Here is a 72,089-nt window from a genome sequence, read left to right as displayed (position 1 = left end):
CAGAAGAGAAGAGATAAAATGTCCCTCATAGCAGCCCTCCAAGAGGACCCAGCTGATTTTGTAGGGCGTCCACAAGCATTAATTCAACAAGAAGAAGCAGCGGCTGCGGCTGCTACGGCTGCTGCAGCGGCTGCCGCACCTGTGACGGGGGCAGCGAGGACAGCTGCGGCCCCGCCTCCTACGGCTGGACCTGCTCTAATCAGTCCTAGTCACACTAGATCAGGAAATCTGTATGGTCAGAAGCCATGTTAAAATTAAGTCCGTTTAGGGACCTCCAGGGCGATGGGTCAAGGATGGGGCCCCGTCCTGATCCGCCGCCCTGGCCACCATTGACTGACCCAGCCAGCATTTTTCCAGCCATAGAGGTGCCTAACCCTCATTTTGGAGTAGGGAATGATAACAGGCCTGGTAAGACTCGCCTGAAAAGACCACGGTCTCCTGGTAAGGAGACCGTGGTCTTGTAAGGAGCTAGAGGATGCAGTAAAAGGGCTAGGGGACCCCTTCGCTAATGTTCGTCAATGGATTGTAAATCTGCAACAACTTAGACAAACTTACAATTTGGACGGGCAGGAGATTGACTCAGTGTGCAGGAAAGCTTTAGGACACAGATATGGAGGAGTGAGGGGAGGATATACAGGGCGGACTCCAGGGGGGGAGGTTTTGGCCCCCGGAGATCCAGTCTTAGACAACCAAGTTGCATTACTGACAGACAGAGTAAAAAATGCATTTGTTAAACCTCCTGATTACCAAGCTATTGCCCAATGTAAACAGAAAGAAAGTGAGGATGTGCAGGACTATAGAGGACGGCTAGAGGAAGTGTTTAAAGCAAACAGTGGTTTGGATCCCTCTGACACTGTCGCTTCCCCCTATCAGCAACAACTGAAACAGGCCTTGCTGAGTGGGTTTCTTCCGTCCATCACTCACCACATCCGAAAGCTAAATATTAATACACCCACAGATGGAGTGACTCAAATAATGAATTATGCACAGCATGCCCAAGACTTACAGAAACATAAATCAGAACAACAATCAAAAGCTGCCGTGTTTGCACTACTGGATGTCATGGGTGACAGGGGGAGAGGAGGTCCTTCACAGTACAACAGGAGAGGATTCAGAGGAAGAGGCAGAGGTAGAGGGAGCTCAGGGAGAGGCTTTGGAAATAGGAAATGGAAGGATGATGTATGCTATAATTGCGGTAGACCAGGACACTTTGCCCGTGATTGTGATGAGCAGAACCAGAGCTCAGGGAGAGATGAAGGCAGACGATCAGAAGAGTATAGGAGACCAGGACCCTTTAACCCCCAAGCATGACTAGGCCCTACTGTAGATGAAATGCTGGACCTTGAAGAAATTGTAGACACTTATTATAATTCAGAAGGGAATAAGGTAATGCCCATTAGAATGCTAAAAATTAATGGAGTGAAAATAAAGTTTTTGTGTGACACAGGAGCAGACAGAACAGTCTTGAGGGATAAAGTTCCTGGCGTGACAAGAGGTGATAAAAATATTTTTGTAAAATCAGCAAATGGACAGGTCACCCCTTGCAGTTTCTCCCAAAGTTTTGTGATTGAGGATGAGGCATCTGGCTTTCAGGAAAAGGTAATGGCAGTTTTGTGTCCTAACTGTCCTGTGAATTTATTGGACAGAGATCTGTTGAGTAAGTTAAAAATATCCCTAGTACCTACTACAAACGGGATGGCAGCCATAGGCCCGGGGGAGGAGATCCCCTCTTATGTAGTGCTGAAACAAGGGGCACCACATTACTGGTGGTCCCTAGATCTGCCCATGCCTGACCCTGGACGCACAGGAGAGCAGCTCCTGCGCCTGCTGCCTGATCCTCAACCACCACACACAGAAAGCCTCTCCCCAGAGCAGATGCATGTCACCCTCTATTATAAACACACCCCAGGTCCAGATTTTGACTATGTACGGAAGTTTGAGAAGTTAGGGCCACAGAGAATAACACTTAAGACCCTTTATACTGATAGGAAAGGAAAGGCAGTCTGCTCTGTTAGTCTTCCTACAGAAGCTAAGCGCCTCTTGATGGAATGGTCACCTAATCCTCATTTGTCAGTGTCTAAGACGAATGACATGCATTGGGAGGAGTTGAAGCAGTTTTTGAATAAAGCTGAGAGTATTTGTGATTGGCATGAAGAAGAAGGAGGCTGGTTTAGTAATAGTGTGGGAAGCTGTTTTTACAAAAACTTAAATTGGGTTGTAACGGCCACTCCCCGTGCTCACATGGGGGAGGATGACCGAGAATGAGTGTTACCTTCTGGAGGAGTTAGATCCGTGTTTGGCTGAGGTGCCTGACAGTTTCTGGTCTCGAAGCAAAACTGATGTAGGCCTAATGACTACAGCTCCAGAAGTTATTATTAAGGCCAAATCTGATTATAGACCTAGGATAAAGCAGTATCCCCTTAAACCAGACGCCCTTCAGGGAATCAGGCCTGTGGTACAAGAGATGCTTGATGCAGGGATCCAGGTGAGGGCACCAGAGGCTCAGTGTAACACCCCTATATTCCCAGTGAAAAAAGCTGATGGGAGGAGTTGGAGGATGATTCAACACTTAAGGGAAGTAAATAAAGCAGTTGAAAGTAGGGCCCCGTGTGTCCCAGATCCTCACACTTTGTTGAACCATATAAAACCTGAGATGAAGTGGTTCACGGTTGTGGATCTCAGTAATGCTTTTTTTCTCTATCTCAGTACATCCGGACTCACAGGGATGGTTTGGGTTCACCTTTGAGGGAAAGAAACTCACCTACACCAGGTTGCCACAGGGTTATGTTGATAGCCCCACTATATTTGTATCAGAATTGGAAAATTGCTTATCTACATTCCATGTGCCCTCACATAGCCAAATTTTGACCTATGTGGACGATATTTTAATTACATCAGACACTCAGCAGCATAACAAAGACACGGCGATAGCACTGTTCAAACATTTAGAAAGAACAGGTAACAAAGCATCTCCAAAAAAGCTACAGTGGGCTACTTCTGAAGTTGTATTCCTGGGTCATAAATTAACACCAGAAGGCAGAGCCCTGACTGAATCCAGGAAAGCAGCTATTCAACAAGCTTGTAAGCCTATCACTAAGCAACAGATGATGCAATTCTTAGGACTGTGTAACTATTGTCGACAGTGGATTCCAGATTATGCTCAAGTAACACAACCGCTGTTAGACTTGATTTATGAAACACCGATGGCCATGAAGCAGGAAATAAAGTGGACTCCAGAAGGTGAGAAGGCTTTCTGTGAGTTAAAAGCACAGTTAGTGACCACACCTGTCTTGAGTCTCCCAGATTATAGTAAACCCTTTGTTCAAACTGTGGATTGTAAAGGGAAGTTCATGACTTCGGTGCTAACTCAGTTGTCAGGAGGAAAGCAGAAGCCAGTAGCCTATTATTCTAAGAGGCTGGATCCTGTGGCTTGTGCTTTGCCTGCCTGTGTCAGAGCTGTGTGTGCCGCTGCAATGGCAGTGCAAGCCTCGGCAGAAGTAATACTTTTCCATTCACTTACATTGCTAGTCCCACACTCAGTTGACTTACTTCTGACAGAAACTAAAATGTCATTTTTGTCACCAGCTAGACATCTGTCAGTCATGGCGCTCCTAATGTCCCAGCCACATTTGACTATAAAAAGATGCTCTACACTCAATCCATCTACACTATTGCCCACGGCTGAGGAAGGCACACCACACTGTTGTATTACAAACACTGAGGAGACATGTAAACCCCGTAGTGATTTGAAGGATGTAGCCTTAGCTGAAGGGGACGTGTGGTTTGTAGATGGTTCTTGTTTTAAAAATGACAAAGGAGAAAATATGTGTGGGTTCGCAGTAGTGTCACTACAGGATGTCTGTGCAGCAGGGCAACTTCCTTCACATTTCTCAGCACAGGCTGCAGAAATAATAGCCTTAACGCAAGCATGTAGGCTAGCAGAGGGGAAGAGTGTTACAATTTATACAGACAGCCAGTATGCTTTTTCAACTCTTAATTTTTTTGCTGCACAATGGGCTCGCAGAGGAATGAAGACAGCTGGAGGACAGTCAGTTAGACATGCTCCACTCTTGCAGGAGTTATTACAAGCTGTCATGTTACCAAAGCAACTTGCGGTCTGTAAATGTGCCGCACATACGAGGAAATTAGATCCAATATCTAAAGGAAACAATAGAGCGGATGCTATAGCAAAAGCAGCAGCGCAGGGACAGTTTGGAAAATGTAACCTTTACCTCATGGAAGAAGTGAAACAGCCTATAGATCATGAAGTACTTTCAGACATGCAGAAAAGAGCTCCACCGGCTGAACAGCAACTTTGGCTCAAAGGAGGAGCCATAATTGAGCAAGATCTTTTTAAGATTAAAGACAAACTTTGCCTACCTAGAAGTCTCTATCATACGGCAGCTATTTTGACGCATGGGCCTTGCCATGTGTCAACAGGAGGGATGGTATATGCAGTGGAAAAGTATTTTCATGCACCAGGTTTTAATAACTACTCAAAAAATTTTTGTAAATCCTGTTTGACTTGCTGTAAGCATAACCCACAGGGAAATCTCAGACCAAAGAGAGGGAGATTCCCCAATCCGGACTATCCATTCCAAGTTATTCATATGGATTTCATAGAGTTGTCACAATGTCAGACATACAAGTATTGTCTTGTTTTGATAGATGCATACTCTAAGTGGGTTGAGATTGTGCCCAGCAAAAGTGCTGATGCACTAACAGTGGCCAAAGCGCTGTGTAAAAGTATAATCCCGGATCATGGAATCCCACAGCGAGTCTACAGTGATAATGGTCCACATTTTGTAAATGAAGTAGTTACGCAGATGTCTAAACATCTGGGGTTTGAATTGAAAAACCACTGTTCATACCATCCCCAAAGTGCAGGCCTGGTAGAAAGAACTAATGGCACTATAAAGATGAGACTGAGGAAAACTATGGAGCAAAAGGTAAGGACATGGGTGGAGTGCCTCCCCCTGGTAAAAATGTATATGAGGGTCACGCCAACAGACAGAGGCCTGACCCCGTTTGAAATCCTTTATGGAAGACCTTTTACACTTCCCATTTGTGAAAATGTGTGTGAAAAACCTCAAGGAGAAACTACTCTAGCTGAATGGATGAGCAAGATGTTGCAAACTAGAGAAGTCATGAGTGCAAATAATCTGCCAAGAGATGTTTTGTCTCCACAGGTGCAGAGAGTTAAGCCTGGTGACCAAGTCCTGATAAAGGTCATCAAAAGGAAGACCTGGTCCACTCCCAAGTGGGAGGGGCCCTATACAGTGATCCTGACCACTCCCACTGCAGTAAAGATTCAGGAGAGACCTACGTGGATTCACCAGAGCCACTGCAAGATACTACAGCCACTAGGAGCCGAGTAAGGTGGAAGTCAGCCGGTATCAAAACCCTTGGCTGCTGAAGAGACCATCTGATCCTTACTCCCAGCTATGGCTCTCCATGGGCTGGTTCTGTGTCTAGGGACACTAAGTATTGTCTGTTATGCAAGCACAGAGATGAACAGGTTGTGTAAATACTGATTATGTGTAACTGTTTGTGCTCTGATAGAGGACCAGAGGTGGTCGCCCAGGAGCCTGGGGGCCGGTTGGGAATTTTTCCTTTACAGAAGGTTTTCGCCCAACCCCTCACAGAGCCTTGCTTCTCCAAATCTTGTTTGGTCATAATGACGAGTTTCCAGAAAATCCTACAAGGAAGATGGAAAACTCTGATACTATGGTGAAAATGACAAACAGGAGGGAAATGTTAGAATAAGGGCATTGTAAATTGCTAACTGTGTTATGAGAATTGTCATTTTGTAGACAGATTTATGTAAAGGGTGTAACCAGGCATGTCATAGTTGAGGAAACCCAGGTTTTCTGTGCAAATCACCAAGACATGTAAATGTATGGATGTGAACTTTGTATGAACTCTGAAGTTAACCTATGTTTTAACTCTCCCCTATTGTGTAAAGTGAGACGGTGCCTGGAACCCATGTAACCACCTCCAGATATAAATTAAAGTGTTCTGAGCGGGCTCGGGGCTGCAGCCGGAGATAAGCAACAAGTTTGTATCTCCTAACAGTCACGAGCTCAACCTAGAACAAAGAAAAGAAAGTCTCTGTTTAAATGTTTGATTAGAACCAACACCCTGGATCACCTCATCCATCTCCCTCCAGAATTTCTCATTCTCTTCTAACTCACATCCTACCTGTGGGGCATAACCAGTGACAACATTCAACATCACACCTTCAACTTCCAGCTTCAGACTCATCACCCTATCTGACACTCTCTTCACCTCCAGAACATTCCTAGCAAAATCCTCCGTCAGGATAACTCCTACTCCATTCTTCTTTCCATCCACACCATGATAAAACAAGCTTGAACCCTGCTCCTAATCTCTAGGCCTTGCTACCTTTCTACCTGGTCTCCTGAACACACAAGATATCCACCTTTCTTCTCTCCATCATATCAGCCAACTCTCTAGTTTTCCCTGACAAAGTCCCTACATTCAAAGTCCCTACTCTAAGTCCTTCACTCCTGCCCTTCTTCTTCTCTCTTTGCCTACGTACACGCCTTCCTCCTCTCCTTCTTCGACTAACAGTAGTCCAATTTCCACTGGCACCCTGTAAGTCAACAGCACCAGTGATGGTTGTTGTTAACACAGGCTACAACCGATCCCGTATGGAAGTCATATTTGTGATTTGCATGTTTGATTTGGCTTAAATTATACGTTGGATGTCCTTCCTGACACAACCCTCTGCATATACCTGGACTTGGGACCAGTACATGAAGACTGGATTGTGCCCCTTTGTAGTTGCATTTGCCCCCTTGTGGTTGCATTCATTCATTCATTCATTCACTCATGATATAAACAAAACACAGTAAGATATAAAAATATGTAACATTTGACATGTTGGTAAACCCATTGATATAGAATCTTGGGTGAACAAATGTGACATTAGATATGGTAGAAGCTCCTGGGACCATTATGAATATTTTCTCATCTTGATGAAAAAGGAGAAACTAACACAATGTACTGTATACTGATAACATATATTACTGTTGCAAACTGTTGAAACCATACTCACCTCAGACAGTAACCAGCGTGTAGTTCCCTAAAGTAAGTTGTACTGTGAGAGACCTGCCATTTATATTTTGTCCTCTGTCATTGTGAGCCAAAGGAGACAACTGGTCATGTTCGTATTCATACCTCTGGACAATATAGATTGATCAGTTAACCTAAGCTGCATGTTTTTGGACTGGAGGAAGAAACCAGAGCACCAAAAAACCCACAGAGTAAAAGTGAGAACATGTAAACGCCACATAAAAAGGCCCTGGTTCAACCAGGATTTAAACCAGGAAAATTCTTGCTGTGAGGTAACAATGCCAACCACCTGTTGTAATTTAGGTTGAATAAAAACATACATTTATTTGAAAATTGAATCTCACTAGGCTGTGATGGACTGGTGACTTGTCCAGGGTGTACCTCTGCCTTATACCTAAAGAGAGCTGGGATAGGCTCCAGCAGATCCCTGTGACCCTGGTTAGGAATAAGCGGGTATAGATAACGGATTGATGAATGATGAATGAATAGATTCTGCAGCAGCTGGTAAGCACGGAATACACAATTCACAAGTTTCTTAAGGAGCTGTAGCATTTATTATATACACATTGATACTCTGCAAAATATTCTGATAATAAAAACATAAATCTGCATAAAGAAAGTTAACAATGGACATCATCTAATTAATCGTGATGAAATATTTAAATAGATTGACAGGACTTGTCTAAAGCCTTTGATGCTAAGGACCATGCCCTGTTATGGCAATGGTTGCTTCTTGAAAACATGTTTGATCAAGCAGCAGACTGCTTTAGTAATTATTGCTAGGGTAGGACTCCACATGTAAACGCTAATTGGCTCTTTCTAAACTTTATAAACATCAGTCTGCAATTAATGATGTACAGTCTCTGCACATCCAACCCCAGACAAAACAAAAGTCATGTTACTTGATAAATGTAGAAAAAACTGTTTTACATTGTTGACACAGTGGTAACACAGGAGAACAAAAAATGTCATCACTCTCTGTGAAAAATGTGTTTCATGCAGCAACAGCCTGGAATAGTTTTCATGTGTAAATAAAGAAACTGGAAATGCTTTACCACAGGATAAAATATGTGGCAAAATACACTAATGGTCCCTCTCTGTTCAAAGTCTCATTGACCTTCCATATATTTTCTCTTGGTTTTTAGGTCTGGCTTTGTTTCAACATATGTGTTAGATGAGGTATTGTCCTGTTTGAAACTTGTAATGTTGTTAATCCAGCCAGGTCTTTCTTGAAAAAGAGATTGTTAATCTCAATAAGATATTACACAGGAAGTCCCCTTTTATACCATTAATATTAGTGTAGTACATTTTGTTAAAGTTACATTATGGGTTGATCAATTGTTTAAAGATTGATGCTTTAACAGCCATGTTTAATATCTCTGGATATATTTTCTTTTTAGATTGTTATTTTATAATTTAATATGTGTTTAATATTTGCATCTCCAAGGTAAAGCATTATAGAACAACAGTTAATGATCAGCTTTGCAAAATATATCTAAGATGTGAAAACACATACAGACAACTATGCCTATATTTTCATTGTAAAATAAGATATTTATACAATTTTACCACTTTGTAAATGTCAGCAGAGCAGTCATAAAGACGTCACCTTCTCAGACAAGGTTATGTTCCTCAGCCTATTATTTTTCCAAAATTTCTTGATAGAGTTCAGCACTTCTTCCGACTTTAAAGAGTATATAATAGGATTTAACAAAGCAGGTATGATGTGTGTTAAAGTAGAGTTTATGATCCTGGCATTAGGATGGAGGTAGGAGGCCAGTCCAGCTATGTTGGTGCCCAGAAAAGGTAGGAAAAAAATAGCCACAAGTATCAGGTGAGAAGTACAAGTTTTCAATGCTTTGACTCTTTCCTCTCCTGATGCAATCCTGCTCAGTGCTATGGCAATGCAAACATATGTTGCTGCTATCAATATGAGAGGAAAAAGGAAGACTGTTATGACAAAAATAAATATAAATATGTAATTTAATGACTTGTCATTACAGGCCAGACGATATATTGGTCCATGATCACAGTAAAAGCTTTGTATCACTAAAGATCCACAGAAGGAGAGACGATCAAGTAGCCCAACCATGCATGATATTAGACTCAATAAAACAGCCCATGCAAATAACAGCATTGCAGCAATAGCTGGTTTAGTCACAATACTATGGTACCTTAAAGGGAAGCAAATTGCTATAAATCTGTCATATGCCATAGTGACAAGTGTCCATGACTGCACACTTGCAAAAACCATAACAAAAAATATTTGACATAAACAAGCCTCATAGACAATGTATCTGTTGTCAAACAAAAATGTGTCTAAGACTTTTGGGATGAGAGCAGTGCTCCCACACAAATCTGTCAAAGCCAGGTTGAACACAATCATGTATTTAGGAGTATGAAGAGTCTTGACCAGGAAAATCACTGAGAGAAGGAGAACATTCCCAACAACAGTCATGATATAGGCAAAACACAGGAAGATATAAAAATATGTAACATGAGGGATGTTGGAAAATCCACTGAGATAAAATTCTGCTGGACGAACAAATGTGACATTAGATATGATAGCAGTTGGGACCATTATGAATATTTTCTTATCTTGATGAAAAAGGAGAAACTAAAACAATGTACTGTATACTAATGACATAGATAATTCATGCAAACTGCTGTAGCCAAACTCACCTCAGACAGTAACCAGTGTGCAGTTCCCTGAAGTGAGTTGTACTGTGACAGACCTACTGTTTATATTTTGTCCTCTGTCATTGAGTCAGAAGAAATGAAGGTAGCTGTGTCACATGACCACAAATCACAAATTAGTCAATGTCATTATAGTCAGTGTGCTGAAACAACTAATTCAGTTAAATATTGTAACCATGGTACTGATACATGCAGAAACAAAAACTACATGTGGAAACAGAAAATTAACTAGAATAAATGCCACAAATTATAAAGCACAGTTAATGATTTTAAAAAGGAGGTCAAATGAATTCAGAAGCTTTAAAAAATGTATCCATTATCTAACGCTTATTCTTGCTATCCAGGGTCGTGGGGGAGCTTGAGCCAATCCCAGCTGACACTGCACAAAAACTTGGGTACACCCTGGACTGACACATAAATAGAGACAACCAGTCATGTTCACATTCACAGCTACAGACAATATAGATTGATCAGTTAACCTAAGCTGCATGTTTTTGGACTGAGTACCAAAAAACTCACAGAGAGACAGTGAGAACATGTAAACTCCACATAAAAAGGTCCTGGGTCAACCAGGGTTCAAACCAGGAAACTTCTTGTTGTGAGGTAACGATGCTAACCACCTGTTGTAATGTAGGTTCAATGAAAACATACATTTATTTGAAAATTGAATCTCACCAAGCTGTGATGAACTGGTGACCTGTCCAGGGTGTACCTCTGCCTTATACCTAAAGAGAGCTGGGATAGGCTCTAGCAGATCCCTGTGACCCTAATTAGGAATAAGCAGGTATAGATAATGGATTGATGGATGATGAATGATCCAAGATCAGTTTAGCCAGTTTCCACAGCTGCCAAGCTGTTACTATATATTTATTTTATTTTCTGTGCTGTTTATATATTCACTATATCAACAATTATCAACTGCGTTAAAATGAATCTCTTCTATATCTGCACCTGCTTTTAGGACTCAAGTGAGTTGACTGATGATCATCTGACATGTTACACTGAGCACTGGAGGATGATCAGAGCTGACATGGAGACCTGCTTCAAGGTCTTTCAGAATCTGGATGTTCATGACTGGGTCCTAAAGCCTTTTGAGATGGATGTCTTTGAAAAAGAAGTCGCCATCCATGAGCATGTCATTGATCTACAAAATGACAAGGAGGCACAGACACCATTTCACACATCTGGTTAGCATGTGATTTTGGGTCTGTACAGGTCAGCATTTTCCTACATGTTTGGAAGAGACCCAGCTTCTGCTCCTTCCTATCCACGCATCCTGTCTTGTTTAACAGGGATTCAGCCAAGTACTTTACATGCACTCGATGTACAGAAAATTGGCTAAACCTAATAGCCTCAGGTGCACTCAGGCTCAAGTTAACATCCCTCTGTATGTTCAGAAAGAAATTAGCAGCTAATCACCAGGCACAGGGTTGTCACTAATCTGCCTACAATCTGAAGACTTTCCTTTTGGTAATATTAACAAGAAATACTTGTATAATCTTGCAATCCTGTTACTGTTTTTTATTTTATTCATTTATCTGTTTTTACACTATCAGGGCTGCCTATGAAACTTTTGCAATTCAGACTTTTCATTGTTAGACCATGCACATTACTTGGCAATACCTGTCACTCATAACAAAAGGTAGTCTGAATAAATTATGGTGTTTTTGATAGAAATCACCCAATGTGTCTGCTTGAGATGTGAGCTGGGTCGCGGGGGGCAGCAAGAGTTTTCAACTTGACTTAGGGGGAGGCGTTCACCCAAAATAGACTGGGACCCACTGAATTAGATGACGTGGTTGGGGAGACTTCTGCTCCAGTGCTGGAGTTATCTTCACTTCAGAACTTAGCCCCTTTTTACACCCTGCAGCAGCTGGCCATCAAGGAAGAGACAAGTTTCTTAAGGAGCTGTACATTTATTAGATTCACACTGATACTCTGCAAAATATTCTGGACAGTATTTATCATTGTTTGTTTGTTTTGGGTTTTATGCTGCAACAGCTTGGAATAGTTTTCACATGTAAACAAAGAAACAGGAAATGCTTTACCACAGGATAAAATATATGGCAAATTACACTAATGGTACCTCTCTGTTCATAGTCTTATTGACCTTCCATACATTTTCTCTTGGTTTATAGGTCGGGCTTTGTTTTGTTGCCAGGTCTTTCTTAAAAAAAAGATTATTACACAAGATGTTCAGTTTTATACTATTAATATTAGTGTAGTACATTTTGTTAAAATTACATTATGTGTTGATCACTTTTTTCAGATTGGTGCTTTAACAGCCATGCTTAATATCTCTGAATATATTTTCTTTTTAGATTTTTCTGTTATAATTTAAAATGTGTTTAATATTTGCATCTCCATGGTAGCGCATTATAGAACAACAATTAATGATCATGGTTGCTTTGCTAAATATATGTAAGATTTGAAAATACATGCAGACATCTATGCCTATATTTTCATTGCAAAGTAAGATATTTTAATTGAATGTTTTATTGATCCATTTATTCTGATATATGCTTTAACAGCCATGCTTAATATCTCTGAACTGAACATATTTTTAAAATGGTATGTGATACTTTATCATATCTTTTGATATACGACTCTGATAAAGCATGGAAACAGTTAATCACTTTTAGCAAAATATGTCCAAGTTTTGAAATAATAATTAAAACTATACATATATTTTAATTTCAAACATTTAAACAATCTTACCACTATGTAAATGTGAGCAGCTATATACAGGTCACCTTCTTGGACAAGGTTATGTTGCTCGGCCTATTGTTTTTGTAAAGTTTTTTGATAGAGTCCAGCACTTCTTCTGTCTTTAAAGAGTATATAATAGGATTTAGCAAAGCTGGCATGGTGTGTGTTAAAGCAGAGTTTATCATTCTGGCATTTGGATGAAGGTAGGATGTTAATATAGCTATGTTGGTGCCCAAAAATGGTAGGAAAAAAATTGTCACAAGAATCAGGTGAGAAGTACAAGTTTTCAGTGCTTTGACTCTTTCCTCTCCTGATGCAATCCTGCTCAGTGCTATGGCAATGCAAACATATGTTGCTACTATCAATATGAGAGGAAAAAGGAAGACTGTTACAACAAAAATGCATATAAATACATAATTTAAAAACCTATTATTACAGGCCAGCTGATATGTTGGTCCATGATCACAGTAAAAGCTTTGTATCACCAAAGATCCACAGAAGGAGAGACGATCAAGTAGCCCAACCAAGCATGATATTAGACTCAATAAAACAACCCATGAAAACAGCAATATTGCAGCAACAGCTGGTTTAGTCACAATACTATGGTACCTTAAAGGGAAGCAAATTGCTATAAATCTGTCATATGCCATAGTGACAAGTGTCCATGACTGCACACTTAGAAAGGACAGAACAAAAAACATTTGACATAAACAAGCCTCATAGACAATGTATCTGTTGTCAAACAAAAATGTGTCTAAGACTTTTGGGATGAGAGCAGTGCTCCCACACAAATCTGTCAAAGCCAGGTTGAACACAATCATGTATTTAGGAGTATGAAGAGTCTTGACCAGGAAAATCACTGAGAGAAGGAGAACATTCCCAACAACAGTCATGATATAGACAAAACACAGGAAGATATAGAAATACTCAACATGAAGAACATTGTAAAATCCACTAAAATAAAATTTAGCAGGTCGAAAAAATGTGACATTAGATATGTTAGGAGCTGGGGTCATTATGAATATTTTTTATCTCAATGTAAAATGAGAAAAAATAACAATGTATTGTATATTAACAAACTACACAGCTGACTGATGGGAACTGTTGTAGCCAAACTCACCTCAGACATTAACCAGTGTGCAGTTCCCTGAAGTGAAACTGTACTGTGAGAGACCTGCCATTTAAATTATATCCTCTGTCACTAAGAGCCAATGGAAATCTTGGTAGCTGTGTCACATGATCAAAAATTACTTAGTAATTGCCTCGTAGTTCATGTTGTCATTGTGCTAAAACAGCTGATTCAATAAACTACTGTCATCATGATACTGATATATGTTTTTAATGTCATGTGTAAACAAGAAATAAATTAGAACAAATTCCATAATTTGTAGAGGACAATTGGAGTTTGCATGTTCTCCCTGTCCTTGCGTGGGTTTTCTCCTGGTAATCCGGTTTCCTCTCACAGTCCAAAAAACATGCATGTCAGGTTGAGTGGTGACTCTAAATTGCCCCATAGGAGTGAGTGTGAGTGTGTGTAGTTGTTTGTCTCTATGTGGCCCTGTGATGGACTGGTCACCTGTCCAGGGTGGACCCCTGCCTTCCACCCAAAGAGAGCTGGGATAGGCTCCAGCAGATCCCTGTGACCCTTGTTAAAGAATAAGCGGGTATAGATGACGGATGGATGGATGGATGGATGAATTTATATATATATGAATATTACTTACTGATCTCGTGACCGACGACCTTGTCTGAACAACATGAATTATTACATTCTGTGCACACTCAACTTCAATTTGTACTGAATGCAAACAGTTTCTGATGAGATATTACCTATACAAAAGCATTAACTCATACAGGCCTACCTATTCTGTACTCCAGCATGGACTGCACATCGCTTTATATACATTGTTTGATTGAAATGAATACATTTCTGCTGCATATGGAAAAAAAATGCCAGAACAGGTTGCAGGTGGACATGTATAAAGTATTACATCAGTAAAGTATATAGCAAAATATATTAATGGCACTTCTTCATATTCTTGTTGACCTGGTATACATTGTCTCCTGGTTATAAATTTGTTCACTTTTAAAGTATTAACATAATGTCATTCTATGAAAAGTGAATGATTTATGTTTTACCAGCCATGTTAAATGTCTTTGGATGTATTTTCATTTAAAATTAAATATATAATATTACACTCATTGATGATGATGTCTTTCTCAAACAAATCAAAGATGTGAAAACATATGTAAACACAACTATGCCAATATTTTAATTCTAAAATGTTAAATGTCTAAAATGTTTTAATGAATGACGTAATGTAAATCAACATTTAATAATGTTTTTGTCACATACACTATTTGATGTGTCAAGTGAAAACAGTCATGTCCCTGATTTCAATTTGCAAAGCTGCAAGAGCAAAGCACAATAAATGATAATATGTTATGTAATAGCAAGAATTAAAAAGTAAACCTGTAGTATTTACTATTAAGAACTTAAATAGTAACAGTGAAAACACATTCCTACAATTTTATCACGTTTTGAAGTGTCAGTTGAGCACACAAAGAGATCATTTTCATGACAAAGGTTATGTTGCACAGCCTATAATTTTATACAGGTTCTTGATACAGTTCAGCACTTCTTCTGTCTTTAAAGAGTATGTAATAGGGTTTAGATAAAATAGCCACAAGAATCAGGTGAGAAGTACAAGTTTTCAATGCTTTGAGTCTTTCTTTCTGTGATGCAATCCTGCTCAGTGCTATGGCAATGCAAACATATGTCAGTGCTATTAATGTAGGAAGTAAAGTGAAGACTACTATGAAGACAACAGATGCAATTATGTAATTTAAGGACTTGTCATTTACAGGGCAGATGATATGTTGGTCCATGATCACAGTAAAAGCTTTGTATCACCAAAGATCCACAGAAGGAGAGACGATCAAGTAGCCCAACCATGCATGATATTAGACTCAAAGAAACAACCCACACTAACAGTAATAGAGTAATAGAGTGCAGTCTAGTTACGCAATCACTGAGCGATAGTAGAAATGAAGATGATGATTCACATGATATCTGACATTAATACACTTCATAATGCCTGATAGTTTACATCCTCAATACACTGATAAAGCTGTTTTAGTAACTGCTGTCCCTGGGAGTCCCTGCCAGTGTAACAAACAACTGCCACAATTGTCACTAATGATTTCAGAAAAGATGTAAAATAAGTACACTCTAAATTCCGGTGCTTAATGCACTGTTATACCTTAGGCTCTTCTACAATGTAAAGTTTAAGGAGATGTAAAAATTCTTCAAAACTGTAATGCATTTTTACACAAAACAACTGAATATTGTTTGGCATGCTAATAATGTAATGAGGCTGTGTGGCCATATGGAATTTTAAATAGTTATTCCTGTAAAGTAGAAAAAGCAAGAGTGGTGTGGCCTGGGAACTCAATAGTAAACACGTTTCTACTATTTTATCACTTTTTGAAATATCAATAGAGCAGTCAAAAAGAGGTCACCTTCTTCAACAACATTACAATGCTCAGACTACTGTTTTTATACAGTTTCTTGGTAGAGTTCAGCACTTCTTCTGTCTTTAAATTTGTGCAAAACTTCATTGCTATTTTCCAAATGTTGATAAACTGCAATATTGACATGACAGTGTTTCCATTAAGTCATGTTATGCAACTAAAACGTTGTATTTCCTCCATTTTTCTACTTCTACTACTTCTTCCTTTTCTGCCTCCTTCTTCCTCTTTGCTGTTTTTGGTAATCATGTGACTCTTTTAATGCGAAAACAGTGTTTCCATTGCAGTTTTGCAAAATATGCCCTCTTCAATACACCTCAAATACCACCTCATATAAGCACAAAAAGTTTCAATTTGAAGGTTAAAGGAAACACGACTACAGTCTGAAAGCAATAAGTACATGAAAAAGATTTAACCAAAAATGTTGAGTATATTTAGCATATGAAGAGAAAAACATTAATGAGTCTACTTAATATTAAGGTTTTCCAGAAAGAGAATGGCTCACAATGACTTCTAAAACATCTGGGTTCCACAAAATTACAGCGACACCAATCAATCAAGAAAAAATCAGAAACCAGAAAGGACTAGAAATCAATTAAATCTTTATAGGCTGAGAAAAACTTTTATTTATTTATCTTCCTACACTTGGTAAATTCAGCTACAGCTACAGAGCCCTAATATACTGTGGTTTTTCATTGAATATTTTGTTCCCACTTGCAGCTTTAAATTTAAGTCACTCTCCTTGTCTCAGCTACATGAAGTGTTGGTGAAATCAGATAAAAGAAATCCTGCTGCTCTAAACAATTTTGAGTCTCATTTTCTAAAATCTGCAGTAGATTTTACTGCTTTTCTTCACAGTAAAATGGTGGTGCTATTCTTCAACTATGGCCTTATTTCCTGTGCTGACTGTTGTCATGGAGTGTCATTTAGGTGTTAATGCACATGGAAGTTGCACATGGAGGCATTTCATAGCAGCCTGTCAATATCCAACTGAGATAAAGGCAAAATGCCTCAAAACCAATTTCTAAATGTTGACCACATATGTTTAAATATATTTCATATATTTTATATATGTACATCTCTGGTGTTGAAGTATTGTTAAACAACAGTGAATGATGAGAAGGTAAAAATGAATTTTTCTGAAATATGTGATATCTTAAGCAGTGCAGACTTAACAGATTCATGCTTGATTTCATTTTGCACAACAGATAAACACATGGCCACTGCAGCAGCAAAATACAATAAATGACAAAATACCACATCATGACTGCAACTGGCTAGTAAGAAATCAATAGTAAAACATTCTAAACCTTTGTATGCTATTTTAACACTTTCCACTTTGTCAGCATAGCAGTGAATACCTTTTTGGACATAGTTATGTTACTCAGCATATTGTTACAAAGTTTTTTGATAGAGTTCAGCACTTCCTCTGTCTTTAAAGAGTATAAAATAGGATTGAGTAAAGGTGGTACAATGCCTGGTAAAATTATGCTTATGATCCTGCCATAACGATCAACTTCGGAAATCGAATAAGCTATGTTGATGTACAAAAGGGGAAAAAAGCAAATAGCCACTAGAATCAGATGAGAAGTGCAGGTTTTCACAGCTTTTAGTCTTTCCATTTGTGATGCAATCCTGCTCAGTGCTATGACAATGCAAATATATGTCAATGCTATCAGTATAGGAGGTAAACAGGGATTTAAAACAAAGGTAACAAGAGAAATATATGAAATTAAAGATTTGTCACCACAGGCCATGACCACCATCAATCCAATATCACAGACAAAGTTTTGTATCACCAAAGAGCCACAGAAAAAAAGACGATCAAGTAGCCCAACCATACATGCTGATATACTCAATAAAACAACCCACACTAACAGCAGCATTGCAGCAATAGCTGGTTTAGTCACAATACTATGGTACCTTAAAGGGAAGCAAATTGCTATAAATCTGTCATATGCCATAATGACAAGTGTCCATGACTGCATGTCCATAAACACATAGACAAAAAACATATAACTTAAACAATCCTCATAGACAATGTCGGTCCTGTCAAACAAAAATGTGTCTAAGATTTTTGGGATGACAGCAGTGCTCCCACACAAATCTGCTAAAGCCAGGTTGAACACAATCATGTATTTAGGAGTATGAAGAGACTTGACCAGGTAAATCACTGACATTAGGAATACATTCCCAACAACAATCATGATATAGGCAAAACACAGGAAGATTAAAAAATATGTAATATGAGGGATGTTGGAAAATCCACTGAAATAAAATTTTGCAGGACGAACAAATGTGACATTAGATATGGTAGCAGCTCTCACTTTTGGGACCATTATCACTTTGAGTAGATGTAAAAAGAGAAAATACAATATATAATAAGAGATAACACAGCTGACTGATGGAAACTGTTCTAACCAAACTCACCTCAGATACTATCGAGTGTGCAGTTCCCTAAAATGAGCTGTACTATAAGAGCCTCATCATTTATACTTTTCTTCTGTCATTGAGAGACAGCAGAAAGGCAGGAAGCTGCATCACATGATTAGGAATCATATACTAATATATTCTATATGAAACTTCCTCACAGTATCTTTCATCAATATGTGGTTCAATACAATCAGCTCTGACTCAGCTGTTACGATTGTCAGTGGAATACAGAATAATTCTTTATGGCACAGTGTGAAAACTGTTCAATTTAAACCATTGTCCTCTTCTGAGAGACATGAATACTTGAAGAAAATCTCCCCTCTATTACACATTTTGATGTCTTCTTGTTTTTGCTTTATTTTCTGACACAAAAGACTGACATTGAAGAGACTGTGACAGTTAACAAGAACAAAATACATGCTGTCATTTTTCGTTCTGTAAGAAGGCAGCAACCAGCCTTTTCCTGACTTCTGAAGAAAATGACGCTTGTGTTGGGAAAAAAAACATCACTAAGCATAGTTACAAGGTTTTCAACATGCTGCTTAAATGATGCAGAAATAGGATAGTTTATTGACCCATGTATTGCAATCTGAGTTGATTTAACCTGTTTAATGTATGTAGTAGGTATGAATAGTATTTAACCAGAAACCGCTGAAGACAAAATAATAATAATAACAATAATACATTTTATTTCAAGGTGCCTTTCAAAGTCTCAAGGTCACCTTACAGAGAGTAAAGGAAGCATACAGCATGAAATACAAAGAGTGCATTAAAACAACGATAACAACAATACATAAACAGAGGGCCAAAATGTAAAGGCAAAAGTGTAGAGTATCTAAGAAGTGGGCGATGTACAGTGAAAGTAAATTGAAACACAGAAACCCAGATGACAGAACAACAAATTTGAAACAATATGAAACAATATGAAACAGGCGGAGGGTGGTAGAACATCACGGGCTGCTTTGAGAAGTTGAGAGAGTTGGGTGGAAAACGCTATACGGAACAGATACGTTTTCAGCGATGATTTAAAAGTTGATAAGTCCGGAGACGACCGGATGCGATGAGGGAGAATATTCCAAAGCCCGGGCGCAATGTGGCTGAAGTATCTAGTGCCCCTGATGGCCAGGCGTGCCGTAGGGGTGCAGAGGAGAGTGGAACTGGAGGAGCGGAGAGTACATGGCGGAGAACAGATATGAAGTAGATCAGTGATGTATGGTGGGGCGATAGAGTGGAGGGCTTTGTAGGTGAGAAGGAGGAAAAAATAAAATACCTGATAACCACCATGGTAAAACTAAAACTCTGATATATACTATTAAAAAGTTACTTATTAATAAAAGAAATTACTAATCAGTATTATGCTATTTTAACACTATATTCACTGCAGTGAATATAGAGGTCACCTTGGTGGAGAAAGTTATGTTGATCAGCCGATGGTTTTTACAAAGTCTCTTGATTGAGCTCAGAATTTCTATATAATAGGACTGAGCAAAGATAGTAGTGTGATTGACACACCTGAGTTTATGGTCCAGGCATTAGGATGGATGTTGGAGGTCAATATACAGTGGGTACGGAAAGTATTCAGACCCCTTTAAATTTTTCACTCTTTGTGTCATTGCAGCCATTTGCCAAAATCAAAAAAGTTCATTTTATTTCTCATTAATGTACACTCAGCACCCCATCTTGACAGAAAAAAACAGAAATGTAGAAATTTTTGCAAATTTATTAAAAAAGAAAAACTGAAATATCACATGGTCATAAGTATTCAGACCCTGTGCTCAGTATTGAGTAGAAGCACCCTTTTGAGCTAATACAGCCATGAGTCTTCTTGGGAATGATGCAACAACTTTTTCACACCTGGATTTGGGGATCCTCTGCCATTCTTCCTTGCAGATCCTCTCCAGTTCTGTCAGGTTGGATGGTGAACGTTGGTGGACAGCCATTTTCAGGTCTCTCCAGAGAAGCTCAATTGGGTTTAGGTCAGGACTCTGGCGGGGCCAGTCAAGAACGGTCACAGAGTTGTTCCGAAGCCACTCCTTTGTTATTTTAGCTGTGTGCTTAGGGTCATTGTCCTGTTGAAAGGTGAACCTTCGGCCCAGTCTGAGGTCCTGAGCACTCTGGAAGAGGTTTTCTTCCTGGATATCTCTGTATTTGGCCACATTCATCTTTCCTTCAATTGCAACCAGTCGTCCTGTCCCTGCAGCTGAAAAACACCCCCACAACATGATGCTCCCACCACCATGTTTCACTGTAGGGATTGTATTGGGCAGGTGATGAGCAGTGCCTGGGTTTTCAAACACACACATCGCTTAGAATTAACGCCAAAAAGTTCAATCTTGGTCTCATCAGACCAGAGAATCTTATTTCTCATTGTCTGGGAGTCCTTCATGTGTTTTTTGGCAAACTCTATGCGGGCTTTCATGTGTCTTGCACTTCGGAGAGGCTTCTGTCGGGCCACTCTGCCATAAAGCCCCGACTGGTGGAGGGCTGCAGTGATAGTTGACTTTGTGGAACTTTCTCCCATCTCCCTACTGCATCTCTGGAGCTCAGCCACAGTGATCTTTGGGTTCTTTTTTACCTCTCACCAAGGCTCTTCTCCCACGATTGCTCAGTTTGGCTGGACGGCCAGGTCTAGGAAGAGTTCTGGTCGTCCCAAACTTTTTCCATTTGAGGATTACGGAGGCCACTGTGCTCTTAGGAACCTTGAGTGCTGCAGAAATTCTTTTGTAACCTTGGCCAGATCTGTGCCTTGCCACAATTCTGTCTCTGAGCTCCTTGGGCAGTTCCTTCGACCTCATGATTCTCATTTGCTCTGTCATGCACTGTGAGCTGTAAGGTCTTATATAGACAGGTGTGTGCCTTTCCTAATCAAGTCCAATCAGTTTAATTAAACACAGCTGGACTCCAATGAAGGAGCAGAACCATCTCAAGGAGGATCAGAAGAAATGGACAGCATGTGAGTTAAATATGAGTGTCACTGCAAAGGGTCTGAATACTTATGACCATGTGATATTTCAGTTTTTCTTTTTTAATAAATGTGCAAAAATTTCTACATTTCTGTTTTTTTCTGTCAAGATGGGGTGCTGAGTGTACATTAATGAGAAATAAAATGAACTTTTTTGATTTTGGCAAATGGCTGCAATGACACAAAGAGTGAAAAATTTAAAGGGGTCTGAATACTTTCCGTACCCACTGTACATGGATAATGGAACAAAGAGGGGTGGTGTATGTACTCATCTGTAGGTTGTTTCACAAAAACTAGAAATCCAGCTGCTGGAACACAGGTTAAGGATGGGTAGGATGACGTGGTGCTACTGATATATGATGGTTTTAACAAGAAAATTTTGTGCACTATGCATTCACTGGACTCAACAGACTCAGATTCATGTCTGATTTCATTCTGTAAAGCAGATAATTACATGGCCACAGCAGCAGCAAAATACAATAAATGACAAAATACCACATCACCACTGCAACTGAAAAGTAAACCTGCAAATAATAAAATAGGAAAACATTATACACTTGTATACCATTTAACACTTTCTACTTTGTGATCATAGCAGTGAATACTTTTTTGGACATAGTTATTTTACTCAGCCTATTTTTGCAAAGTTTCTTCATAGAGTTCAGCACTTCTTCTGTCTTTAAAGAGTATAAAATAGGATTAAGTAAAGGTGGTACAATGTGTGCTAAAGTAACATTTATGATTCTGGCATTACGATCGAAAGGGGAGGTCACTGAAGCTATGTTACTGCCAAAGAAAGGTAAAAAGCAAATAGCCACTAGAATCAAATGAGAAGTGCAGGTTTTCAGAGCTTTTAGTCTTTCCTTTCGTGATGCAATCCTGCTCAGTGCTATGGCAATGCAAACATATGTCAGTGATATCAATACAGGAGGTAAACAGATGCTTGTAATAAAGACAACATAAGAAAGTATCACATCTAAAGATGTGAGATTACAGGCCAGATACAATATTAATCCAGGGTCACAGAAAAAGCTTTGTAACGCCAAAGATCCACAGAAGGAAAGGCGATCAATTGTACCAACAGTTAATGCTCTTATAGTCAGTAAAACAACCCATACAAGCAGCAGCATTGCAACAATAGCTGGTTTAGTCACAATACTATGGTACCTTAAAGGGAAGCAAATGGCTATAAATCTGTCATATGCCATAGTGACAAGTGTCCATGCCTGCACATCTATAAAGAACAAGACAAAGAACATATAACTTAGACAATCCTCATAGACAATGTCGGTCCTGTCAAACAAAAATGTTTCAAATAGTTTTGGGATGAGAGCAGTGCTCCCACACAAATCTGCTAAAGCCAGGTTGAACACAATCATGTATTTAGGAGTATGAAGAGTCTTGACCAGGAAAATCACTGAGAGAAGGAGAACATTCCCAACAACAGTCATGATATAGACCAAACACAGGAAGATATAAAAATATGTAACATGAGGGATGTTGGAAAATCCACTGAAATAAAATTTTGCAGGACGAACAAATGTGATATTAGATATGGTAGCAGCTTTCACTTTTGGGACCATTATCACAATGACTAGATGTAAAATGAGCAATTATAAATACAATTTATAATAAGAGATAACACAGCTGACTGAGATGAATAGTTGTAACCAAACTCAACTCACAATACCAAAAGCGTGCTATTCCCTGAAGTGAGATGCACAGTGACAGAGGTAAAAAGCAAATAGGCACTAGAACCTGATAAGTAATGCAGGTTTTCAAAGCTTTGTCTTTTCTTTTGTGATACAATCCTTCTCTATGCTATGGCAATGCAAACATATGTCAATGTTATCAACATAGGAGGTAAACAGATGCTTGTAACAAAGACAACATAAAAAAGTATCACTCTAAAGATGTGATATTACAGCCCAAAAGCATTACTGATCCATGTTCACGGAAAGAGCCCTATATCATCAAAGATTTACAGAAGGAAAGGTGATTAATTATTCTGACACTTAATGCTCTTACACTCTATCTCTTTGACCAGATGTTTAAAGAGAAGATAAAATAAATACAACATATTATTATTATTATAAAACATAATGCAGTTGACAGACGTAAGTAAGCTCATCTCAAAACAGTATCAGGTGTGCAGTTCCCTAAAGTGAGATGTACAGCGAGAGACTTGTCATTTATATTTTTCTTCAGTCATTGTGTGACAGCAAAAGAGCTGGAAGCTGTGCCACATGATCATAAATTAGATACTGATAATGTTCAGTTGTCTCATAGTTTGACATCATTGTACTGAACTTTTGTTACCATGGCATCACTTCATCAGGCTTATGACTAGAGTTAGCACCATGAAATTATACTATTTCATTTCAGTTTCATTAAAGTTCCAATGGGTAATATTTACATCTGTTAGCAGAAATGCAATGTAGTATTCATAAATATGTTGTCACTCCTGAAAACACCAAGTTTTGCATTTCCTAATCTTAGAATGATCCTTTCTAATCTCCATAGGGAGTTGGTCCCCTTTCATGGAGGCAACCATCTTGCACTGCTATGTTTCTACGGTAGCCAAGAATACACAAACCAAACACATTCTGTTTTAAAGGTGATGGCTGTCAAAACCCTTGTCACACTTGAACATGCGTCATTCTGCAGGAACAATTGCAACTATGGATGCTCCATCAAACCCCAGCCCTATTTTTTCTTGTATGCTTGTTTTTTGTTTTATTTTATTTATGGATTTCAAACTTTTTAACATGTGGACAAGACATAAAGTAAAAAGACATGACAGACAGACAATAATGTAACCAATCAAAATACAATTGGCAAGTAATGCAGTTCTATTAGAGAGCTTAAGTATAAATAAATATAAAAACAATAAATGAAAATATACATAATGTATACAAAAATTAAAACACACATACACCCATTGAAGCTTACAATGTTAGCACATATCCAGCATCACTGTTCACATCCAAAACCATGTGAGAGTGCCAGTGCATTTATACCTTTAAATGTTCCAGAACAGGCTTCCATACAGGCAAGGAGTCAAACAATGTGGTATTTTCCCTGATATAATTACTCAGCTGCAAATATTTGAATAAATGGCTTTTATGCAAAGCATATTTTAATTGTAAAATAAGACGTTGATATAAACATCTTTTATAGACTTTATCCTCTTTCGACTCCACTCCTTAAACACTGCGTCTGTGATTGACAGGGGAAAGGTATGATTGTGCTATATCAGGGCATGTACTGATGTATTTGGAAGTTCACAAAATTTTCAAACCTACAACCAAATCTTTTGAAAGTTAGATATAGTAAAATGTTCTTCTTTATGAAAGGCCATTGATCTCATTGATCTGGGTGGTAAAAAAAAGTGCCTGAAGGGAAGTTTTTGGTGTTAGACTAGCCAAAGAGGTACTTCAGCCAGAGGGTTAGGATCTTGAGCTAACTGCCAGTATACCATTGTTCTAACATCGGCAGCCCAGTAGTAATGTAAAAAACATGGTAGGCCCAAGCCTCCATATTCATTTGATTTTTGAAGATATTGTTTTGAAATTCTGTGTGCTTTATATCCCCAGATGAATGGTAATGGTAGGGTCTATTAGTTTAAAATAGGACTTTGGAATATAGTTGGGAATATTTTGAAAGAAACCATTTTAATTCTATTTACCCAGCCTATCAAAGACAGAAGCAGCGTTCTCCATTTTTCAATATTCCCTTTTAAGTCATTTAGTTTCTCCACAAAATTGAATTGAATTTTTCCGTATCCAAACATCAAATGGCTTGTATTGAAACTGATACAAATTTGTACATCATGATGTTTACTACTCTTCTAGTGTTAAAAACGAAGGAGATTAAAAGTATTTATTTAACCTATCTAGAACTTAAAATCTAAGTTTAGCATAGAGATTAGCCACCCAAGGTGACTGAACGGTGAATGAAATGGTGGCCGAAATATGTGTCCTGCCCACCTGCAGCATAAGCACACTTGTTCAGATGGTTTAATATGCGTTTTCTATAGGAAAACCACATCAGAAAACTGATTTTTAGATGAGTAAATACCTTAGCCTGTTTAATGGAGTGTCCTAAACCCCGAACATTCCAACTTACCATGGTCACCCCTCTACACAGTATTATCCCCTGACACTAAGGAGTAGAAAACAAACCAGACATACTACTAAGGGGATAATTCCAACACTTAGCTAATCATATACTAAAGTCTGAATACGCTGTCAACCACTAACTAGCGTCCCCTCCAAATATACATAAAATCTAATAGAACACCTGTTTTTCATATGCATGGGGAAGTAATGAGTGGTTACTAACAAAAATAATTAGGTAAAAACATGAATGTGGTCCACGTTATACTGTATGTCTGTTGTCATGCATCAGCCTGTTTGCCATCCTCTTTCTATAAATTAGGGGTGTGCAAAAGAATATTGTTACCTGAGTAAGTGTTTATAATTATCAGCAATGGCACTGCCACAACACTTAAAAAGTAGTATTTGCCAGGATTCAATCTGGATAGTAACTGGTCCTAATCCTCTCTCGAGACATCCTCGTGTGGCGTTATTATTAAATTAAATTATAAGCTTGGAAGACTTAAATAAGGGGTTCCAAATCTCCGGCTGTAGTCTACTCGATCCTAGACGTAAGAGTCCGGGACTCAGGATCGTCTCCGCAGATAGTCTGTGTTGAGGTACTTTTAGTCCATCGGGGATGGGACAAACTGAAAGTAGGGGACCCACAAATATGGGTCAGCGTGGTCCGATAGTCGATATCATGAGGGGCAAATATGGTGACAAAGTGGTGGCATGCCTACAAACATGGCTCATCACTATTTGCTGTTTCTCATTTGGATTTTTGCTTTTGTATTTTTAACTTGTCTTTTATTTCTGTAAAGCACTTTGAATTATTCTGTGTATGAATTGTGCTATATAAATAAACTTGCCTTGCCTTACCTAAGCGTTTAGCATCCTCTGGGGCATAGAGGCTAGACCCGGTACCTTGGGTCACCCTTAGATAAGCAGGCTAAACAAACCCTGTATGAAATCCATTAGTTCCCCCCCCCATATCCTTAAAGAATTGACGCTATTTCATTATCTCGGCAGGCAGATCTGGAAAGATATGAATCCACTGCCCCTGATGAGTCAGGGGAGATTGTTGCTGTGTTAGCCACATAATAAGTTTCTTAACACGGTAGCGATTTATCCTGTCTATGAAAACACGAGGTCGACTAGCCAGCTGCCATCCTAGCCTAGCCTGTGTGCATGAACAACTTCTGTAGGATTGAAAAGCAATGAACTCAGCTGGCCGGCCACCTTCAAAGTTCATGGGTCATGGGGATCTGCTGGGGCCTATCCCAGCTCTCTCTCTGGTGGAAGGCAGGGGTAATACCCTGGACAGGTCACCAGTCCATCGCAGCCAGGTTGAACACACTCATGTAATTAGGAGTATGAAGAGTCTTGACCAGGTAAATCACTGACAGGAGGAGAACATTACCAACAACAGTCATGACATAGACAAAACACAGAAACATATAAAAATATGTAACATGAGGGATGTTTGAAAATCCACTGAAATTAATTTCTTACAGGATGAATAAATGTGAGATTAGATATGGAAGCAGTTTTCTCTTCTGTCAACATTACTATTTTTACTACATTTAAAATAAATAATGCCAAAGGAAGCCCAAGTAAAACAACTAGTTGTGCCAATAAAACCACTTATTATGAAATATGCAGGACGTAGAAAAGTGAAATTTTGCCCAAGAGCTGAGTTAAAAAACTTCATCTGAAGACATCTAGTTAATCTTTGACTGTTTTCAACACAGCAGTTCATTTAGAGACCTACCCCTCTGTGTTTAAGTCCAGTGTTCTCTTAAGTAGACCAAGCTCCTCTCCTTATCTTTTCCTGATGACTTGTTTCTGTCAGACACAGCACGATGCCTCCTCTTTTGTGCCTATTGTAGTTTCTCTATTGTGGCCAGAGGCCAGTATGTATGTAGAGGTAGGGTTGTTGCAGTGGCTGTTACTACTGATGTGTATTATGATGTGTATTATGCTACAATCAAAGAAGACAATGTTTTGTCTGGTAAAACGTTTTTGCCTGGTAAAGTTCATTATGACATTTATATGCATAGAAAAAGAGAAATGTATTTTTCTGAAATCAACAAAAGCAGTAACAACTTACGTGTCCTGTTTGCTACACTGAATAGATAGATAGCAAACCCTGCATCTCCATTGCCATCAGAACTAATTTCAACATCTAAATGCAGTGAGTTTGCATTATTTTTTAATGACAAGGTTAAGGTGCAATAAACATGCAAAACATGTAATAAACTGCACAAGACAGATAACTCTACAGCCATCAAGGAGACACTTAGAACTGACACATTTTACACCTGTCAATGACAAAACAGTTGAAAAGATCATCTCCCATCTGCTGCCTCAATGTTTTACCCATTAGATTTCTGAAATCAGTCTAAGCAGTTTGTTACCACAACTCACTCCTTTAGTTAATAACTCATTACAGTCTGGGACATCTCAAAGGGCCTTGAAAATTGCTGTCATCAAGCCTCTCCTGAAGAAGAGCAGCCGTGATGCCACAGTAATGAGCAACTATAAGCCCATATCAAACCTGATGTTTTTAGGTAAAGTCCTTGAAAAAGTTGTATATCAACAACTCACTGATTTTCTCCTGCTGAATAACTGCTTTGATGATTTTCAGTCAGGTTTTAGGCGCCATCACAGCACTGAGACTGCCGTCATGTTCGTCTGCACACCGACGCTGGCAGAGTCTCTGTCATAGCAATGTTGGATCAGAGTGCTGCTTTTGACACAGTGGACCATGTGATCCTGTTACAAAGGTTAGAGGACTGCACAGGCATCTCTGGTACTGCCCTGGTACTGTCCTATCCTGTAGACAGGAAGTACTTTATTGAAATTGGTGTTTCTCAGACCAAATGGCCTTGACATGCGGCGTCCCACGGGGGTCCATCTTGGGACTCCTTTTGTTCAATCTTTACATGTTTCCTTTACACCAGTTGATACGCAACAATATATTGCTCAGAGAATAGACTTTAAAACAACACTACTTGTGTACAAGTCTCTTCATTGCTTAGCACCACAGTAACATCTCTAACATGTTGGTGCCACATGAACCATCTCGAACTCTGAAAACATCAGGGACAAACGTTCGGCTCGTGCCCAGAGTCCAGACTAAACAGGGTGAAGCAGCATTTCAGTTTTATGCAGCTAAAATCTGGAATAGTCTTCCTGATGATGTTAGACAAGCTTCATTTCGGAAAATGTTTAACTCTAAGCTAAAAACTTTTATCTGCACTCATTCTCATTTAATTTTATTTCAAGTTAATTTTATATACTATTTGCTGTTTTTTTTATTTTTTTGCCTACATACTTTTACCTTGTCTCATTTCTGCAAAGCACTATGAATTACTCTGTGTATGACATTTGCTATACAAATAAACTTGCCTTGACCTGAGCTCTCAGGGCTGCCATAAAACCAGCCTAATCAATAGTCAATTAATGAAAAAAAAAAAAAAACTTCATTCTAAGGGGTTCAAATACGGTGTATAGACAAAATTCTGTACGCGTTATATTTAATATCTTGTAATTTTTTATTTATTTTATATTTACATTCCATGGTGTAATATTATAAAGCAGGAGGAAACAATTTATCTTGTACCTGAATATTGTATATATCAAGCATTATACAGAATATAGTCATATCCTTGATTTTATTTTGCAAAACACATCATTATATGGCCACTGCCATATAATTTCAAAATAATAAAAAACAAAAATTTTAATGTAAAACTGTAGTACTTGCTAATAAGAAATTAAAAGGAAAATGTATACAGACACAATTATACTACTTTACCACAGTTTGATATATCAATGCTGCAGTAACAAAGAGGTCACCTTTTTTTTAAGGTTATTTTGCCCAGCCTTTTGTTTTTACAAAGTTTCTTGAAAGAGTCCAGCACTTCTTCTGTCTTTAAAGAGTATATAATAGGATTTACGAAGGCTGGTATGGTGTGTGTTAAAGTAGAGTTTATGATCCTGGCATTAGGATGGAGGGAGGAGGTCATTGCAGCTATGTTGGTGCCCAGAAATGGTAAGAAAAAAATAGCCACAAGAATCAGGTGAGAAGTACAAGTTTTCAATGCTTTGACTCTTTCTTTTTGTGATGCAATCCTGCTCAGTGCCCTGGCAATACAAATATATGTCAATACTATCAATATAAGAGGAAGACAATTAATTATTGTTAAGGCAACATATATCATGATCTTATTTAAAGATGTGTCATTACAGGCCAGACGAAATGTTGGTCCATGATCACAGTAAAAGCTTTGTATCACCAAAGATCCACAGAAGGAGAGACGATCAAGTAGCCCAACCATGCATGATATTATACTCAATAAAACAACCCACACAAACAGCAGCATTGTAGCAATAGCTGGTTTAGTCACAATACTATGGTACCTTAAAGGGAAGCAAATTGCTATAAATCTGTCATATGCCATAATGACAAGAGTCCATGACTGCACACTTCCAAAGACTAAAACAAAGAACATATAACTTAAACAAGCCTCATAGACAATGTATCTGTTGTCAAACAAAAATGTGTCTAAGACTTTTGGGATGAGAGCAGTGCTCCCACACAAATCTGTCAAAGCCAGGTTGAACACAATCATGTATTTAGGAGTATGAAGAGTCTTGACCAGGAAAATCACTGAGAGAAGGAGAACATTCCCAACAACAGTCATGATATAGACAAAACATAGGAAAATATAGAAGTACTGAACATAAGGAACATTCAAAAACCCACTGATGTAGAATTTTGCAGGGCGAACAAATGTGACATTAGATATAGTAGCAGCTTTCTCCTCTGGACCCATCATCTCTTTCACTATATGAAAACTGAGAAAATAATATAATATATAATAAATACAATGAAATAATAAAAGATGACACAGCTGACTAATAGGGACCAAAAGCACCTCAAAAAGTATCTAGTACGCAGTTTTCTGAAGTGAGTTGTACTGTGAGAGACCTGACATTTATATCTTTCATTTCATTATGGAACAATAACAGTGTAAGTAGCTGTGTCACATGATCATGAATTAGATACTGATAGACTTCAACATGCAACACCCTTAATGTTTACGTCACCATGTTGATGCAGTCACCACCATTGGCACTGGGATACTGAATAATTCTTTATTTAGGAAAAGCTTTATTGATGAAGGTTGGTTACATTTGCATAAGACTATGTGTATTCTGAGGAGAGAAATAAACACAAAAAAATATAAGACAATTAGTTAGAGCCAGTGGCTGTAAGAGTTAAATGATAAGCTGTTTGCCTAGAATGATTAATGCCAGTGCTACAAATATGAAATGTGAGACCACAATGATGTGAGCAGCACAACCTAATCTATCTAAATTCAAGAATAGCTGGGAGCTTTTATCAAAGCAGACAGAACTTAACAAAACTAAAATCTACCTCTATAACGAGCAAAACAGATTAAATATTACTTCTGATAGTACAAAGAAACAAACAAAATGAGAGTCAAACTGGTTCCATTTTAGGTAATTGAGGAATCAATGTAGTAGCAATATGAAAAACGTAAAATGTGAATATTATTTTTGTACTGCAGTTGACTGTTTCAGGCTAAGTTCACATCACATACTGAGTAGCACAAACCCAGTGTTTTTACTTAGATCCAATCTTTTCACAGATGTGTAAACAAACCAAGTGAGGTTGCTTTTTTTTTTTTAAAAAAAAAAAAAAAAAAAATCAGATCTCGTTCATTTCTGTGGTCCTGGATTCATCCTGTCAGAACCATCAGATCAGAATGTGTTAACTTTAACATCTCACCTGGTGTCATCATTCAGTGTATGCACCTTATAGAGTAGTAATAATCAATATAGAGGAGAACAACAGCAGCAACTGTGGTCAGTGGCGAAATTAGAAGGTTTCAAATTTGTTTATAAGAAATTAGTTATTTAGAAGTTTCTGATCACACGAAGCTGGAAGAAACATACAATCACCAAACAGTTTTTAAAGTAATTAGGTGATTAGTCTGTTGTACAAATGATGATGTTATTCTTGTACACACGTGGTTCACATTTCATTTAAATCTGTGCATGCTTGGCAGTTTAGGAACACACGAGAGCTGAGAGCACTGTTGCTAACCGGAAACATAAAATCAAATCTGTATCAATCAATCAAAAATTCTTTTTTGTAACACTTTTAAACAGCAATGAGTGGTTGCATTGTGTAATCTCACCACTAGATGTCACTAAATCCTTCACATTATTCAAATTACTTAGAGAAGTTTTACATAATGACTTCTTGAGAATTTAAAATATTTCCTACTGAAGAAATTACACAATATCTCCATTCTCTTCGGACTCTCACAGTCTCTCCTGCCCTGCTGTGTTTTCTGAGCCACTAATGTCACCTTCTCCACAACATGTGTGGGAGTAGCAGGATACGCCATTCTGTAAAAATAATAACTGTTAGCATCCTTCTTCAAAAAGGTCTGTGTAGTAACTGAACATCTGAAAATCACATTATGGTACTTAACAGTATCATTTGTTTGCTTTATTAATTTCTGGAAAAATTCACCAATAGTTCAAACAAAAACTCTTCAGAACAATATTATTACCTAACTTTAAAAGTTCATAACTACATTTGCATATGGCTTTGATTTTAAATAAGTTCATAATATTATATATATGTTTCCACAAAATGTAATTAATGTTGGCTATTGTAGGCTGCAGTACATTGTTATAAAATATAAACAGTATAGGCTACATTTTCAGTTTAGTAACTGGTTTCAAAATAAAATAAAAATTAAACACAGATTATACAATTGTTTTAAAATTTGAGTAAACTCTCCCATTAAATAACTTTAAAATGACACAATGCAAGTGCAGTGGAAAATATATTATTACATTACAATTTTCTTAAAATTATAATTAATTTGATGTGTTAAGTTTCTTTTATTACACTAGGCAATTTTGGTGGAGAAAAGTAATAGTAGTAATTTTGTGAATTAATGTCATACAATATTATGCAGCCTTCATTTTGATACTTCTGTTATGTAAAGTATGTAAGTCTCTGTGGAGGGATTCTGTCATATATAGGAACCATATAAGTCTTTGCACAAGCCACAAGCACACCATTTTCCCATCTTTTCAGTTCAAATATCACAAAAAACATTTCTACTAATTGTTCATTATTTATATTGGTGTTTCTTCAAGCTGTATGGCCTGGTGGTTTTTAATTTTAATGTTTCATTAAAAGCAATAATGATAACTATAACAATTCTGCAATTAAAACAGTTTCACTATACAAAACAATGCACATTTCATGGTCAATAACTAACTACCTGCACATTTCATGATAAAGAACTATGAAAAAAGGCTCAATATATTTTAACTAATTGTTGCAATTTTGGATTGCTCTTTGAGTTTATACAGCTTCTTCAAAGATGCTTTGATTTCTTGTGTCTGAAAAACATAAATGATTGGGTTCAACATGGGAGGGATGACAGCATTCAGAGACAGATTTATGATCCTGGCATTTGGATGTATTGTGCTCCCAAAGCAATATACATATATGATAGAAAGGAAATAGATAGCCACTAATGACAGGTGACCTGTGCAGGTTTTAAAGGCCTTCACTCTTTCTCGTCTTGTGGAAATTTTTGACAAAGCATAAGCAATTAAACAGTAAGTTCCCAAAATAAATGCCAAAGGAAGCCCAAGTAAAAGAACTGATGCCAAAACACCAACTACACGGCTCGGGGTAATATCATTGCAGCCAAGCCGGTATATTGGACCATGGTCACAGAAATAACTGTTAATTATCACAGACTTACAGAAAGAAAGTCTTGTGAGAAGACCTGCTGCAATAAGTGTAATTGTAATAGCAAAGAGCCAGAAGGAGGCAATCAAAGAAAACATGAACCTGTGGGTCACCATGGATTGATAGTGCAGTGGGAAGATAATAGCTATCAGTCTGTCGTAGGCCAGTGCAACCAGATTAAGAGACTGAATCGAAGAGCAGGTAAAGCAGAAAAACATAAATGTCAAGCAGTCATTATATGGGATGTAGGGATGGTCAAACAGAAAGATGTCAAGAACCTTCGGCACCAAAGCAGAGCTACTCAACAGGTCTGCAAATGCTAAATTAAAAACTGCTACATATTTAGGACTTCTAAGATTATAGTCCAGAATTATTACAGTAATCACAGCTGTGTTTCCAAGCACTGAGACAACATACATAAAAAAGAGAAAGACATAGTAATACTTAATATTAGGTATGCCAATAAAACCACCTATTATGAAATATGCAGGATGTAGAAAAGTGATATTTTGCCCAAGAGCTGAGTTAAAAAACTCCATCTGAAGACGCCTTGTCAATCTTTGACTCTTTTCAACACAGCAGTTCATTTAGAGACCTAACCCTCTGTGTTTAAGTCCAGTGTTCTCTTATGTAGACCGAGGCAAGCTCCTCTCCTTATCTCTTTCTGATGACATGTTTCTGTTAGCCTATTGTAGTTTCTCTACTGTGGCCAGAGGTCCCACATGGGGTCTCTGAGTATGCAGTTGAAAAGATCACCTCCCAGTAGTGTTGTGAAAACAGGCAGTTGTGTTGGAAATGAACCACTTGAAACACATCAAGTGCTGTCCTGTTCTCGCAGTCCTCACTGTAGAAACTGCAACAGTATCCATGCAGGTAATGTTTTTATTATCTGTAAAATGGTTTAGACTTAAAAAATGATTAGATAGTAACTTTTTTTTATTTACATTTGTGATGTTTATAAAATAAATCTAATATTTACAGCTCTTGCTTTACCATAATGTAAATGAACCCAAATTAAAAAAGGGCCAAAACAAAAGGGTGAGCTGTGCATGTTTTCAACCCCTTACTGCCTAAATTTATTCACAATTACATAAAGAAATAAATTATTTATTATGTATTTATTTAAATTATATAAATTACTTTAGGCTCCAGCAGATCCCCATTAGCCTTAATAAGGAAAAAGCAGGTATAGATAATAAGTGGATGGATGGATATAATAGTCTACATGGGATTAAAACCTTTAAGCCATCCTGAACTGTGACTACTTTAGTCAAAGCATAGCCAATATAGAGGTAAGTAAACAAGATAAATACGTGTAAAGCCAAATAAGTGGAAGCCAAAGAATAAGACTAAGTTGAGTGGAATATCAAAACAGGCACAGGTTTTATGATTATTTATTTTAAATTTCCATTGGTGATATCTGCCATTAACCTAAGTTGGTGTTACTCTTAAATGTTTTAGACTAAATGTAAACTTTATAAATTTTTGTGATATTATTTATAAAATAAATCTGATATTTGTAACACTTGGGTTATCATAATGTAAACTGAGTGAAATACAAAAGGCCCAAAACATTAACATTCATATTATATTTACACAGTGCTATGGAAAAATCTTCTTGATTTTTTTTTTCATATTAGTCACACGTTAACTGGACCTACACTTTCTAAAAAGTTCAATTTTTGTCTCATCAGTACAGTCCTGTCATATGTGATACAAGCTTTTGTGTTCTTTTTGGTCAGAAGTGGCTTTTGTGTGTACTCTCCCACTGATGCCATTTTTACCCAGTCTCTTTCTTATTGTTGAATCATGAACACTGGCCTTAACTGAGGCAACTGAGGCCTGAAGTTCTTCACATGTTGTTCTGGGTCCTTTTATGAGTTCCTGGGTGAGTCGTTGTTGTGCTCTGAGTATTTTTTGTAGTCTGGCCTCTCTTGGGAAGGTTGACCACTGCCTCATGTTCTGTCCATTTGTGGATTACTTTTCCATATAGGGCCAGGCAGGTTTGGACAGTTTTTTTCCATTAATAAATGAAATCACCATTTAAAAACTGTATTATCTTTGTGTAATATTGAAGTTTGTTCAATGACCTGAATTACTTAAATGTGACAAATGTACAAAAAAATTTAAAATAAAATCAGGAAGGTGGCACTCTTGACTGAATTGAAAATAATATACCACCAAAAGTAAAAAGTGCTTATGTTCAGGCTAAACTCTAACTCCTAGCATAATACAAGTGGAAATGCAGCCCAAAAGAAAGAGATATACTGCAGACTTGAAAGTGCAGGTAAAGTATGCAGCTGAAGCAAAGCTGCAAGTTGAGTGTAGGTATTCAGGCAACCCAAGAGAGGAGGAGACACTGTTTAATCTCTCCCCACCCCAATATTAGTGCATTTGTGCATTATTACATTTGTGTAAAGTTATTAGTGAAATACATCTAAAATATATATAAAAGTTGGTTTACCATAACAAAAATGACACTAAACAAGATTAAACATGGACATAACTGTTAATGTTTGTAATTTTGAACTACGAAGTGTTTATAATTACAGTAGACGACTTCTTCATGTAGAACACAAATAATTGGGTTCAATATAAGAGAGACAGGTTTATGATTGCGATACTTAGACATATTAAAAGTAAAGGTAAAAGTGATTGTTACCAAGAGGAAATACAGTATATTATCTAAAACATCAATAACCTGTTTTCATAACGCCTGTTGCACATTTTAAAACAAAATATTTTAATTTCATATACTCTATGAAATGGCTATCTTTACAAACGTCAAAAGTGCTCTCTTCTATCCATAACCACGGCCTAGAACAACCATTGCTTTTTTTCAACTTTTACTTTAAAATACATATCCAAAAACAAAAGCAAGCACTATATACACACAAAGGGTCATTATATCATTACTTTCTCCTCGCTGATTTGTGTTGTTTTCTGATTTTTAATACTTTTTTCACTGACACTTTGATTTCTTGAGTTTGAAGAACATAAATGATTGGGTTCAATGAGGGAGGAATAACAGAGGTCAGAGACAGGTTTATGACCCTGGCATTTGGATGCATATTTACATTCATAGTAAATGTAATTAAAATTGGGAGAAAATAGATTGCCACTAATGAAAGATGAGCTGTGCAAGTTTTCAAAGCCTTCACTCTTTCATGAACTGTGGACACTTTGGTCAGAGAATAGCCAATATAGAGGTAAGTAAACAAGATAAATATAAGTGGAAGAAAAAGAATAAGAACTATGAACAACAGACCCATGACATAACTGGGTGTACTGTCATTGCAGGCCAGCCTGTAAATCTGGCCATGGTCACAGAAATAACTGTCAATAACCACAGATTTGCAAAAGGAAAGTCTTGTGAGAAGACCTGCTGCAATAAGTACAGAGATTATAATAAAGAGCCAGAAAGAGGCAATCAAAGAAAACATGAACCTGTGGGTGATCTTCACTTGATAATGCAGTGGGAAGATAATAGCTATCAGTCTGTCATAGGCAAGTGCAACCAGGTTAAGAGCCTGCATTGAAAGGCAGGTAAAGCAGAAAAACATAAATGTCAAGCAGTCATTATATGGGATGTAGGGATGGTCAAACAGAAAGATGTCAAGAACCTTCGGCACCAGAGCAGAGCTACCAAACAGGTCAACAAATGCTAGATTAAAAACTGCTATATATTTTGGAGTTCTCAGATTAGGATCCAAGCATATTATCCCCATCACAACTGTGTTTGCTAGCAATGATACTATATAAACAAAAAAGAGAAAGACATAAAAATACTTGATATTAGGTATACCAGTAAACCCACTTATTATGAAATATGCAGGACGCACTAAAGTGATGTTTTTACCAAGAGCTGAGTTGAATAACTCCATATACAACTGTCCACAGCACAGTGATTTATACAAAAAAATGGTCTTCTGCAGTGTATCAGCACTGTCGTTTTATGTAGATGGCAGTGAGCTCGTCTCCTGTCAAGCTTTAAGTTTGTTGTGAGAGGTAGCTACCAAGAGAAACAGCCATACCCTACATTTGTCTGCTCCCCTGTGTTTATTGTTGACAATCGACTTAGCAACAGACAATCATCTTACTGACTACAGTGCCTTGTGTACTTCACAACTAAAGTGTCTAAAACTTTTGAATGCCTTTTTCTTGGTCTCAGAGGGCTCAGCAGGCTACCTAATGTTATTTTCAGTATATTGCGTCTTGCAAAGCTTATATCATAACATTTTTGTTCATACATCACCTACAGGTAACCATAGTATCACACAGAAAATGTTCTACATTTATATAAACAAAATATATAGAACCTCACAATTGACTTAACATGAACCTCAGCCCATGATAATGAAAGCCTCACTCTAAAAAAACATGACAAAATATTCAGATAGTTTTGCTTTGTTTATCATACAACATCTTAAAACACACAGTATGATCACAAAAGAGGCCATCTCCACAGCATAAAATGTACCTGTGTGCAGGGTGCAATTTGCCAGAGGGGAAAGGGGGGGATTTCCCCCCATCTGGTCTAAATATCCATACCTTTACAGAATTATTTTTATCCCCAGACAAAATATATCTAAGTGAAATGCTGTTGGTGCAAACAATATTAAAACCAGAAACAGACTTTCACTATCAGTCTGTCATAGGCAAGTGCAACCACTTAATTAAATTAAAGCAAAAAGCAGAAAACTGTTAATGTGGTTTATACATGTCATAGTAGAGACAGTAAATATTTGCATATTTATTAAAATACATGTTTTGTTGTGTGGTTGCAAAAAATAGCACATTTTGATGTTACAAAAGCATGTTATTTTCCATAGCTTTGAATTTACTGATAATGTACTACCTTTACTTTATCATATATAATATCTAAGGCACACTGCCCAAATATTTAAAATTTGTCACAATTACTTTTCAGCGTGATTTCGTGTTATTTGATTTTTAATATTTTTTTCACTGATACTTTGATTTCTTCCGTCTGTAGAACATAAATAATTGGATTCAACATGGGAGGAAAGACAGACGTCAAAGACATGGTTATTATCCTGGCATTTGGATGGATAGTGTTGAATGTAACAAATGTCATCATAACTGGTAGAAAAAAGATTGCCACTAATAAAAGATGAGCGGTGCAGGTTTTAAAGGCCTTCACTCTTTCCTGAAATGTGGCTACTTTAGACAATGCATAACCAATACATGAATAACTTAATAAAATAAATATTAGTGGGAGCCAAAGAATGAGAACTGGTAAGAAATGACCAAGGGAAGCATTAAGAGTGTTGTCATTGCAGGACAGCTGGTATATCAGGTTATAGTCACAGAAATAGCTGTCAATCACCACAGACTTACAAAAGGAAAGTCTTGTCAAAAGGACAACTGCAATAAGTGTACCTGTAATGACAATGAACCAGAAAGAGGCAATCAAAGAAACCATGAACCTGTGGGTCACCTTCACAGGATAGTGCAATGGAAGGACAATAGCTATCAGTCTGTCATAGGAGAGTGCAACCAGATTAAGAGCCTGCATTGAAACACAGGCATAGCAGAAAAACATAAATGTCAAGCAGTCATTATATGGAATGTAGGGATGGTTAAACAGAAAAATGTCAAAAACCTTTGGCACCAAAGCAGAACTACCAATCAGGTCTACAAGTGCAAGATTAAAAACTGCAACATATTTTGGAGTTCTCAGATTAGGATCCAAGCATATTACAGCCATCACAGTTGTGTTTCCCAACACTGAAACTATATAAACAAAAAAGAGAAAGACATAATAATACCTGATATTAGGTATACCAATAAACCCACTTATTATGAAATATGCAGGACGTACAAAAGTGGCATTTTCCCTAAAGTTGACTGGTTCCATTGTAAAACCTTCCACAACACAGTGATTCATAGAGATTTATAGAGAACTGACTTCTTCTTCCTCTTCTCTCCATCAGCACTTTAGTCTGACATAGATGACAGTGAGCTTGTGTCTTTCTAATGACAGAGCTCTGTCAAACTAACTTTTTTTGAGACACCTGACTAAGAGACACAGCCCTACATTTCTGTTAAAGGTTGGGGTCTGTCACGTGTCTATTGTTTCTTAGTTACTAAGGAACAGGCTGATCACCTTACAGATTGCATTCATGTACTATTATTTATGTTCCACACACACACACACACACACACAAAAAAAAATATGGTATGGTAAAAAATTTGGTATTATGTTTCAGTGAGTGTTCATTCAATTGGTTTTCTGTTTAAATTCATGTTTCATAGAGAGTCAAAGACAAAATTATCTGACCATTCTTCCAGCTTTATTTTTCATTGTTGTAATGACACACTCAAACTAAGATTTGATAAAAATCTGTAAAACTAAATAAGAATTTGCATGTTAGAGACTTGGCACTCTATGTACAGTCCTTATGACCCATAATAACAGGGGACATCACCAGACTTTAATTTCCATGCTTCTTACATGTGAATAATTCTAGACAAAAGAGTACAGAGAGCCATGGGGTGGTCAGTGGTCAGACCCCCAATCGCTTGACCACGCTGTGTGCTTAGTAGCTAAGCCCTGCCAGCCCTGATAGTGTGGACCCAGGTGAATCCTGATTCATTGATGATTGCAGCTTCTCTGATGTTGAGGATGCTAGTTCACACTCCACGTTAGGAGAATCTCCCCAGTGACATGGCCCCTTTGCCAGTGTATTTGGATGTTGTTAGGGCTTTTGGGGTAGGCATGGGAAGCAGCTGCTTCCCGGTTAGCTCTGGGTGTCATGGACGGAGCTCTAGAGCACGGTCTGGATGGTGGGAGAGGTTGAGCCCGACCTCTGCTGGCAGTGGCACGGCTTGTCATCCTAATAAAAATTACATGACTACTGACAGTCTGGACACAAAGACATACGAGTCAATAGTGATGGCTTCGAGGCTTGTGTCTCAAGATGCTCATTCAGGGCCTGGAGTCCAAGAGACCAGTGGATATGCCCCCCAGAGCAATTCCTGGATTACCCATGAGAACACAGGCCCAGCTGCTGGAGGTATCCATGGTGCAGATGATTGTTGGTAGGTGGCATATCTGGCTAAGTCAGGTTGCCCATTATGGATCAGGTGGTTCTGGAAACTTGCAGAGCATCTGCTCAGGTACGTAGGTGGCCCTTCTACTCTGTAGTTTGACTACAGATATACTCCATCCATCAGCCTCAGTCAACAGTTCATACGTCTCCACTGCAGCATAGCAATGGCTAATGGCCTTGTGCCACAGCACAGGGTGTGACTTGAATTGCTGAAGGTTGTTAATAATGTTTTTTTTATATTTCATACACAAATGGTAGACCATTGTGTGATGTTAAAATGTTTTTAAGAGATGGAAAATGGATTATTATCATTTACAGTGAGCGATTTATTGAAAAGAGAAAGTGTGTTTGATGGGCTTTCCCTCTAATTTTTTAATAATTTTTTCACTGATTAATTTATTTCTTGTGTTTGGAAAATATAAACAATTGGATTCTACATGGAAAATCACAGACAAATTCCTGATCCTGGTAACTGGATGTACAGTATCTTTTCCATCAAGGTTAATGTGCTTGAAAGAAAAAATAAAAATAAAAATTGCTACAGATTTTCAAGCTCTCAGATTATGATCTAAAAACATATCTATCTTATATATTTGGATTGCCAGAAAGACATATTATGAACATAGAGGATAAAAGAGAGCTTTGTCACATTGTGCAACAACAATCTCTTGGAGCTTATAGTAGGAACAGCAGCCCCTGTTCAGGGTGAGGAAGGACTCTTACAAATACACTAGGGTCCAAATCAATAAGACAAAAGGACAGAGATAGTTTTGTGGAAGAACTTAACAACTGCTAATGTCTGTATTTAAATAAATACAGTCCTACTAAAATATATTTCACTTTTCCACTAAAATCCAGAATGTTTTTTTATTACACAGCAGAAACCATCTTAACTTACAAAATTAGAGGATATTATTGGCAGGTATTAAAAAGTAGGATTTAAAAGTATTTTTTTTATTTCACTGCTCCTTAATATATTTTATTTTATCTATGCTGCTTATTAAGGACGCATAATATATTTTATATGTTACTTGTCATGTCTATGCTCTATGCATGCACCGTCTCACCAAAACAAATTCCTTATAATGTGAATCCCTCACTTATTTGGCAATAAACCTGTTTCTGATTTCTGAAAAATACTTGTTACAGAAGATCAGTTTAAATATTTTTATGATCATGTGATTTTTTTTAACATTTCATACACAACCACTGTGTGATGTTAAAATAGATCTTAAACAGAAGTAAAATAGATTTTTATCATTTACAGTGCCCATCTAGCTAAATATTAAACACCAAACGAAAAAGTATGTAGCATAAACAAATACATTATGTCTTCACTGCTATTTTAGCTTTACCTCTGATTTTTAATAACCTTTTCACAGATTCTTTTATTTCTTGTGTCTGCAAAACATAAATAACTGGGTTCAACATAGGAGGGAAGACAGAGGTCATAGACAAATTTATGATCCTGGCATTTGGATGGATTTTTTCCATCAAGGTAAATGTGATTAATACTGGGATGAAATAGATTGCTACTAATGAAAGATGACCTATGCAGGTTTTAAAGGATTTAAGTCCTTGCTTAACTGTAGCCACTTTAGCCAAAGTAAAGACAATATACACATAGTTTAACAAGATAAAGGCTAGTGGAAGCCAAAAAATAAGAACTGGGTATAAACAACTAAGGACATAATTGGGGAAATGGTCATTGCATGAAAGTCGGTATATCTGGCCATGGTCACAGAAATAGCTGTTGATAACCACAGATTCACAGAAGGAAAGTCTTGTGAGAAGTCCAACTGCAATGAGATTAGCAATAACAGCAAACATCCAACAAAAGGCAATCAAAGAAAACATGAACCTGTGGGTCACTTTCACCTGATAGTGCAGTGGGAAGGTGATAGCTATTAGTCTGTCATAGGCAAGTACAACCAGATTAAATGACTGCATACAAAGGCAGGTGTAGCAAAAAAACAGGAATGTTAAGCAGTCGTTGTATGATATGTAAGGATGGTTAAACAGAAAGATGTCAAGAACTTTAGGCACCAAAGCACAGCTACCAATCAAAGCTAAACCAAGCTAAATTAAAAACTGCCACATATTTTGGAGTTCTCAGATTGGAATTCACAGTGTTAGCACTGTGTCGTTTAGGTAGGTGGCAGTGAGCTTGACTGTCTCTTTCTGGTGACCAGCTCTGTCAAGCTTTAACTTTGTTGAGAGGTGGCTACAAAGAGGAGCAGCCATCCTCTACATTTCTGTCAAATAAGGTCCCTGTCTGTTCCCTTGTGTCTATTGTTGTTACTCAGCAACAGACAGACCATCTGACTGTCTGCAATCATGTAATTTACTGAGCACAAATCTCTATTTGATAAGGTGCTTTACTGAGTGACCTTTTAAATCAATAATTTCATACCACATGACAATGTGACAGTGTGTGAAGTTGCTTGCAGTGATTCGAATAAAGATTAATCACAAATACACAACAAATATAGTTTGGTAGATTTGGTAACTGGGTCAGTGAGCCATGCCCCAAAAACTCTTAAGTGATCTGGGTGCCAGATATTCTAGATGTATGAGGAAAAAACAGTTGTACGAAAGTCTGGAGAGAGGTAACAGAAACTTCTCACTCCTGCTCTGGGAAGACCAGAACTTAGAAACCATAAGCACATTTGAATGGAAACAAACCAATAGATGAACAAGTTCAAATGTGCATACTAGATAACTAGATTAGCTGAGACCAGGAGAGATGATATTGAGACGATACACACAAAATGCAGTGTCAAGCTGCTGGAGTCCAACATGAAATGTTGTGCTGAGGCAAGGCAAGGAATGATGCAAAAATGTCTAATGTGTTTCAACCCATGATAGCCCACGAGAACCAGAAATATGCAGGATGCCCCTGGGTGATACACCAGTCAAGATGTATACCCCCCATCAGGACCTGAGATTGCTGCTGTGCAAGCACAAACAAAGGTTCAGGCAGACAACATTTTAATTTTTTCAATAGCTGTTACTCTATAGTTTTGTTTTGATGGACATGAAATCCTAAACAGATATATAGAGATATACAATATACACTAATGGTCATTTTATCATTACATCCCTGTGATTTTATGTTGCTGTTTGATTTTGAATATTTTTTTCACTGATAATTTGATTTCCTGTGTCTGCAAAACATATATAATTGGATTCAACATTGGAGGAAAGAGAAGTCAGAGACATGTTTGTGATCCTGGCATTTGGATGTACAGGTTCAAATGTATATGTCATCATAACTGGTAGAAAAAAAGACTGCCACTAAAGAAAGATGAGCTGTGCAGGTTTTAAAGGCCTTCATTCTTTCCTGAACTGTGGCTACTTTAGACAATGCATAACCAACACATGCATAACTTAACAAGATAAATATCAGTGGAATCCAAAGAATAAGAACTGGTAAGAAATAACTACTTGGGGGCTTTTGTCATCACAGATTAGCTCGTATATCATACTGTAGTCACAGAAATAGCTGTTAATAACCACAGATTTATAGTAGTAATATCTTGTGAGAAGGCCAACTGCAGTGAGTGTAATGGTAATGACAAAGACCCAGAAAATGGGTCAATCAAAAAAAACATAAAGATGTGGGTCACTTTCACCTTGTACTGCAGTGGGAGGACAATAGCCTGTCAGTATGTCATAGGAGAGTGCAACCAGATTAAGAGCCTGCATTGAAACACAGGCATAGCAGAAAAATAAGAATGTCAAGCAGTCATTATATGGAATGTAGGGATGGTTAAAGGTCCACAAATACTAGATTAAAAACTGCTACATATTTTGGAGTTCTCAGATTATGACCCAAGCATATTACAGCCATCACAGTTGTGTTTCCCAACACTGAAACTATATAAACAAAAAAGAGAAAGACATAATAATACTTGATATCAGGTATACCAATAAATCTTATCTTAAAACTTATTATGAAATACGCAGGACGTATAAAAGTAACGTCCCACAAACACTTCATAGTAAAACTGTCCACAGCACAGTAATTTATAGAGAGAAATACCCTCTTATGTACATCAGCACTGTTTGGTCTTATGTAGATCGCAGTGAGGTTCTCTATCTGGTGTTAAAGTTTTGTCAACTTTTAACTTTGTTGAGAGAAGTGGCTGCCATGTTCATAAAAATACACAGCATTACCTATCTCATTTTGGAGGCATTCATATCAGTCCTACTACTGTATGATAGTTACACTTACAATACTAGTCAAAAGTTTGGACACTTTCTCATTTAATTTAAAAATGTTTTTTGTTAAAACAATTTTGATTTCAACACTGGTTCTAAAACAACTATTATTGCATTGATGCATACAAATTGTGTTATCCTAAATTTGTGTGATGTTACTAATGAAATAAATCGGTACATTAATCGTAAATTGTTACATTACCATGATGCAAATTGTGACAACTATATAAAAAAAAAAGAGTAAACAGACTGTTACTTTTTAGTTAGTTTGAAATAAAGTCAATCAATTTGACACTGACACACAGTCTTTTTTTCATAATTACAATTTAAATCAAAATCAAATACTACAGTTGAAGCCCCTTGCCACAAACAAAACTAAATAGCCCTACAAATGTGGAAATTTAACAGTGCATACTTTTATTATAAAACACCACTATCTACTCATAACTATTTCTGTCAATCAGAGAATGAACATTTCTTGATCTGTATGTCTTGACAACAGGAGTCACTTTTGTCAAATCACTGAAGTGTTGTGGAATCAGAAATCCCGTTAACAGAATTACCTAAAATATAGCCAGCAATTTTTTTCTGAGGCCTAATGCTTGTGGCCCAAAAAGGTGTGAAAGACAAAATTGAGTTTGATAGGTGGATAACCCCTAGGTCATCAACACCACAGATATCTTATGTTACAGTGGCACAATTGTCATTTTCTAAATGTTTAATTTGCATTTTATTTGCAATTTCACTTGCATTTAAATATTGCATTGCATGCAAAAATTGCATTCCATATTTCACATGGAAGATTACTGTTAGCACTTTGTAGAAAATGTTAATTTTGGGAAATATCTTGCAAACAAGAAGATGCATACATCACTAAAGTCTTATCAGTAGCTTTTTGTGTTCATCTTTCTTACACAAGTAGCAACTAATATGTGGGTAGCAATCATGTATAATATAACAAATGTTTCAGTAGTGGTTCTATAACAAGTGTTATTTCATTGATGAATACAAGTTTCATATTTATGCATATGTGTTGCCATTATATTTTAAAAAAGCAATATTTACAACAGTTGATTTATATCAATGCAAATAATGCCAAATAAAAACACTCAAAATATCACTCACATTATTTTTTTATTGCAATTTTGGAACCCACTCTGATTTTAAACAACCTTTTCATAGATTTTTTGATTTCCTCTGTCTGAAGAACATAAATGATTGGGTTCAATGTAGGAGGAAAGACAGAGGTCAGAGACAGGTTTATAATCCTGGCGTTTGGATGTATATTTCCCATGAAGGCCATGGTGATTATTATTGGGAGGAAATAGATTGCCACTAATGAAAGATGAGCTGTGCAGGTTTTCAAAGCCTTCACTCTTTCATGAACTGTGGACACTTTGGTCAGAGAATAGCCAATATAGAGGTAAGTAAACAAGATAAATATAAGTGGAAGAAAAAGAATAAGAACTATGAACAACAGACCCATGACATAGCTCGGTGTACTGTCATTGCAGGCCAGCCGGTAAATCTGGCCATGGTCACAGAAATAACTGTCAATAACTACAGATTTGCAAAAGGAAAGTCTTGTGAGAAGACCTGCTGCAATAAGTACAGAGATTATAATAAAGAGCCAGAAAGAGGCAATCAAAGAAAACATGAACCTGTGGGTGATCTTCACTTGATAATGCAGTGGGAAGATAATAGCTATCAGTCTGTCATAGGCAAGTGCAACCAGGTTAAGAGCCTGCATTGAAAGGCAGGTAAAGCAGAAAAACATAAATGTCAAGCAGTCATTATATGGGATGTAGGGATGGTCAAACAGAAAGATGTCAAGAACCTTCGGCACCAGAGCAGAGCTACCAAACAGGTCAACAAATGCTAGATTAAAAACTGCTATATATTTTGGAGTTCTCAGATTAGGATCCAAGCATATTATCCCCATCACAACTGTGTTTGCAAGCAATGAAACTATATAAAGAAAAAGAAGAAACACATAATAATAGATAACATTTGGGATACCAGAAAAACCACTTATTAAAAAATATGCAGGACGCACCAAAGTGATGTTCTTCCCAAGAGCTGAGTTGAAAAGGTTCATTGTCAAATTAATGTAACTTCTTCTGTCAACAGTACAATGATCCATGTAAAGTAAATGGATGTCCTCTTCACCGCTCGCTCAAGCTTTAACTGTTCTCACAGGAGTAGCTATTGTGATCTTTCGACAAATACGATCAATGGCTGATCCCCCTGTGTCTCTTCTATGTAACTCACTCAACACTAGACAAACCCTTTTTCAGTTCGATATACTCACTCTATATATTCAAATGACTTATCAAAATCTCAAGTACAACTTTAAACTGTAAGCCTATACTTAAAGTACTGTTTAACACACAGTTCCTTTTACTTTTGATTATGCACCAGTATGGGGTACTATGTTTCAGACTATTTCCATTTCAGTAATTGAGCTATAAAAATATTTCATTCATGCATACAAACTCAATCTTCATACATTTTTGTGATGTTTTAATTGAATCCAATATTTTGTTTCTCTACAAAGCGCAAATGATGGCAAACAAAAAAACAGAAACAAACACTAAAATCACTGTTACTTTTCAAATGCAATATTCGACTGTAATCTGATTTATTTCATTGATGGATACAAGTTTCAGTTTTATAGTTTTATGCATATGTGTTGCCATTATATTAAAAATGCAGTACTATTTGTAACAGTAACAGTAGTGAAGTCAGACTGTAGTCAGAGAGAGATTTATAGTCCTGGCATTTGGATGTATATTTCCCAAGTAGACAAAAGTGATTATTATTGGGAGAAAATAGATTGCCACTAATGAAAGATGAGCTGTGCAGGTTTTCACTCTTTCTTAAACTGTGGTCACTTTAGTCAAAGCATAGCCAATATAGAGGTAAGTAAACAAAATAAATATACAGTATTTACCATGCAGTAGTACACAAAACAGGATCCTTTTCCTGTATTTACGTTTTTTGTCCCTGCAGCAGACACATCTGACCAATAAGCAGAGAGGACCACTTGGATTTTTCTCTCTGTGAGAAGTAAATATTCTGATATTCAGCAGGCTCCATCAAGACAAATTAATCAAACACAAACTAGTAACAGTAATGGGTTTGCTGTATAAACTTGCAGTTACCACTTTTTAGGACAAATTTAAAACAATTAGCAGAATGCTAGTGCTGTCATATCTGTTACAGTATAGACTGTAATATTGCACCATCTTATTTGATTTCATAATAAATTATTACAATCCTTGTTTGTGGACTGTCACAAATGTATCTAATTTCACCACAGCTGTTGGTCTTTGCTGAAGCTTGAATTTAACATGGGAGCAAGAACAGAGGTCAAAGACAGGAAAGAGACATTGCATGTGGATGCGTAGTTGTACCCATAGAAAGTATGACAATTACTAGACAGACTGCCACTAATAAAAGATGAGCTGTTCAGGTTTTAAAGGTCTTCACTCTTTTCCTGGACCTTGGATATTTTAGACAGTACATAGCAATTACATGTTCTATAGTTTTTTGATTGTGAGCAAATAGTAAAAAGTCCAAAACCAACAAGGCAATGGTCTTTCGCATTACTTTGCCATTTCCTTATCCTGTCTTGAGCATTCACCTCCAAAGAGCATTTGTTCTTAATAAGGATGTCAAAAGGCAGTCAAAAACATTCTCAACCATACATTTGCTAAAGATTACTTTCTGTCATGGATTAATTTGTCACACATTTTGAGCAATGTATGTGGGATTTGGTCAAAATAACCTACAGTGACCATGTTCATAATTAAAGAACCAAAATGAGCTCATTGATGGATTCATTAAAGCAGGATTCCAGATGATCATCAACAACATGCCCCATTTGTGTTGCTGTACATAACAAAAATCCAAAACTCACTCTAAAGAAAAAAAGCTATGCTCTAGTAATCTTCAATGGGTCTCCCATTAACTTTTTCCATCCAGCATAAACCCAGCTTACTTTACAAAAGACCTGAAGGCATTACATTACAGATGGTCTACGATGGTCGGCACGTATTGCAAATGCAGGTGCCATATCTATTGCTTTCCACCTTTTGAACTATGTACTCAGCAAGAGTTAAAGCATGTTGGACTCTAAAGCAGTGGTCAAGCAAGTTTTGAATGAATGCTGGATGTGTCTGACTCCACCAAGACTGTCTTTTGTTACTGATTTTGTTCATGACTTTCATGGACTGAATCTTATGGCACAGCCAAGAAACAGAAGAGGTCGAGAACAGTAGCCTCAAGTTAGCACTGTGACCACAATACCAACTTTCCTGAGCTCCTGCTGGCTTTGTCAGACAGTACAAAAAGTGGTCATGTCCCTGCTCAAAGTGCCAAAGCATATCAATTCCTTGTTCTTTAATATTAATGATTAACTGATTAATACAAAATGTGAGAATGACAGTCAAGCGATAAAGGTGTTGCACTTGACCATCATAGTAAAATGGGAGCTAAACCTAAAGATGACACTTGATTGACCATCATTTCACATACCTTTATTTGTTGTCATGACCTTTGGGCACTAAACAAAAGGATAATATCCTACTAAGAACTTACTATTGACCTAAACCTAAAAATAACAGACAGCTGAAAACTACTCAGAAGTGCAAATATACATAAAGCTCAAATTAAAAAGTTTTAGTTTAAATGTACTAATATGCAGAAATAAGCCATTACTTCAATGGCAGTAAAAAAAAAAAAAAAAAATGTTAGTACATTTAATCATGTAATACTGCATGTCCAAAAACTTTGTGGGACCAGGTGTTTCATAGTTTTTATTTCTTTTGACTTCTTCTCTGGGATTGTTTGCTTCTTGCACTTCTCATAAGGAAGAAGTTAACAACTGAACTATTCTTTACTCCCTTGTTGGCAGTTGGACCAAGTCTGCCTAATGAGGCTGTTAATGAGTTGTTTGTCGATCGCGCCCTTGCAGGATGATGACACATACTGAATAGAGTGGTAAACACTTCGTCCCAGACTGCAGGTTACATTCTAGAGGGGATTTTGAAGGGTGGGGGTGGGTAGATGGGGGAGTTAAGTTGTTAGACATTGTATTACATTACCTCATGTAGTTACAAAGTTCTTCATGACCTGGATAACTGTAATAGGAACAATTAGCATTAAATAAATATCTATTTGTCCTTGTTTAATGAGGGAATACATTTTTTGAGCACTGTGATTACAATTCATGCAGAATCACTGGCAGAGCATCTGTAAACATCCAAACTGGCTTCTCATACCAAATCGGAGTGTGTTTCAGTTTTTAAAACAAAACAAAACAAGAAAAAAAAACATAATTCAACATACTACATAAGATTATAACGACATCCTGTAGAACCCAAACGCTAAATCGGGCAATATGAGCAACATAAATTGGTATCGTGTTTATAACGGGTGAAAATTGCCCCTTGAAAAGATTTTGAGATGAAAGATGAATTCATAAATGTCATACTTCAATATCATTCAAGTACTGTTCAATTACTTTTCAATACTTCAAATGTCATCACAAACAAGACTGGCTAACTAAACACACTGCACCATGGTTTAAAACAAAAACAAAAAACAACTACTTACCTTATTCATGTTTATATTTCATATTGCATTTCAGTGAATTAAGGAAACAAGTGAATTCATAACACAGTGCAATGAAAACGCTGCCACCAACAACTCTGAATTAAATCAAGACTCCATGGAATAGATTCAAAATCTAAAAAAAAAGCTTGTAAAAGCTCTAAAAAAGCTTGTAAACCGTAACATTTACAGACCGGGGTACTCCTACAGCATTCATTGTTGGTCGATGGTTTGATTGCTTGTTTAGGAGTACTTTCTGAAAGTAACTAAATGTAAGAAGAGAAATGTTACATACCCACATTCCCTAATGTGATTTTTCCAGCTGGTCAGGAGTTTCAAACAAGCAAGGCTGTAGGGATAGGTGACTGGTTTGGCACCTGAAAGGATCAGATTTATAGAAGTACATTGATTTAACTACCTGAACAAGAAACAGTTCCAGCATGTAATAATCTGTAAAACCAGAAATTGCTGATTTTGTACTCAATCACTAAGCATGATAAGCATGAGCTTCACAGATGCTGGTAGACATTTTCTTTTTTTTCCCGCTTGTTTTTTTTTTTAGCTGATTACCCTTGTTTCCCATATTTATGTTAAACTAAGGCAGCCAGCTAGTGGCCTTAGCTTCACATTTGGTGCAGAGACATGATGAGAGTTTCATTACTCATCTTAAGCTTATTTCTCATATTTCAATTTACTTAAATGTCATACAACGTCAGGACTGCAGCATTACTTGGACCTAGTTTTCCAAATTCACCTGAGGTCTGTTTACAAAACTAATTAACAAATGGATCACTTCAAGTGAGTTGGTAAACATATTTTTGGCACTTTATTTTTAGATTCTAGCTCTACTTTAATGGTGTGCAAAAACAATAATCTGAAGCTTTATATATATTTGGACAGATAATTAAATTAAGATCAATCAATGCAGTGGCAAGAATATAAAAAATCTCAAAAAGTTGTTTAATTTCAACACTTAAGTCATTTCATTTCATTTCAGTTCATTTCTAATTAATTTCAATTGGCATAGTGTGTGCAGTGCATAAAACTATATCAGAACCTACTCAGGAGACTATTTAAGCTCCAGGGCCACAAACCGAAACTATTATATGAAGTATTATCTGTTGGGATTTACTATTAAGGTATTGCGGCCAAATTAATGAAATTGACTCCCTGAGGATATTATAGGTGTTCAGATTCTCCCACAGAGACATGTCTTCAGAAAGTAAAGAGAGCAAAATGATGGCATACAGCCACTGCCTCAGGCCTGCAGGGATGAGTTCATTATACCATACTACATTGTGTAAAAATAAAAAAATACAATTACCCTGTTGAGGGAATCAACCACCTGTTAATTCAAATAGTATCACAATATCATGGTATCTCTAACATACACAGCAGGGCTGCAGCTAAACTTTTTGTTTTTATCCTTTCATTTTTAAGTTGATTTGTTTAATAAAGGAAGCAATTGTTAAAGAATTGCTTTTATAAAACGTGTTTAACTTATTTGTTGTCATGACCTTTGGGCACTAAACCAAAAGGATAATATCCCACTAAGAACTTACTATTGACCTAAACCTAAAAAGCTGAAAACTACCCAGAAGTGCAAATATACTTAAAGCTCAAAGTAAAAAGTTTTAGTTTTAATGTACTATACTCAGAAATAAGCCATTACTTCAATGGCAGTAAAAAAAATAAATTAATACATTTAAACATATTTTTTGTTGGGGTTTTTTACGCAACACTGCATGTCCAAAAACTTTGTGGTACCAGGTGTTTCATAGTTTTTATTTCTTTTGACTACTTCTCTGTGATTGTTTGCTTCTTGCACTTCTCATGAGGAAGAAGTTAACTGAACTATTCTTTACTCCCTTGTTGGCAGTTGGACCAAGTCTGCCTAAATCCACTCCACTTTCTGCAAATCCACTCTACTCAAGCTGTAGATGCCTGGCATTTTCCTAATGCACATAGTAGGAAAATGTCGGAGCTCATGGTAACTGACGCTGTAGAGGCATTACTGCTTGTTGTAGCTGCAGCAATAACTGCACTAGTCAAAACACAGTAGCAATGTTAGTTTCTGTTACAGTAATTCACTGAATATGATAAAAACAATGAGAAGGCCTGAAAAACATCCCAGATTTTGGAGAAGACTAAGAAAATATTCATAGGTAAAAAAAAGTTTATATGTTATTTTTCTTTTTTTTGGATACATTTTTATTGTGTTATGCTTTGTTACATTTTGGCAATAATAAGTAACTTATGTACTACAAAAAGGTTGTAGTAGTGAGTAGTGAATGTGGTTGAACCCATTTCATGACATAAGTTGCATGTATACTTTCACAACTAAAGAGAGCCCAAAGGTTATCATGGATTGCATCATGGGTTATAGAGTTCACTTAAATTTACTTTGGCTTAACTTACAAACAGGTTTTCCAACTCTCCTGCAGGCTGGCCCAGGGGAATCCCACTACAATGCCACTGTACTTTTTCAATTGCTCTCAGGAGAGACCTGATTTGTTTTTCTCCTCATGCCAGCCTGTTTCCCAGAAGGCGACAGTCTTCCTTAAAGCTGTTATGATTGAACTGACTAATTGATCCTAAGGGGTTACCCCCCCACCCCCCCGCATCCTATGAGCAGACACACACAAAAATATTTATCACATAGATTTATAGATAGATAGTTTATTATTGTTCAAGTACTTTTGTTTTTGTAAGTTGTATGCAAGATGTACAAGAGTTTAAACCACAGGGGTTTCTTTTACACTATTACACTGGGACTCTGACATTTCTTTAATTAAGCTGTATATTATTTATTAACATACTAACTTTTGTCCTGAGATGAACTGGAAATACAGAAAAACTTTTAGAATTTGCCACTATATGCCACCTTATTTGCTATCATTTGCTTATTGGTTATTGCTTTAAGTAGTGTCATTTGGGTGACAGTCACAGTTATTCACATTAAATGAAAGTTGTCTTTTGACACAGGGCCCTTAGTGTTACAGCTCAAAGGACACCAATTAACTTCAAAAAGAAAATGTAGCTGTAAAAATAAAATTATTTTTCAAATGTTGGCAGGCTTTGGCATCTGTACCTACATATCTAAGCACAGTATATCTTGTTCATAATAAGTCTTATAACTTAAATACCTCTAAATGAATAATAGTTACATTAAAAAACAACTTATCTTTGACTCTCAACATTTCAGTATTTTGTTCTGATACATTTCTGCCCTCTACTGGTCAAAATGTGAATCACCAATTAAATAAAAAAGCCCAGTGTGAAGTCATCAGTTTGCTTGTTTTGCCCCATAAGGTGCAATGCTACAAACAGGCTCTAGCAGCAAAAAATGTCAACACAGTGGAAACCTGTAGCAGAGCTTAGCTGTGGCAGGGCTCAGAACAATTTGGTGGCTGTCCATCTGATCATGTCTCAAAACTTTCATTTATTATGAGCAACTCCAAACTGTAGAGAAACCACAAATCACTCTCTCTGTCTTTTTGGTCATTTGGTGAAAACATGAAAACATGGCTCTTATTTCTGCATCAGCCTTCAGTGTTTTTCTTAAACTTGCATTACAGTAATCTAAGAGAGAAATTATTGAAAATACAAATATACAAATAAGAATATAACTGTAGGAAAACCATTCATTAGTGACTGACTGGCAGATTATTTTAGGTTCATTAACTAGTCTAGCTAAGCTCTAGCTAATTTCTCTGCCAGGAAATGCAGGCTGAGGCCAAGAAACTTTGTTTTGACTGACTGGTTAACTACAGGGGTAACTTAAGGTCAACAAGTTCAACCATTAGAAACCTGAGGAGCGACCCTTGGGTGATTAATAAATTCCTCAGCAAAACAACTGAGAATCTTAACGTCGTTAGTGCTCACTTTTAGTTAACTTAGCATAGCAGCTAGCTGATGAACTGTTTACCTAAGGTTAGAAAGTTAGTCTTAACCTAGTTAGCTTAAACTAAATGTGACAAGATGTTGAAGTTAGCTTCTCATTCGACGCTGTACGGACTTAGAGAAACTGATTGAAAACCTTTTAAAGGTTCAGAGTAGTTTCTGGAGACTGAAGTGTTTTTTAAAAAAACCTTCTGGGTTTTTCACTGATCATGGGTTAATCGGTTTATATAAAAACCGATAGTTAGCCCACCTGTGCGTCAAATTACGCCGCTAACCTCGTTCACAAACTGGGGCTATTCGTCAAATCAGAAGCGAACTTCAGGCCCGTAACCCTGCTCATTAAAACATTTTATTTTTTTAGAAGTACGTTTTAGCTCGTTTTGAAAGAGTTTTAATGAAATAAACCTTTGTCATGTCCCGAGTGTATTTTCAGATGTTGCTTAGAAAATCTTCACTCTTCCTGGTGTGTTTTCCTGCCGATCGGTCGAAAATGTCATCAATTTTCATTTCAACATTTTGTTATTTCTAAAAAACACCTCAGGACATTTTATGAATTCCCCATAACGTTACTTACTTATTATCTGCCACCTGTGGGTATTTCTTTTAGTTGTTTTTCCTGTAAGACGAACAAACATTTGAGTCCAACTTCACTAACCAAACAAATTTGGGCTTACAACCCATAATGCATCACTGTCCCCTGTTCAGTCCTCACTTTTAATAGTTTTGTAAATGGATCCAGATATAACTTTGATTATTCTCAGAACATTTACTCTTTCATAATTAATCTAACCTTCAATAAGCTTATATTCCCAAAGATGTAATTTAAAATAGTTCCAAGCCTAAAGTGTAAAAAATGATTTATTCCCTTTTCTTGCCACATTATTCATTACAGATTTGTCATGTGGGCCTGTGAAGGTGCCTAAGTCCTAGACTGAGACTGAAAACCACTGGGCTCTGGTACACTAGTTTTTAAAAGTAGTTCAAATGAACTCCACCCTGACCAGCTACAACAATAACTTGCTTCTTACACATTTTGGTATCAATATTAAAAATCCAATGACGTAATATATAATAATGTATCACTCACTGGACATTTACAGAATGAGTACTTTTAATTAGGCCTGCTAAACAGGGCCTGGTTAGTACCTGCAGACCGCCTTAGAAGACCAGGGGCTGTTAGACTCAGCTACTGAGGTTGCACAGGCCAGTGTGGTCTTAGTGTTGGTCCCAAGCCCAAATAAATGAGGAGGGTTGCATCATGAAGGGCATCTAGTGTAAAACCATGTGGATCAATTGATCCAGTGTGGTCACCCCTAACTGGAGCAGCCAAAAGAAGAAATTAAAGTATGACTTTGACTGAAGTTCTGGTATTTGTAGTGGACTATTTTTAGTTTTACTCATTTTCTAACCAGGCTGCTTGGACAGTCCTAAGTGTCATATTTTTCCTTCCTCTGGGACAAAGTTGTACCAACTTGCACTTCACTGTCAATAAAATCTTTATAAATCCAAGAGGCCACTGTTTGTGTTTGTCATATCATCGAGACCAGCTAGAGAGGTAAGCACTGATATGCATCTCGATGTCTGCTCAGTTCATGACACGCTGCAAACACACTCACACTCGGGCATGTGCTGTACTGTACTGGATGTATCATCTGCCTTATTCTTTTCTTTTTATTCAGTATGTTTCAGGTGGATAAGAACTACACACGCGTGTGGGAGTTTTATATTGTGGGTTTCCCAGGTTTAACATCAGAGTATTTTCACCTTGTGGCGTGGTTCTTCTTCTTCCTCTATGTGACCACAATAGTGGGAAACCTCTTGCTGATAATTGTGTTCGCTTTGGAGCACAGTCTCCAGAAGCCCATGTACATCATCATGGTCAGCGTGGCCCTCTCAGACATTGGTACATATGGCATCACTTGTGTCACTTGCAAAGTGTCTTCTTTTGTCAGGATCTGGTGTATGAGACATTGCTTTCATAAAAATACAACCCATATGTGGGTGATGTGAAACAAACATTGATAGATTAATGTTGTTGACTATGAGCGTAACATAGACAGCAGTCTCCAGGTGGCAACCTGGATTCTGACACTCAACAGCAGCTGCCCTTTTGGATCTTTAGGTTTTCAGCTCTGTTATTAGAGAATATGAGAGAAGCCATGACAAAAAGCATTTATGATATTAATAGTCAAACTGCAGTCCTGTACTGAACAGTAGAAATCCTTTAATTTAAATGAATGCATTTAAATTTAAAATAGACCATTGTGTGTTGTTTTTAACTATGAAACCAAAGAAATCACAGAAAAACAGACAAACTGTCACACATGATCTGCTTTGCCTTGTCTTTCTTTGTTTCTTTTCAATGTTCTTATAAAGGCAAAGGCAAAGGCAAAGGCAAATTTATTTGTATAGCACCTTTCATACACTACGCAATTCAAAGTGCTTTACAAGGCATATAATTACATGAAAAGCATTGAAAAGAGCATTTAAAAATAAAGACATTTAACATAAAATAAATTTAAATCAAGTAAAGTAAATTAAAATAAAACATAAAAGCACATTAAGAAAACAAAGATAACAATTATTCAAAGGCAGCAGTAAACAACAGAGTTTTCAGTCCAGATTTGAATGAGCTGACAGTTTGAGCAGACCTCAGGTGTTCAGGAAGTTTGTTCCACAAGTGAGGACCATAGTAACTAAATGCTGCTTCACTTTGTTTGGTTCTGGTTCTGGGAACACACAATAGACCTGTCCCAGATGACCTGAGGGGTCTGGAAACCTCATAGGGAACTAATATATCTTGGATATATTTTGGTCCACAACCATTTAGTGCTTTATAAACTAGCAATAAAATTTTAAAATCTATCCTTTGACTAACGGGAAGCCAGTGTAGTGATCTGAGAACTGGTGTGATATGGTCCAGTTTCTTGGTGTTTGTAAGGACTCTGGCAGCAGCATTCTGGATTAGCTGCAGCTGCCTGATTGACTTTTTGCTAAGACCTGTGAACAAGCCATTACAATAATCTAACCTACTGAAGATAAATGCGTGAACAAGTTTTTCTGCATCTTGTGTAGAAAGAAAACCTTTTATTCTAGCAATGTTTTTCAGGTGGTAATAGGAAGATTTAGTGATGGATTTTATGTGGTTGTTAAAATTCAGGTCTGAGTCAATGATTACCCCAAGGTTTCTGGCTTGATTTGTAGCTTTCAATGACATGGAGTCAAGGTGAGCAATGACCTTTGACCTTTCATTTTTGGGGCCAAAAACAATCACTTCTGTCTTGTCTGTATTGAGCTGGAGAAAATTCTGGCACATCCATTCTTTGACTTGATTAATACACTCACATAATGAAATTAGAGGACTATAATCATGAGATGATACTGATATATAAAGTTGGGTGTCATCTGCATAGGTATGGTAGTCAATGTTGTAGTATTCCATAATCTGAGCAAGGGGCAGCATGTAGATATTGAATAAGAGAGGACCAAGAATAGACCCCTGAGGAACCCCACATTTCATTTTTGTTCGCTCAGACTCCTTGTTACCAAGTGAGACAAAATAGTCTCTATCTTGTAAGTAAGATTTTAGACAATTTAACACTGAGCCAGTAACTCCCACCCAAGCTTCTAGTCTATGAAGCAGCACATCATGATCAACTGTGTCAAATGCAGCACTGAGATCCAGTAGTACTAAAACAGAGGTTTTGGATTCATCATTATTTAAAAGTAAATCGTTTAAAATTTTAACAAGTGCAGTCTGGGTGCTGTGGTGTGCGCGAAATCCAGACTGAAGTGCATTAAAAAGATTGTTTTGCACCATAAATCTGTGAATTTGTTGAGAAACTACTTTTTCAATTATTTTTCCCTGAAATGGAAGATTTGATATTGGCCTGTAGTTACTTACTGCTGAAGCCTCTAGATTAGGCTTTTTAAGAAGAGGTTTTATAACAGCAGTTTTTAAGGCCTGGGGAAACTGCCCTGACTGAAGAGAACTATTGACAATCTGCAATACATCTGGAGCTAAGCTGTTATCAAGGAGATTAAAATGTTCTAGATTTGCTGGAGAACAAGGAGGCACAGGTGATATTGTCATGTTCCTAGGACTGCAGCTAGAGATAGTTTGTCTTATCTTTGATATTTTGTCTGTGAAAAAAGCTGCAAAATCATTGCATGACTTTTTGGACAGCAGTTCAGAAGGAAGAGAGGGTGCTGGGTTTGTGAGTCTGTCTATAGGCTTTACCACTGTGGCCTTACCTAAACTAATCGCTCGCTATTGGTGGAATGATGGGAGTCTTGGCTTTCACACTTGCCTCTTCCAAGAGCACATGATCCATTATTTTGGCTCCTTGAACTCCCTCATTTTATTGACCATGGCACTGGACCGTTACGTAGCCATCTGTTTTCCTTTCAGGTGAAAAAAAGCAGTTTGATTAGCCTCACCTTTAAGCTCTTGCAAAAACTAATAACGTACTGTTTTATATCATCCTCACTCTCCTTCTATCTATCATTCTTTCTTATTCAGCCTCCCTTTCTCTCCTCAGATACTCTGTGGTGATGACAAAACAAAACATGACTGGCATGATTCTCTTCTGCTGGGTGGTGGCACACATCTTCCCTGGCATTAGCACCATCAACTTCACCATGATGCCTTTCTGTGGGCCCAACAAAATTGTACATGCTTTCTGTGACACCATGTCACTCACACCCTTAGTGTGTGGTGATCCCAGCCAACAATTCAGCTCCGCCTATGCTGCAGCAATGTTTATTCTTTATGTTCCTTTAGCCTTCATCATCTTCTCTTACATTTGTATCATCATCTCAATATTGCGCATGGCCAGTGGACAGGTAAGATACATATGTTTTACATCTTAAATGTAAAGTAATAATATTAAACCACAAAGTTGATGCATCAAACTCCATTCTTACATTCACAATATGGCATCTTATTTAGTTCTTTAACAGCTACTTCATTTTTCAATTCGACACATATTTTACATATTTTATTAGTATTGTTATTAGTAGTAACTTCTTTTAACCTTACACTGGTGTTCCCTCCAGGGCAGAATGAAGACTTTCTCCACCTGTGCCACGCAGGGATGTATCATTTCTATTTACTACATACCACATTTTTTTGTCTACTCCACACCTTATTTTCCCAACCTGACGATGACCCCTGACAAGCGTATAGCCACCACCCTCTTCTACAGTCTTTTTCCTCCACTTATCAATCCATTCATCTACTGCCTTAGAACCAATGAGATTAAGAATATATTCAGACGTTGGATCCAGAAACAACAGGCCTACAAAACCCGGCCAAATTGTTGCTGTCATCATGTCACATTGACAAGAGATCCCTGATGTACTTGTTTTGCTGAGAATACAGTGACATAATTGTTGTGTCTCTTATTACTAATACATAGAAAATAGATCAAAAAATATTTTAGTAGGGAACAAAGACATAAATTTGGGGACCCTCCTAAAAATATTTTTTGATACCATTCTGTTGTATTGGTAATGCTTAAAATGTAAACAAATGTCAAATGAGAAATTTATAATTATTGTATGAACAGGGAACAAAAGCCGATATCTATCAATCGATCAATCTGTCTGTCTGTCTATCTATATCTACATGAGAAATCATTATAGAGAGACTAAACAAGAGCATATAAAAACATTGATATACAGAAAATGTTAAAATAAACATCACAGATAAATAATGCAATGAACTGTAGAAATAGGAGACAAACAGTGTTATTGGGCAAACAAAGCCTTAAAGGACAAATGCAATCATAACAAGTAATTATAAATTAAGATCATTAGGTATTTCCTAAAAAGCCTCAACCAAATCTTCCACCTAATATAACACAGGCCACTTGGTGGAGGGCTTCACTCTATGCATTCATAGCACTGGGGGCTAAGCCTGTATTTTGCCAGAAGATGGCAGCATCCCCAAATCTAAGAGTGGTCTGCAATGGGTCACACTGAGCAAAGCAAACTATCTCTTACCGTGTCACTTAGCTTATGTTTGGTAGCTCTCATCCCCATCATTATACATTCGCCCACATAATCCATCCAAACATGGATAATGTATGTGTAGCTTAATGAATGGGTTTCCCCGCACATGTTCACCTTACCGGCCTACTCATTTTCTGCCTCAGACACATTAAATCAAATCAGTTTTAATAAGGTTTGTAGCTGTATTCTAGCCACATACTTAAATGTCACTATTGTAAATGTCACATATATTTCAATCATATTGCCAAATGTTTACTCATGCAGACTAACACTACCTTTGAAACTATTATTTGTTGGTATGTAGAGGCCAGTTTTTTGTTCAGAGGCCAGGCAGCAGCAATATTGAATGGTTTAATGTCACACAAACAGAATAAGTGGTACCACTGTAACCACAATCCTCACTGTCTGCACCCTGACTGGTTCTATGTATGTGTGTGTAAATAACAGAAGAATAGTTGTATTCATGTTGAGTATCTGGCCCACATTATACTCACTGTGTGGTGGACACAGCATGACTGTAGGGAGGGATGAAAACAGGGAGGAGGAGAGGAATAAACTACACATACGTTCATTGAAGGCAACAAAAGTACAGTCATCATCATTTCATCACTTTTTAGCAACTTCTCTAATAGTGTCCAGGCATATCACAAATTTAGTTACATCCAGTGGTTTATTCCTTTAATTTCAAACTCTTGCCATTGTAGTGTAACTTGGTGTTTCTTCAGTAAGACATTAACAAAGTACATGAGACATAACACATTTGGAAAACAGGTCTGGGATCAGTAAACTGAGCTGTACCATGTTCCACACTGTTCTTCCTGCTGCACTTTGGCCTACTGAGTGTTGTGCAAACTGGAAAAGTGACTTAACGGCACCACATGGTTGTCACAGGAAAAATAATGCAATTTAAATTTATTCTTTCCTGCTCTAGGGCTTTTATGAGCTTGAATGTTGAGTGGGAAAATAAGCATACTTCAATCTTTGATGCTCTACTGCCGCTTGTCTTTCATCAAAGTTGATTGCCAACAAGATTTGTCTGAATTGACAAGCAACATCAACTATGCATTAACTCTAAGGGACATTACAAGCACTAATCAGCAAACGTCATCAAATGAGTGTCAGCTGCCTGTCGACTTGTCAGAAACACATTCCTACACACAATGATGCAATATTACTAAGTATATTTGCTCAAGTGCTACTTAGGTGTAGTTTTAAGTTGCTGGTACTTTACCTGAGTGTTTCTATTTTATGCTAATTTATACTTCAGCTCCACTGCATTTCAGAGCTAAATATTGTACTACAAATTTAAAAACCTCATGCAGTGCTCAAAAAAGTATTTGGAACGTTAAACAAGGGAAAGTGCTAATGCAACTATTTAAACATACATAGTGAAAGTCCTTTAATAAAAATTCTAGTTAAGAGGTAAACATACAGAAGTATTATCAGCAAAATGTGCTTAAAGCATCAAAAGAATAAGTCCATATGTATGTTGTTGTGTTTTAACCATAATCTTATCAATAATGCAGTTATAACATCAATTAGTTCCTTAGTTCTTACAAAATGATTAAGTATTAGAAGTACAGATACCCAAAAGCACATAAAACAGTAATTAGCAATGAAATGCTGCTTACATTTTAACACATCAATAATAAATTGTTACATATAACACTCTAAAAATGTTTTTTCAGCATAGTGACTCTTTAAAACATTGTACTTTGCACGACTTCTACTTGTGTACTTTTACGCCAGTATTTTTATATTATCATCTGGGTGTACTATTGTAGCAGTACTGTACTTTTATGTGTGTAACGTGAAACATCGCACATAATTATATTATACATAGAATTTCTACAGAAATACTTCACAATAGTATTTCTACTTCCAGGCAGTTGTTGACTAAAGAAAAAAAAAAAGACCCATCTGATTCAGCAACTCCTGTTGAAAGTCAGGTGACTCACTGTAACTATGATTGCACTGAGTGCCAGCAGCAGGCTGTCAAAGAAAGTGATGGGAAGAGTTGTGATTTAAGTGCAGTGAAACATGACGAAAGGATGTGCACTTCAATAACCTTTATTTAGTTTACAGATGTATTCCACTTTTGAAGTTTGGAGGAGCATTAGTGCTATTTACAGTTGGTTTGAAAATGTTTATCTCTGTACATATTTTGAACCCTGATCAAGTAGTGTAAGTTCTCATTATCAGAATGCTGAGACATCTTGGTACAGCATGTTCTATTCCTGGCTACTTATGAAAATTGCAAAATAATGAAACGAGCTACTTAGTGATAGAGCTTTGTGCTTGTCAAGCCTCCACAGCAGACCAGACATTCAGACACACTACAGTAATGTGACTCTACTGCCAAGTAGTGCCATGGTGTAAACATGTGAAGTAGGCAAACCCTTTGGCTAAACACTGTTTGTACATGGTGGAGAGCAGGAAATTCAACGCCATCTATAATTATTCCTCCCCAAGCACTGCCCTCAACTCTTTCTCAAGGCTATCGTGTGCATGTATGTTTGTATGCTTGTGCATTAAAGAGCATGGCTGCTCTTTAGTGCGCCTGCAGCAGTCAACACATTACAGAGTGGGAAGCCATCCTGTGGGACTATATTAGTGCAGCTTTATATGTAGTCTACGCAGTAAGTAAGCCACTGCTGCTAGATTCCTGGCTGTACGAATGAATTTAAGAGAGGCGATGGGTGATTAGACCGACTGTGGTCTGTTTAAATCAAGCCAGCTGGATCCAGCAGCCAGGCTTGTTTTAACTTGCCCATTAAATTTAGAGAAAATTTGACTGTGAACTCAAGAATGTAGCTACACAGCACTCTGGAAATATAAATCCCATATTATCAGTCGCTGATTTTATTGATGATTACTTGTATGTGCTTTTCTTTCTGGCACTGCCTTCTGGCTGTCAAATTTAAATGAATAATAACAGCTACCAGCTACTAAATTGAAGACATAATAAACTATGTTTCAGCTTGTTGGACAAAGTGTGAACACACTGTGCCTAAAGAGCAGCCTGAAAGACCCTTGTCCCATTATTTAATTAGTCCATACAGAGTAAATAAAACCATAAAAAAAGGTTTTTGTGATTTTGCAAACGCATAAAAATTACTGCAATTATCGACTGTATTAGCATACTAATATTATAAAGGAGTCACAATGTCTTTAATTAAAGACACTGAAAAGGGTTTTTTCTCAGAGTCACTGTACATGATGGATAAACAGGGTGAAGGCATGTATTAGAAACTGCAGCTTCACTTTCTTAGATGTTAAAATTATGTGTAAGCTCACAGGAAAAGAATCTCTCAAATAGCCTAATTTTAAGTTTGACATATTAAATATATATTTTTTTTTGTTTCTGTGAGTTTATTCTTTTGTGTGTTCACATACACAGAGATACAGTGGTTATATAACAACTGACTGATAACAGTGTTATACAAAAAACAAAGCCTAAGGCAAGGATTTGTAATCTCAAAGTCTCAGTGGGTTCGTGTGTCTAATTGTGTTGGTATAGTGCGTTACTGCAGTCAGATTTTAAGCATTTTCTCAGACTTATTTTTGCTCCATTTATTTTTCTTTCTTTCATTTTTATTTTAAGGCTTAACATATTACTAACAGTTATTTCCATCTTTAGAAGGACACTTTTTTCACATTACATGCAGACTGACTCTCCAAAATAAAAGAAGATTCAGTTAAAGTTGCAAAGTACAAGTTCAAAATGATACGCGTTGCTGTGTTTCTTTTTTATTGTTTACAGGAAGTAAATTTTCTATTCTTAAATTCAAATTTTTAAGATGTTTTAGCAGCTTTAAAACTTTAACAACATTTGGTGATGCTATTTCCACACGTTTGTACTTTATGATTGCTTTATGTGCTGTTATGTCATAATATGCACTTTTTATGCATTTCATTTAGCAAGCAAGTTGTCATTACAATATTTATTTTTTGAAAGATTTACAGAAGGCTTTGTGTTAAATAATGTACATGGATGTACATGGATGGTGACGTAAAGGAACAGCAGATTAAGACAAAATGCAGATCAGGCAGTTTACAAATAAGGGAACACCCAAAACTAAGTAGTGGTCCAGCTTTTCTGTCATACTCAGGTCTAACATGAAGCCTAAATACTGTATCTGTAGGTCTCTAAGACCATCTTTTGAAATAGGAATATGAATCCTGTCTGACTCTGCATGTAGGTTTCTGGGAGGTGTTCCAAATAAGATGAACCTTTGTACAGCTACATACAAGATCCTGTGGCTATTTTTATATTAAACTGCAAGAATCTGTGGTTGTCATAGCAAAACCAATAGTGACAACCTGCAAATCAGAGCTGCACCGTTTGCTGGGTGTGCATACAATAGCCCTGAAACTCTTAGCATGTGGTGATATGGGATGGGAGCCACATGCACTTTGGCAAAAAGGTGACATGCTGTGATAATGGAATAGGTTAATTAACATGTCTGACAACAGACTTAACAAATCGGTTAGTGACATTGCTTAATTATCCATGGGAAAAAGATTTGTTGAGTTGTTCTCTAAGTTTGATTTATAGCATGTATTAAGAATTTAGTTATCTTGTAATATTAGCTACATATATGCCATTAGAAAATTATCAGCAAATGTGATCAGTGATCGGAAACAAACCAAAACTGAGAACATATTGTGCTATTAAGCACCATCTCAAGCAATATGTCCAGCTTAACCTGACCAGAGTTCAGAGGTTTGTTTGTGCTCAGTGTCCATCTGGCATTCTGCCTTTGGCTGAGGACATGATGGAATTCCATCCAGTCCCAAAAGAGGACATAAAGTGAAAAAAGAAAATGCCTGCATGCTATCCTGTGATATGACATACAGTATGTATACGTACAAGACATCTGACATAACTCATTTTTTATGAATACTTGTCTGTTTTCAACAGAACTGTTTAGCTCTATGTATTAAGTGCATGTTACTGAATGAACATATTTTTAGTTCATGTTTAAATATTTCTATTCTTTTTAGCTATAGTAACTCAGCAACAGTAAGGAAAACATCAGGGAAACACTATGAATAGTGATTCCGGAAAAAATAGTTTCCTGAAAGATGATATTACAATTTGTCAGGTAAATTTGCGTGTCTGCTTGTGTATGATACTATCACTATCATAGATGATAGTATGTGATACTATGTATCACATTTATCATACACACATTTGCAAACACATTTATCACAGTATCATATCATACTTAGTGCTCTTCAACAACAACAAAAAATCCTTCACTATCATAAAACAGAAAATCAACTCTACAAAAAATGAAAATAGTTTTCGGGTAGTGTCTCAGCTATAATGGCCATGCCAAAATAATTATTAACTATAATAATTGGGGATGTGGCAATATTTCTAACCATACTGATAGCAGTCACTTAACTCTATGACACTATAACAAGCGACTGTACTTCTATCATTAGTGGCAAAAACCTGTAGCACCAATGGGGCTATGAGAACATTCTTATTCCAGTACTTATTTCTATAATATAGTTGAGTATCCATCATTAAAGTTTTCTGTCACATTAAATATATTTCCAGCATAGTCAGTCATATGGTGATTGTAAATGTTTAATATGCACACATGAAATAATGAAAAGTACCATCTCAATCTGCAGCTCAGCTTTACAGAGCTTTATATTTAGTTTCAGCTCATTGTTTAGCTGTCGAACCTGCAACTTTGCTGTCTCAGCTCACTCGCACTGCTCTCATAGCATCAGTTTCAGAGAAAAAGCTCTGAAAACCTACAGGACACTACATGTCAGAACTAAACAGACAGACACAGGCAAATACTACCACAGTAGTACTACATTTAGCAGCTAAAGAGCCAGATATATCTCTCAAGATTCAGTACAGACCAAAAACAGAACTATAACGAGAGGTTTTATTTCAGTATAATAATGAACCTTAAATGCTTCAGGGGTGAAGTGACCCTGTTGCCTGGGAACACATTCCAGTACAGTTTTCTTTTCTCTCTGTCTCTGTCCTAGTCTACAGTGGACATAAAAACACAGGCTTTCTTCCTGTTGTACTCTATAATGGCCATCAATCATTAAAGAGAGTATCTACTATAAGAGCCAACGCCACAGACCTTTATCAAATGCACTTTCTGGTGCAGCTTGCTAACTTCCTGTGGCACAGGCAGCTAATGGGTACATTACAGGTCTAATAGCATGGTTAAATTTCTTTTCTTCACAATAGCATCAAACATTCTGTCGCAGATTAATTGCATAAAGTAAAGAGAGCTGCTTAAACAGCAACACGCACAGACAAATGAATTTTATTTATTTATTGTAACTTATGTAATCCTAAAGTATAATTATAAAATCCAACTGTTTGCCTAACTCAACCCTATTCTGACTAAACAATTTAATTTGACCTTTTTATACACAATTATACAATTTTTCAAATGTGTCTTTCAATGTACATTCTTTTGAAAAACTAAATTTGAAGAGATTTAAATTTTTTAAATTTGAAATGCATTGCCAAACAAAACCAATGATGTAGATTTTGGTTGGTTGTGGTCACTGACTCACTAACTGCATTTCCATCACAGATTTGCGCAGAACTTTATTGCTATTTTCCAAATGTTGATAAAACACAATATTGACTTGACAGTGTTTCCATTAAGTCATGTTATGCAACTAAAACGTCGCATTTCCTCCATTTTTCTACTACTTCTTTCTTTTCTGCCTCCATCTTCTTCTTTCCTGTTTTTGGTGATCATGTGACTCTTTTAATGCGAAAAAAGTGTTTCCATTGCAGTTTTGTAAAATATGCCCTCATCAATACACCTCAAATACCAATAAGTTTTTTTCAAAAAGAAAATTTTTTTTTTCACAATTTCGAAATGAAGATTGAAGGAAATTCAACTAAAGTATGAAAGCATCGGGGTTCCACAAAATTACAGCGGCACCAATCAATCAAGAAAACCAAGGTCCTGAAGTTCCAGCTTGGAAAAGCTTTGTTGACAAACAAATTGATTTGACAGGGTGTACAGGCAATCACTTTACAAGTTGGTGTTTACATTTGCACAACTGTGTGGATTCAGAAAGGGGGAGAAATAAAGGCCTGGGGTTAAGGCAAGAAAGACGGGCTCTGAAATAAACTGGATCCACTTCAGGAAATGAGGAATCAGTGTTGTTCTAATATCAAAAATGCTGAATCTGAAATGTAATTCTGTACTTCCACTGTCAATCATTTCTGAAACCAGAAAGGACTAGAAATCAATTAAATCTTTATAGGCTGAGAAAAACTTTTATTGATTTACCTTCCTGCACTTGGTAAATTCAGCTACAGCTACAGAGCCCTAATATACTGTGGTTTTTCATTGGATATTTTGTTCCCACTTGCAGCTTTAAATTTAAGTCACTCTCCTTGTCTCAGCTACATGAAGTGTTGGTGAAATCAGATTAAAGAAATCCTGCTGCTCTAAACAATTTTGAGTCTCACTTTCTAAAAGCTGCAGTAGATTTTACTGCTTTTCTTCACAGTAAAATGGTGGTGCTATTCTTCAACTATGGCCTTATTTCCTGTGCTGACTGTTGTCATGGAGTGTCATTTAGGTGTTAATGCACATGGAAGTTGCACATGGAGGCATTTCATAGCAGCCTGTCAATATCCAACTGAGATAAAGGCAAAATCCCTCAAAACCAATTTCTAAATGTTGAACACATGTTTAAATATATTTCATATATTTTATATATGTGCATCTCTGGTGTTGAAGTATTGTTAAACAACAGTGAATGATGAGAAGGTAAAAATGAATTTTTCTGAAATATGTGATATCTTAAGCAGTGTAGACTTAACAGATTCATGTTTGATTTCATTTTGCACAACAGATAAACACATGGCCACTGCAGCAGCAAAATACAATAAATGACAAAATACCACATCATGACTGCAACTGGCTAGTAAGAAATCAATAGTAAAACATTCTAAACCTTTGTATGCAATTTTAACACTTTCCACTTTGTCAGCATAGCAGTGAATACCTTTTTGGACATACTTATGTTACTCAGCATATTGTTACAGAGTTTTTTGATAGAGTTCAGCACTTCTTCTGTCTTTAAAGAGTATAAAATAGGATTGAGTAAAGGTGGTATGATGTGTGCTAAAGTTATGTTTATTATCCTGCCATTATGATCAAGGCCGGAAATCAAATAAGCTATGTTGATGAACAAGACGGGAGAAAAGCAAATAGCCACTAGAATCAGATGAGAAGTGCAGGTTTTCAGAGCTTTTAGTCTTTCCTTTCGTGATGCAATCCTGCTCAGTGCTATGGCAATGCAAATATATGTCAATATTATCAATATAGGAGGTAAACAGACACTTAAAAGAAAACTAAGAAAAGAAAAGTTTGAATACAAAGATGTGTCACCACAGGCCAGGTCCAATATTATTCCAAGATCACAGAAAAAGCTTTGTATCACCAAAGAGCCACAGAAAGAAAAATGATCAAGTAGCCCAACCATAAACGCTGTTATAGTCATAATAGCAACCCACACTAACAGCAGCATGGCAGCAATAGCTGGTTTAGTCACAATACTATGGTACCTTAAAGGGAAGCAAATTGCTATAAATCTGTTATATGCCATAATAAGTGTCCATGACTGCACGTCCACAAACAAATAGACAAAAAACATATAACTTAAACAAGCTTCATAGACAATGTCGGTCCTGTCAAACAAAAATGTTTCAAATAGTTTTGGGATGAGAGCAGTGCTCCCACACAAATCTGCTAAAGCCAGGTTGAACACAATCATGTATTTAGGAGTATGAAGAGTCTTGACCAGGTAAATCACTGACATTAGGAAGACATTCCCAACAACAATCATGATATAGGCAAAACACAGGAAGATTAAAAAATATGTAATATGAGGGATGTTGGAAAATAAAATTTTGCAGGATGAACAAATGTGACATTAGATATGGTAGCAGCTTTCACTTTTGGGACCATTAGTAGTAGTAGGATTAGTAGGATTTGAGATTTAGATTGAAGAAAATCTCCCCTCTATTACACATTTTCATGTCTTCTTGTTTTTGCTTTATTTTCTGACACAAAAGACTGACATTGAAGACACTGTGACAGTGTTGTTGTCAATGTTGTCATTTTTCGTTCTGTAAGAAGGCAGCAACCAGCCTTTTCCCGGCCCGCGACTTCGTCCCAGTTTTTCATTTTGGCCCACTGTGAATTTGAGTTTGACACCCCTGACTTAAAACCTTCCTTTTTGACAAAGTGTATAGTTAGGACTGGCTTCAGGTAACCCTGAACCTCCCTTAGTTATGCTGCTATAGGCCTAGACTGCCCAAGGACCATCGGTGCACTGAGCTCCCCTACCTTAACCCTCCTCTCCTCCTCTCCTCCCCCCTCATATGTACAGTGGGTACGGAAAGTATTCAGACCCCTTTAAATTTTTCACTCTTTGTGTCATTGCAGCCATTTGCCAAAATCAAAAAAGTTCATTTTATTTCTCATTAATGTACACTCAGCACCCCATCTTGACAGAAAAAAACAGAAATGTAGAAATTTTTGCAAATTTATTAAAAAAGAAAAACTGAAATATCACATGGTCATAAGTATTCAGACCCTGTGCTCAGTATTGAGTAGAAGCACCCTTTTGAGCTAGTACAGCCATGAGTCTTCTTGGGAATGATGCAACAAGTTTTTCACACCTGGGTTTGGGGATCCTCTGCCATTCTTCCTTGCAGATCCTCTCCAGTTCTGTTAGGTTGGATGGTGAACGCTGGTGGACAGCCATTTTCAGGTCTCTCCAGAGATGCTCAATTGGGTTTAGGTCAGGGCTCTGGCTGGGCCAGTCAAGAACGGTCACAGAGTTGTTCTGAAGCCACTCCTTTGTTATTTTAGCTGTGTGCTTAGGGTCATTGTCCTGTTGAAAGGTGAACCTTCGGCCCAGTCTGAGGTCCTGAGCACTCTGGAGGAGGTTTTCTTCCAGGATATCTCTGTACTTGGCCGCATTCATCTTTCCTTCAATTGCAACCAGTCGTCCTGTCCCTGCAGCTGAAAAACACCCCCACAACATGATGCTCCCACCACCATGTTTCACTGTAGGGATTGTATTGGGCAGTGATGAGCAGTGCCTGGTTTTCTCCACACATAGTGCTTAGAATTAACGCCAAAAAGTTCAATCTTGGTCTCATCAGACCAGAGAATCTTATTTCTCATAGTCTGGGAGTCCTTCATGTGTTTTTTGGCAAACTTTATGCGGGCTTTCATGTGTCTTGCACTGAGGAGAGGCTTCTGTCGGGCCACTCTGCCATAAAGCCCCGACTGGTGGAGGGCTGCAGTGATAGTTGACTTTGTGGAACTTTCTCCCATCTCCCTACTGCATCTCTGGAGCTCAGCCACAGTGATCTTTGGGTTCTTCTTTACCTCTCTCACCAAGGCTCTTCTGCCACGATTGCTCAGTTTGGCTGGACGGCCAGGTCTAGGAAGAGTTCTGGTTGTCCCAAACTTTTTCCATTTGAGGATTATGGAGGCCACTGGGCTCTTAGGAACCTTGAGTGCTGCAGAAATTATTTTGTAACCTTGGCCAGATCTGTGCCTTGCCACAATTCTGTCTCTGAGCTCCTTGGGCAGTTCCTTCGACCTCATGATTCTCATTTTCTCTAACATGCACTGTCAGCTGTAAGGTCTTATATAGACAGGTGTGTGAATTTCCTAATCAAGTCCAATCAGTTTAATTAAACACAGCTGGACTCCAATGAAGGAGCAGAACCATCTCAAGGAGGATCAGAAGAAATGGACAGCATGTGAGTTAAATATGAGTGTCACTGCAAAGGGTCTGAATACTTGTGACCATGTGATATTTCAGTTTTTCTTTTTTAATAAATTTGCAAAAATTTCTACATTTCTGTTTTTTTCTGTCAAGATGGGGTGCTGAGTGTACATTAATGAGAAATAAAATGAACTTTTTTGATTTTGGCAAATGGCTGCAATGACACAAAGAGTGAAAAATTTAAAGGGGTCTGGATACTTTCCGTACCCACTGTATATTCCATCATTGAATGCCATTAACCTTGTGCTTTCTCCCCTAGTTTGTGCTTTCTCCCTCTCTCTCTGTACCTTCTGCAGGTGTCCCTTCCTCTAGGCTTCCTTCCTGGCAGCTCTAACCTCAGCATCCTTTTACCAATATATTCACTGTCCCTCCTCTGAACATGTCCAAACCATCTCAATCTGGATTCCCTGGCTTTTTCTCCAAAACATCTAACATGAGCTGTCCCTCTGATGTACTCATTCCTGATCCTATCCATCCTCGTCACTCCCAGAGAGAACCTCAACATCTTCAGCTCTGCTACCTCCAGCTCCGCTCCAGTTCCACTCCACCTCCAGTTCCAACCTGGAACACGTCTCTTCGCTTCTTTTCCACACTCTCTGTTGCTCTGGACTGTTGACCCTAGGTTCTTAAAATCCTCCACCTTCTTCACCTCTACTCCCTGTAACTTCACCGTTCTACTAGAGTGCCTCTCTTTTACACACATGTACTCTGTTTTACTGTGGCTAACCTTCATTCCTCTCCTTTCCAGAGCAAACCCCCACCGCTCTAGATTTTCCTCCTCCTGCTCCCTGCTCTCACTGCAGATGACAATGTCATCTGCAAACATCATGGTCCACGGAGATTCCTGTCTAACCTCATCTGCCCTGTCCATCACCACAGCAAACAAGAAGGGGCTCAAAGCCGATCCTTGATGCAACCCCACCTCCACCTTGAACTCCTGTCACCCCTACAGCATACCTCACCACTGTCTTACAGCTCTCATACATGTCCTGCAGCACTCGAAAATACTTCTCTGTCACTCCAGACTTCCTCATACACAACCACAGCTCCTCTCTCTGCACCCTGTCATACGCTTT

At 37.4% G+C, this 72,089-nt stretch overlaps 8 protein-coding genes and 2 pseudogenes across 8 annotated transcripts; 1 reads left to right on the top strand and 9 right to left on the bottom strand.

The window, feature by feature from the left end:
- Window positions 1-8,692: 8,692 nt before the first annotated feature.
- On the bottom strand, window positions 8,693-9,679 carry LOC113142548 (olfactory receptor 5K4-like). Its single transcript, XM_026327587.1, has one exon. It carries the CDS (start codon window positions 9,677-9,679, stop codon window positions 8,693-8,695), a length of 987 nt encoding a protein of 328 aa, XP_026183372.1.
- A 2,854-nt stretch (window positions 9,680-12,533) lies between these two features.
- Window positions 12,534-13,520, bottom strand: LOC113142547 (olfactory receptor 146-like). The gene has a single exon (XM_026327585.1). The coding sequence runs from the start codon at window positions 13,518-13,520 to the stop codon at window positions 12,534-12,536; it is 987 nt and encodes a 328-aa protein (XP_026183370.1).
- Window positions 13,521-29,387: 15,867 nt separating this feature from the next.
- On the bottom strand, window positions 29,388-30,374 carry LOC113142546 (olfactory receptor 1-like). The gene has a single exon (XM_026327584.1). It carries the CDS (start codon window positions 30,372-30,374, stop codon window positions 29,388-29,390), a length of 987 nt encoding a protein of 328 aa, XP_026183369.1.
- Window positions 30,375-32,916: 2,542 nt separating this feature from the next.
- LOC113142545 (olfactory receptor 1-like) lies at window positions 32,917-33,888 on the bottom strand. Its single transcript, XM_026327583.1, has one exon. It carries the CDS (start codon window positions 33,886-33,888, stop codon window positions 32,917-32,919), a length of 972 nt encoding a protein of 323 aa, XP_026183368.1.
- Window positions 33,889-36,261: 2,373 nt separating this feature from the next.
- On the bottom strand, window positions 36,262-37,233 carry LOC113142544 (olfactory receptor 1-like). Its single transcript, XM_026327582.1, has one exon. It carries the CDS (start codon window positions 37,231-37,233, stop codon window positions 36,262-36,264), a length of 972 nt encoding a protein of 323 aa, XP_026183367.1.
- A 1,058-nt stretch (window positions 37,234-38,291) lies between these two features.
- On the bottom strand, window positions 38,292-39,230 carry LOC113142543 (olfactory receptor 6C4-like). The gene has a single exon (XM_026327581.1). The coding sequence runs from the start codon at window positions 39,228-39,230 to the stop codon at window positions 38,292-38,294; it is 939 nt and encodes a 312-aa protein (XP_026183366.1).
- Window positions 39,231-41,751: 2,521 nt separating this feature from the next.
- LOC113142542 (olfactory receptor 1500-like) lies at window positions 41,752-42,843 on the bottom strand (annotated as a pseudogene).
- Window positions 42,844-43,520: 677 nt separating this feature from the next.
- Window positions 43,521-44,428, bottom strand: LOC113142541 (olfactory receptor 6C4-like; annotated as a pseudogene).
- Window positions 44,429-45,775: 1,347 nt separating this feature from the next.
- LOC113142540 (olfactory receptor 2AT4-like) lies at window positions 45,776-46,747 on the bottom strand. The gene has a single exon (XM_026327579.1). The coding sequence runs from the start codon at window positions 46,745-46,747 to the stop codon at window positions 45,776-45,778; it is 972 nt and encodes a 323-aa protein (XP_026183364.1).
- Window positions 46,748-55,848: 9,101 nt separating this feature from the next.
- On the top strand, window positions 55,849-59,526 carry LOC113142539 (olfactory receptor 1500-like). The gene is made up of 4 exons (XM_026327578.1): window positions 55,849-56,071; window positions 58,402-58,579; window positions 58,710-59,013; window positions 59,227-59,526. Exons 1-4 carry the CDS (start codon window positions 55,849-55,851, stop codon window positions 59,524-59,526), a joined length of 1,005 nt encoding a protein of 334 aa, XP_026183363.1.
- The last annotated feature ends 12,563 nt before the right edge of the window (window positions 59,527-72,089 follow it).

This window comes from Mastacembelus armatus, chromosome 14 (assembly GCF_900324485.2).
Source record: "Mastacembelus armatus chromosome 14, fMasArm1.2, whole genome shotgun sequence".
NCBI classification, from domain to species: domain Eukaryota; kingdom Metazoa; phylum Chordata; class Actinopteri; order Synbranchiformes; family Mastacembelidae; genus Mastacembelus; species Mastacembelus armatus.
Note: the sequence above shows the minus strand (reverse complement) of the source record. Positions and strands in the feature narration are given on the sequence as shown.

Excerpts from the sequence above, each read along its gene's own strand:
- LOC113142540 (XM_026327579.1), bottom strand. The coding sequence starts at position 46,747 with ATGAACCTTTTCAACTCAGCTCTTGGGAAGAACATCACTTTGGTGCGT.
- LOC113142547 (XM_026327585.1), bottom strand. The coding sequence starts at position 13,520 with ATGACCCCAGCTCCTAACATATCTAATGTCACATTTTTTCGACCTGCT.
- LOC113142544 (XM_026327582.1), bottom strand. The coding sequence starts at position 37,233 with ATGGAGTTATTCAACTCAGCTCTTGGTAAAAACATCACTTTAGTGCGT.
- LOC113142546 (XM_026327584.1), bottom strand. The coding sequence starts at position 30,374 with ATGATGGGTCCAGAGGAGAAAGCTGCTACTATATCTAATGTCACATTT.
- LOC113142548 (XM_026327587.1), bottom strand. The coding sequence starts at position 9,679 with ATGGTCCCAACTGCTATCATATCTAATGTCACATTTGTTCGTCCAGCA.
- LOC113142539 (XM_026327578.1), top strand. The coding sequence starts at position 55,849 with ATGTTTCAGGTGGATAAGAACTACACACGCGTGTGGGAGTTTTATATT. Across the intron at positions 56,072-58,401 it reads CGTGGCCCTCTCAGACATTG|GCTTTACCACTGTGGCCTTA; the intron begins GTACATATGGCA and ends GTCTGTCTATAG. Across the intron at positions 58,580-58,709 it reads GCCATCTGTTTTCCTTTCAG|ATACTCTGTGGTGATGACAA; the intron begins GTGAAAAAAAGC and ends TTCTCTCCTCAG.
- LOC113142543 (XM_026327581.1), bottom strand. The coding sequence starts at position 39,230 with ATGGAACCAGTCAACTTTAGGGAAAATGCCACTTTTGTACGTCCTGCA.
- LOC113142545 (XM_026327583.1), bottom strand. The coding sequence starts at position 33,888 with ATGGAGTTTTTTAACTCAGCTCTTGGGCAAAATATCACTTTTCTACAT.